This window comes from Mugil cephalus, chromosome 21, assembly GCF_022458985.1.
Source record: "Mugil cephalus isolate CIBA_MC_2020 chromosome 21, CIBA_Mcephalus_1.1, whole genome shotgun sequence".
In the NCBI taxonomy this organism is placed as follows: domain Eukaryota; kingdom Metazoa; phylum Chordata; class Actinopteri; order Mugiliformes; family Mugilidae; genus Mugil; species Mugil cephalus.
This window is the reverse complement of record NC_061790.1, coordinates 15,261,527-15,322,474: the sequence shown is the minus strand read 5'-3', so window position 1 is coordinate 15,322,474 and position 60,948 is coordinate 15,261,527. Positions and strand designations below refer to the sequence as shown.

The window sequence follows — 60,948 nt, the reverse complement described above, 5'->3', positions numbered from 1 at the left end:
AGAGCTGAGATGACATTTCATTTATATAAATAATTACTGTCCTGAAAGTCCCCTAGGCCTGCCCTGAAGCAATCAAACTTCTAATGCTCTTAAAATTGCCCACCATGTTTTATTAATGGCCCGGGCTGTAAAATGTATTGCTATAACTGCACACTTCTCTGCTGATCCGCGAGGAAACCGTGTCAACTTCAAATGCCCGCACAGGCCTTTTATTCTTATTGAACAATGTATTTCCACCAAATTACAGCACAGCACAAGTTTGCATTATATGGTAAAGTTTTTTTTTTTATTATTAAAAAGAAATTTGAGTGTGTTCTTGCTGAGCTGCAGTCTGTACAAAGCACCTCTCCGCGGTCTGAATGGATACAGTGGAGGATGTGCAGAATGATTAGTGCCATTAATTGCCTCTGAGCGAACCTGATCTGCTCTTCAAGGACTCTCCTAGATTCTGAATTGTATAAATGGCAAATTAAGGAGGCTTCATTCTAAAAATAAGAATCAAGTGTAGTAGTGCTCTGTTAATGTATTAACCCCCCAAACAGGCTTACAATGTCTCCTGACTGTGCCAACAGAGGGTACTGTTGCCTCACAACATGCTTAAATTATCCCAACAACAAAGCTGCAGCATGCTGATTTTTCCCCCTTCATCCGATCCAGCGTGTAGAAATATGTGTGTGCTTTACATTTTTATAGGCTGTGCAGTGGCTTTGTTTGGGCGATCGTACAACCTGGAATACCAGTGAAGTAATAATTATCTAAATTAAATGTGACATTGCAACTCAGTTTGACCTTATGTCTGATCTTGTTTGTGCTCCTGGAGTGAGAGTCATTTCCAAAGGATTTCCGTTTGGCACTGTTTCCATTTGTGGTATCTGTATCAATCTGGAATAACATTAAAAGTGAAAAAAAAGTGATAAAAAAATATATAAACAACCGCGTGTTTGGCTGTTTTGCATCTTATTTTTTTTTTAATTATCCATTTGGATAGAATGACCACCGATTCAAAGGTGAGATGGTGGATTTTACGTGTAACTTGACACTGCTTCAAAAGCCGGACAGTGTGACTCTGTTTTCGAAGGAAGCAGCCACCGACGACTGATAATTAAAGTCTCAGCTCCGGGGAGCCACCGCTAGTTGCCCCTAGTGTCCGCAGCTTTAGCACGTCTGTGGTCTCTTACGCGCAAAACGCACTTGAACTTGAACCCCTTCCACGGAGGCAAACCCAACCACACACACACAGTCAGCAGGCACATCGAATGCGGGGTCGCCCCCAAACAGAGCATATTTTATCGCGAAAGTCAACAAGAAGTGGCCTCAACATTGTTAAGAAACTGGGAAACATTGGACCTTAGATTGTTGGAAGAGGAGGAGGTGTCTTGTCTGCCCGCCTGTGCTCTCTCTCTCTCTCTCGCTCTCTCTCTCTCTCTCTCTCTCTCACTCTCTCTCTCAATCAACGAGGCTACTGCCACCAGAGCCAAGAGTTGCCGTTCCGCGCACCGATGCCAAAACGCGCAGGAGGAGTCAGTGCCAAAGGGTCATTTTAGCGCACCACTGCTGAAATGGAAGGACTGTAGGGAATCCTAAAGAAAGACAGCAGACATTTGACCCCCAGATGATATAATTATATCATTAAAATCAAGAAAAGCGAAAAAAAGAAGAACGGAGCTAAATAAGAGCCAGTATCCATCATCGGTGGAGTGCTCCGTACTTCATCTGTCACCACGGTCGCCGCAGAGGTGGGCAGTCCAGGATTTTTTTTATCTGCAAAAAGCTCATTGCAAAAATATTACTGACCTGCGCACATATCAGTTCAGCGGTCGCTTGTAGCCAACTGCTTCATAAAACTACACTTTGGCTTCCTCAATCCAGGTGTTGCTTCCTCCGAAGACGCCGCAGGACACTGTGGACAAACAAATCCTTCCATCCTCGTTGCGCTCCCGTCCGGCCGTTCACCTCCCAAACGCGCGTCAAAGTTACTGCTGCAGACTGTGAATCGCAGAGGGATTAGAAGGAAGGAAAGTTGGTCACCTGCGATCCAGAGAGGACCGACACCACGGTCCAAGCCGACTCCAAGTGCCGTTCACCGGGCGATGCCAGAGTAAATGCCGGGGCAATGTCCCGCCGCAAGCAGGTGAACCCGCAGCACTTATCGTTGACGCACAGGGAGACAATACAAGGTGAGTTTAATGCTTTACACACTCCTCACTTCTTATGCTATTTGTTTACTGGTTTATAAGATTTGCAGTCTTTCAATTGTTTTAATTCGTTGCAATTTAGTCAAATAGTCTATAAATCCACCTTTCTTGGTGAAACATAAAATTAATGACTATGCATTGTTTTTCTGTTTTTACAAGGATAACATAAACGCCGACCACAACAAATTTTTTGAAAATTAATTGACCATACGATTACACGTGAGCACAATAACAGAAAAACACACTTTGTTCGTTTTTAACTTAGACTCAGTCCGAGTCACTTCACAGTTTAATATATTTTGTGTATTTGCCGCGAGTCCCAATTTTAAATGCGCCTTTTCAGCTTCTTAAGACTTTACTACCAGAGATGATCTTATGACATCTACAATGGGGGTGTCTGGTTGAGTGTGTCAGAGTGTGTATGTCTGTGTGTGTGTTTGCAAGCATGCACGCACGTGCGCTAAGCGTGTAATCCAACATTTCATCACGACACAATTTCGTTTTATTCCCCAGCATATTGCAACATGTGTAAATTTGCATATTGATGTGCACTTTGCAAAAACATTTCACAGGTTTCTAAATGTAGTTATTTATTCGGTGAATTTCCACAAGATAATTTAGATTCAAATGTTCTTCTTTTTTTCTTTTTTTTTATTTAACCACCTCTTTACTTCTCTTCCGTTCTGACTCTGTCACACACTCTCACTCATACACAAAGTCTCAAAACATATTTTCCCCCTGACACATGAAGGCCCATAAGTACTTTTCAAAACGGAATTAAAATTTAATTGCGCACGAAAACAAGCTTTTTATTTATTTATTTATTTACTGCAATCACATAGACATACACGCACGCACATAAAGAAAGAAAAACATGACCCACGAGTTAAAAGCAACCTCAACTTTTATTCATGCCACATTTTAAAACCGGGGCTTGCAACCTGTTTACTTTTTCATAACAACGACAAACAAATTAATTAAATTGCGCAGACGAAATCTGTGCCGGGATTTTTTTATTTTATTTTTTTACTTTTTTTGGAGGGGGGGGACATATGATTAAAAAGTCGTATAATCCAATTTCAAATCAATTATATCAATCTAACCTTCATCTCCCAGCGCTCTGCTGTGCCTAAATCCAATTTCATACAGGCCTAATCTGGGTAATTCATTGCAGAACTTCATGATGTAATCTTTGGCCAATCTGCTTTGTGCTGAAAACGGTTAGGTGCATTCCGTCCCACCCGACACATTTAGCATTTAGACAAATCATTTATCCCATTCACTTTGTCTCTCTGTCTCTCTCATCTCACCGACTCCGGGGTTCTCACTTTAAATAATTGCGCAAATTTCAAACGTAAAGAGCGACCTGAAATCAAAATGTTGTCGTTTTTCTTTTTTCATTTTCTGATCGAGGAAGTATGAAGCATCTCCAGCAGCTTTTAGACAGATGACAAATAATGATCCTGTTTGAATATTAATCAGACAGTTTATTCTCTCTGTTGTCATAGTCGCTGTCTGTCTGTTAAAGCTGGAGAAACAAGGAGAGAGAGATGTGATGAGATTCAAACATTTTGAACTTAAATTTCAAACATGAGAACAGTTTCACCTCAGGCATGTATCTGTGTGTGTATATGCGTATGTTTAACATATGGCTGCTTGAATGTGACAAATAATTGCATCTTTTCTCACATATTCCTTCCTGTCCTCAGTGAACAAATTTGGACTAACAGTTAAATATTTGCTTGTGCTCCTTCCAGCCATGGGTCACTTTGTTTGACATCCTTTGGATGATTGTTAGACAAAGCCTCACACAGCACCTGCTGTACAGTCAGCGTTTTCTTAAAAGTGAACCTGTGGTGCTGAATGCAGATACTTGCATAATTAGGCTGGTAATTAGTTGTCACAGAGCTTAGCTTTAGATTTCTTCAATTCTTTGTCAGGTTTAATGTCCCCAGGATCCATGTGTTCTTGCCTGGAGCTTTTTTTTATTTTTTTTTTAAAAAAAGTTATTTATTTATTTTATATTTTATTTTTGAATAACTGCTTTTAGGGATCTTTTTAATCATCCCTGACCTGTCTTAACCAGTCGCAACTCGATAACCTCAAGTCTGGAGACGCTGACAACCGTTTGATTTCCAGCTCAATCATGCAGTCAGTCAGCGTTGTCTTAAAATAGTTATTAGAGAAAGTAGGATGCTGAAAAGCTGGGCAATCTGCAGGGCCAGAATCTCGTCCTACCTGTTCTTTCACTTGATACACAGACTGTCTCTTGCTTTTGAACTGTGGCCTCAAGCGGTGACAATGACCTCAGAGTCATAAGTACGAGATTAAGGAAGAGCTGCACTTGCAGGTGTTTGTTTTGTTTGAAGTCGAAAGCACTGACAGGGCTGGACTTTGACGGGCAAAAACAATAAATAAATTTAAAAAAGCATTATTATCCACATTTAATTGTTCTCCCCCTGCCAGAACAGTGTGTGCCTATGAGAGTGTGTTTGCACAGATGCACTTATTTGCATTATGCACCTAAGCTATGGAAGGAAGGCTTTTAATGTACCTATCATTCAGCGTCTGGAAGCTGCAGCCTGCTGTGGGCTGTTTCCTTAAGACGGGTGGGTCAGGAGAGGACCAGGAAAACTCCTCAGGCTGGAGGATCTGAGGAGGGCTGGGGGAAAACCAAACTGTAATTTGAATGAGTCAACTTAAAACGAGGGCTTTTTTCTTTCTCTCTTTTCTTTTTTTAATATGTACGGGGGTGTCTGAGGAGGTAAACTGATAAAAAAAAGAAAAAAGAAAAACAAACTGGACTGACTATTTTTCACATATTTATTTTATATTTTAACCTCATCAATAGTCTGGCTTGGTTCCACGGTTCAGTGTCAACTGTCAAGCCCATTCACAGGGTGTCTCGTTTCACAAGTAAAAATATGAAGTTACTGCTGGATGCCGACAGGGGTTATCCAGTGAAACTGAACACAGGCTTGTGCCCTGCAGCTGTGGTAGGCCTATAGGTCATGCACTTCTTAGGAAAGGACAGAACCTGAATATCAGCATATTTCTGTAAAGGCTGCTCGTGGAGGACTGTACTGGAAAAGTTCTTGCCAGGCCACACGTCTAGAAGGACGTAGTGTACCTGGAGCGAATGCACTCAGTGCACAAGTATGCGCCAAGAAAGGACAGACAGATTCAGCAGAACGCACAAGTACATATACCAAACTGTTAACATTCTAACAAATCCCATGTACCAACCTATGCCTATATATATACCTATATACCAGCCTATGTTGAAGCTGACCTTCGGCTCACAATTCATTCTTTGTTTTATTAAGACTCCTGTAGAGAAAACATCCTCATGGGTTTTTTAGCCTCAGTGATTCAGCTTCGAGTCACATCCATGACAAAGAGAGACCTATCATACAAATATCCTTATGAATCACACGCAAATTAATGCGGATCGGCTGCTGTTTAGCACCACACGTCTCCTTTGCTCCGAGACTGGTGTGTGTGGATGCAGTCTAATATCAGCAATATTACAGCGATATTCTTTTCTGGATCCAGCCATGGAATTGCCTCGCGATAACTGTTTACTCAAAGAATTGGCATGCTACTTGTGAAACAGTTAATGTTTTCGTCTTTATTTGCACCATATGGCTGTCAAACGATGAGGAGAAACCCACGGTACGCGCTGCAACACCACAGTAAATATTCACACACTTTGTGGTAACCGGATGATAATCTCACAGGAGATGACTGGTGAGCGATTTGTGATTTACTGCGAGGCACTGCAGTTTGTTCTCAGGTTTTCTTTCTGTATTTCACTGTTATTGAACACATTTAATCAGTTTTGCAATGCCATAAAGCTTCTTTTTATTATTATATCGCTAAAATTGTTTGGCAAATTTGATTTATATCTCCAAATGTCATGCCTCATAGGTTGCAAGTCATTTATAGCGATTTGGTGACAAGTCACAGTCAGCTGCAGAGCCGTATTTTGCTCACTTTCAGGCTGATAATCTAAGATTTATGATAAGGAATGAGACTGCTACGGATTAAATGGTGATAAGATAATGAAACACACAGGCCTGGCCTTACACAACGCACACTGTTGCAGCTCTCCTTGGCAATCGCAGCTGAGAAAAAGGGATAGGCTAAGCGAGGCCGCTTGTTGTTTGAATTTTTGATTGCAACCATCTGCAACGTTGCTGGTGTCATTTATTTTCAATGACAGTGTGAATCTTATCCGACTTTCCCTGTGGGGTTTACACATGAGATTGTGTGCGTGCGTGCATGCGTGTGTATGTGTGTGTGTGTGTGTGTGTGTGTGTGCATGCGTGTGTGTATGCATGTGTTCTTTAGCTCAGCAAATGGAAAACAAAGAAAGGGAGACAGGTCTGAACCCATACAGCATGGTCGACTGTCATGTGAGTGCCCATGGCCTTACTCTGCTTTTAACAGCAGAACGGAGTGTGCAGCCGGTTTTAAAATGTTGAGTGAGGTCAGGATTTTAGCGGCAACGGAAAATAGTTTTATGGTTTCGGTTTAATACTGCTTCGGAGCCTTTCATCGAATTTAAATAAAAAGCAATGTTTTGCCAAATAAAAATAAAAAATAAATGCGCTTTCCTCGGCCGTCAACCGACTTCGGGGCGTGCAGTTGCTGAACTGATTTGCACATTTTTCTTTACTTTCACCTTCACAAGCGCAATGAAATAGCAGAAGTCATCTGGCTTACAAGAGCATATAAGGACGTAGAAGAATTAGCGAGACGTGTCATTAATCTCAGAGGACTTGACAGGAGGCCGTATATGTACTTTGGCGTCTTCCACTTACCTTGCTTGTTTTACCTGGCCACTAATAAGAAAAAGACAGGTGAGGACTTTACATTCACTGGGTACATACCAGTTTTGTCATTTTAATTTCAATTTAGCTGTAAGCAAACAATGCATGCAAAGGATTTTAATATTTGCAATAAAAATAGACTCAGGAATCAGCCCTATTTCTTTATTAAGTGAGTTCTTGACGGTCATTTAAATGTATGCTCAACCTTTTACATAAATGGAAATTTTGGTGAAAGAGGCCCATTGTCTTCAGCTGTGTCTCCCATCTGGTACGTATTGTGCAGTGGCAGCAGCAGCAGCAGCAGCAGCAGCAGAAGCAGCAGCAGCACTAGAACGACTGACTGACTTTCTCCTCATCAAACTGATAGGGGGTGCTCTAAGGCTGCCTGACTTAACTCACACTTGATAAGGCAGAGCAGCAGGACTTTCTTTGGGTGAATCCAGCTCCCCGTATGTGTGTGCAATAGAGACAGAGACCAAGAGAGGAGTAAAGTATGTGTGGTATTGTGTTAGACAGCCGGGTTTCATTGCTATCATCAGGCCTTCTCAACGATGGCGTGTTTGACAATGCGTCAGCTATGCTCCTTTACCTATCAGGCCTGTTCCTCTCACATGGGAGTTTATACAGAGGAATTAGACTGTCTGCCACGATGATAGGCTACATTGGGGTGTTATTCTTTTCCGTGTATATTTCCACTTCAGTGTATTTGTGTCCAAGTTTTTTTTGTTCCCCCTGCGAGCATTCCATGTTCGGTCCGTTCTTGCGCACATGTTTTTCTCACACAGGTGAGCCTCGGGAGAGATGAGTGAACGGGTTTCAAAGAGGGGTGCGGTTTTCAGAAGGTGTCCGACTGATATTCCAGCGGCATAGTCACGGTGCCAACTCCCGCTAATTTACTGCCTTCTGCCGCAGGCCATGTTACTCAACCATATGTTAACAAACAGGCCTTACTGTATTTGTCCCCGTCTCTCACAGGGAGAGGGAATCAAGTTCGAATGCCCAGGTGTCTGTCAGCTTGTTGACTTGACGTTGTCTTTCCCTCATTTACGACACGCGAAGATCTGGGTCTCATACCACCTGTCTCGTTTTCAAAGTCAGAAATGAGAGCACGTCTTATTGTTTGCACAGAGATCTCCTGCACCGTCCCACCTTTATGCATTCCGCTTACTGCGCGTGCACATTTGCATGGCTTGGTTGAGCACTCCGGAGCATTGCTTCATGTGAATTATGGTCACAAGCTGTGAACTGTAGGTAAATATGTGTTTGTGTTCCTTCTTTGCCGCCAAAGATTATGAGATGGAAATTATTTGGCAGGCATCCAGGAACCCATCGCCATTTAGAGAAAAGATATTTGGCATCGGATCATCACTCCAGGGCGAAGTGAGACGAATGGAACGCGCGTGCGCACACGTGTGTGTGTGTGTGTGTGTGTGTGTGTGTGTGTGTGTGTGTGTGTGTGTGTGTGTGTGTGAATGCATATGTGGGTGGATGGGTGATTGGCCAGCGGGGAGATTCATAGTTGCAAGGAAAGATAGAAATGTGGTAAAAAGATGTGTAATATTTAGTCAAAATTCTGCCCGAGTGTAACAACTATGACAGGGAGTTTAGAGGGGCGGGGCCTCCCTGACAGTTTGAGACGGGTGACAGGAGATTTTAGGATCTCTGCTCTGATAACTGCACACCAAAAGCACACAAATGAGCACACACCCCCTTTGTCTAATCTTGGCAATTATTAGGGTGTCATGTTTGGAGAAAGAGAGAAAAAGAGGCAGAGAGGAGGAAGGGTGGGGGGCATGTGGGTTCTGGAAGTGGAGCAGCAGCAGAGACAGGCAAGCGCTGCCGTGCTTTTCTCCCAGGCATCAACACCTCTCCCTGGTTACCCGCTCACTCAGACGCCCCTACGGTCTCTGGAGCTTCAGGTTTCCTCTGGGCTCTTTAAAGGAAGACACATTTTCATACTGGTACATCAGGGTAGAGCTCTAAAAAAAATGCAAGGCAGTCCATGAGGGATTAATGTTAAGCTGAGGGACAGAGTCGACGCCATAGGGGAGGAAGGGAGGAAGAATGTGTAATGGTTATTAATGGCCGTGTCAGATCTGTGAAGGATGAGATTTACTCTCTTAACAGGACCCCGGGTTTGACTTTATAGATTTTCTGTCAGCAGAGAATACAGTGTTCAAACTCACCTGAGTCCTGATCCATTCGTGTACACATACTTAGGCATGTTACTGTTTTTTCCCTTACCTCCTTCTCGTTTTTTTTTTTTTCCTTTTTCTGTCTTATTCTGCAATACGCACAAACATGAACACACACACGCGCGCACCGGGTGGATGTGGCCTCTGTTACGCTACACTTTGTTCTGCACAAGCCTCGGCTCCCACGTGGTGAAGGCAGCCGTCTAGTTATGACAGCTTAGTGCAGCAAAGGCCCTCACCGGAAACCCAGCCTGCACTCTGAGATGAATAGCTTCCTGGCCACACGCACAAAAACACAGGCAGATACACACACACAGACACACAGACACACACATATGCACAGGGTCCCACCCACGCAGATCTCTCACGGATAAGCTGCGCAGGTGTTTGTCTAAGCGAAGCCGCTTTGCAGTGGCGTTGTTTTATAGCATGAAAGTGACACAACTGTAAATGTAATGATCATCTTGTGTGGTAGAGAGGGATGGCTTTCATCAGGTAACGACTTCAGGAATAACTAAACACTCTTTCTACCGGTGCCTCTGCCTATCTTTCTTCTTTCTTTCTAAAGAAAGCAGCAATAACAGTGACTGACATCTTTCACCTTCCTCTTCCTATTTCTGCAGCAGAGGCCAATCATGACTCAGGGGCCGGATCTCCATCTCTGGAGTCGTCCTCTCCCAGCCCTCGGAGGGTGGGACACGGAGAGCATGATCTGCTGACCTGCGGCCAGTGCCAGACCAACTTCCCTCTGGGTGATATCCTGGTCTTCATTGAGCACAAGCGCCGCCTGTGCCGCGGGCCTGCTGGCGGTCCGGGGTCCTTCTCCAAGCCTGGGGAGGCTGGCGGCATCATGGGCATTCCCATTTCCCCCAGGGCCAGGTCACTGGAGCTGGGCAGAGGGTCCATCCCAGTGGAAGTGGGCATCCAGGTGACTCCTGGGGGAGAGGAGGATGAGGCGAGGAGGCTGACACCGGCCAAGGGGATATGTCCCAAACAGGAGAGAGGAGGTACGTAGAACAAAGTGTCCAATGCCTTTAGAACAGCCAATGAGCATCTGAATAATAAACACGGAGACTTGAAGAGAGCTCTCTTGTCGGTATAGATTCACATGTCTTAAGCGCACATAGGTGCACTCAAGACATGCCTACACACGCAGGCATACGCACATCTCTCACCTGTCCAAGACAGATAGCTCTCTTTAAAGAATCCCAGCTGTTTGTTATTTTGACAGTGGCCTTCAGGAGGGATTAATGTAGCCTGAGATGATTTTATTAGAGTTGCACAGTGCATCTATTCTGCTCCATTATAAGTAAAACATCACAGACACACACCAAAAAAACCACACACACACACACACACTCATAGGCCTGAAGGACTTCTTCAGCTGAAACCAATTGTGAAAGGCGAGGAAGAAGGTGATAGAGGAGCCGCCCCCAGAATGAGGGAGCGCGCGTGTTTGTGTGTTTGATTTTTTTTTTTAAATTTATTTATTTATTTTTTTCGCCCGTGTGAGAGCACATCACGTGTCTGAGCGTTTGTAAAGAAATCCTGCAGCATATGAAGAGGTTAAGAAAGCTGATTAAAATTCATCTGCGTGCGTGGTGAGGAGAAGGGGATTAATAAAGCAGCAAGGCCGTTCATCTGGCTATGAGGGGAAGGGGAAGGGGAGGGGAGGGAAGAGGAGGGGAGGGGGCGGCAAGGCCTGTAGACTCTGCCAGCGCTGCAGGGAAGCCAATTCAAAGTTATCAGAGGAGACAGTCACCATCGCACCCAAAAGCTGGGAAGGCCATCCAGGATTACACAGACGCCAGTAGACTAAGAGGGAGTTGGTTTAAAGGGAAGATGGCTGCATTGTAAAAGTTACCATCCAGAATTTCATGCCAGATTATGCAGTTATCAGAGAAACTGGTTACCACAGTGTTACACTCGTATGTCATGGTCAGACTGAATAATGTTAGATTTTGTCGCTGCAGACATGGACAGAGACACGGTTCAGGTAGATAGTTATAATTGGCAAATAACTCCCTCTGCGTCTCCGGCACAGCTAAGTGGTTATACTGGTTTAGCATGTGTTAACACATGTAAAAGGTGTGAATGTAGACGTCATGATAACAGACCGTGGCTGCTTGACTTCATGGCCGGAGCGCAGAAATTTTTTGAGTGGTTAAAAGTCCACAGTCTGCTCACCTGTGACCAAACCGTACCCGTGGTCAAAATGCAGAGAGGCCCCGTGGTTTGATTTTATGTCGCACGCGAATATTCGTTTCTTAAAGACTCTCGGAGACCAAACGCATTCACCGAGTTTTTTCATTTCGGCATCAAAGCTCATGAAGACGTCTTTTGTCATCGCAGCAGAAACCAGTACATGTGCATGGTTTCTGTGTGTGGCCTGCAGCTGCGCGTGTGTGGCCACCATCTAGCACGGTGGGAGAAATCTATTGCAGGGGATCACAAACAATATGTGACAGCGCAGTTTCGGGTGTCACTGGTAATTTCGGGGGGGGAATCAAAGAATGCCTTTTCTCCAAGTGCAGAAGATTTTTCGCAGATGAAAAACGGGTCGAGTTTAAAAAGTGATAACTAATCTCCTGTCAATAATGATAATGTGTCTTTTTTTAATTGTCGAATGGAAATTTAATGAGCAACACAGAGGGGAAAAAACATTCATGTGGAAGCTTTGTAATAATAATAAAAAAAAGACAAGTGCATTTGACATGGCATTTTTGTCTGTTAGGTGGTCAAAGGAAAACACTCAGAGTCAGTGAGTGAGTCAGCCTGTTAGAGCGGCAGTCAGTTAGTCATTCAGACAGACAGTCTTATCACTAAGAGAACAGGACATGAAAGCACTCCAAGCGCCAAATGAAAGAGAAGAGGAGAGCTTTGTTCGACACATTAGATTGCCACTCAAGGCAGTCTCAAGTTTCAACCAAATTAGATTACATTATTAGGTCTAATTAAGTCCAATGTGTTAGAAGTACTCACACTCACACACGGAGACACACACACACACACACACATAAGGAAGCATCTCATTTGCTTGCACATATTGAGGAACTTTGGGGCATACAAGCTAATACGCGGATATTTCAAAACGTGCCGAAAGTAAGGACTGCGTGTCAAACTTCTCACATGCATTTCCATGTACACATGCTAATGATGCACAAAATACCGCGCGCTGTGTGCATAACATAATGAGGCTTAACCTCGTCCTCTCCTGGATTGTTTTTTCTCTCTCCTGGCGGTGTTTTATAACATCCTGTCTGGCCTCTTTGTCTGTCAGCCTGCTTGCTTAAACTGCAAACATGCTGCAAGGCTAGCAGATTCAACCCCAAAAGGTGCAAACGCGCTCACATGGACGCTAACGCACATGCAAGCACATGTGTACTCCGCTGTACACACGGCGTCGATGAAAAATGGCCCCTTCTCTGCCCTGATTTTTTTTTTTTCCCAGAGTTTCTTCTCTTGCTGATGCATGCACTATGTGTGTGTGTGTGTGTGTGTGTGTGTGTGTGTATACGTGTGGGCTTTGTTGCAGTATGTTAATGTGTGTATGTGTATGCGTGTCTGGTATGGATTTGTATATGTGCGAGTGTGGCGTCTGTGAAGAATGATGCGTGTCATCAGGCAAGCGAGAGGTTGTCGCTAGGGAAGTGTTACCATACTAAGACGACCCTGGCCCTGCTTTGAACTCCTCCCAGGACTGCTGTCGATCCCCCTTAGAGTGCTTTGAGACGTCCATACGGGCCAAGTCACAGCATGACAACCCCTCTCTCTCTCTCTCTCTCTCTCTCTCTTTCAGACTCATTCTCTCTCACTCACAAACACAGTAAATATTTCATGAGGCGACGTGAACGACAGCAACATCCTCAAACATCTCTCCCTGCATCTCCCTCCGTCCACCTCTCATCTCCCTTTTGTCACTTCTGTGGGCACAGCGCTACATCGCGTTAAAGATTTGGCTCTTTTTCTTCTGTTTTTCTTCCTGACAAAAAACTTGCGACGGCGACGTGAGGCCGACACACCGGCGCTCTTAACTGAGCCACCCCAGCACTGGATCCGCGATCAAAGAATACAAACGAGACACCCGCCACTTTAGAACCGTCACACCTCCATGTGGAAAATAATCTGCGGGTGTGAAAGTGTGTTAAGTGCACGGGGGCATTTTAACGCGATAGGATCAGTTTGTATTCATGAGCTAATGGGCAACGAGGGATTTTGTTTTTCACCTTAAATGAGTCACAGTGGTTTTTTAGATGAAAAAAGCCTGTGGTGTCGCTTACACAACGTATCAAAAGTGATAACGACCTTTGTGCTCAAAGAGGTCAGACCGGCAGTGTTTGACACTTGTTTCACTGCTTCACCGCCGCTCTCACTAAATAACTGTGACATTCCAGTTTCCACACCTCTGCACTGGATTTGAAGGTGTCCCTTTTCCTCTCTCTTCTTCTTACCCCCCTTCTCTCTCTTTCTCTCTCTGCCCCCCCCCCCCCTCCATTTTTTTTTTTTTTTTTTGCCCCACCACCCAATGCTCCTTTAATCACCTGGCTTGCTCTCATTTCCATATTAAATAGGCTTTAATCATGAAAAGCAATCAGGCTTTTGCATATTCATACCTTCCCCTGTACGCCGGCTTCCCTGTCTCGCTCCAGTGCCAAGCAGCCAGTAATCAGTAGGCAGGCGGCGTAATGCCATAGCCCCGGCCCATCGCATGAAAACACACACACTGCGTGAGTTAGAAATAACTTCACATGCTACTTACGTATTATCTCTACTCCAAGAGAGAGGGAGAGATAGAGGGAGAGGGAGAGGGGTGAGAGATAAAAAAAGAAAGATGGCGAGACTGATCCCTGATTTGAGCGGCGAATATTTGTACAGAGGCTCAAGGAAAAGTCGATTTGCATAATGACTTTGTAGTTTTGCATTAATCACATTTGCATATGAAAATGCGTTAATTACTCCTGATGATTTTTTTTTTTTTTTTTTTAAACTTGCTTCATTTGATGTCCAAGCTCTGGGGTTGTGATTAGGGGTCACATGGTGGGAGCTGTGTAGCTAGTGCGTGCACGCTTGTGTGTTTGTGTGTGTCTGCAAGAGTGTCTTCCGTGTGTGTTTGTGTGTTCGTACAAGAGTGTTTTGAATGCTTGCCAGGGAATTTATCTTGTGTCTGCTGTTAGGCATGTGTCTATTTTCGTGTTCTAATTTGCGCGTGTGTGCGTTTTTCTGCAGATTCTGCGAGTGGCAAATATTTCCGTATTTCTCTGTATGGGGGAAAAAAAGAACTAGTCGTACGCTCTCATCTCCAGTCGAATACGCAACATTTTTTGACTAACCTCAACACACACTTTTAGGTTCTGGTTTCACGGCCCTAGGTTTAGATTACTGATTGTGTTAATGATTTTTTTTCCTGAAACAATGCAATACACAAGGGAGCAGCAGAATTATTATTTTTTTAAATATTTTTTTTTAATATTAATATTTGAGGTGAATTGTTACACATAAAATAGATTGAGTTCATGTACTGCAATAACAATTAATCATATTTTATGCTTCTCGTTGCATATAATCGTTGGTGTTTTTTCCCCTTTATGCCACATACGAGACAGGAACTAGAAGCCATTTGCAACCAGCTATAGACTGAATGTAAAATTAATAATTTTCCCAACGGCAATTTCAAAAAATGTATCTTCTTAAAAACTACCAGAAGAGATTAGGATTCTCACATATGGAAACACAACACAACTGACCTTTTAATTAAAGTAAATTCCTTAATTTACAATTTTGTATCTAAATGAACATCATGGTTCAGAAACACATCTGTGTGTGTGCGCAATTACAGCATACGTGTTCCTGCCTGTGTATGGGCCCCTAGTGTTGCTGGCCCATAACACTACACCTCAGACAGGACCACCCCAGGGGCCGTCTGACTCTGCTTGTGTCTGTCTGCCTGCTCCATACAGGAGGGTCAGCTAGGTCTATAAGGGAGCTGCTAAAATGGCACAGCTGCATGTGCACACTGCTGTAACCGTTTCATGCGCGGCAAAGTATGTGTGTGCAGGAAAACAGAAACATACATGCAGCAATACACACACGCGCGCACACACACATTCTGATAACAGCCGCACACACGCGGGAAAAAAAAATATGTACATGCAAGAATGCATACAATGGCTCTCATCTCCCATTAAGGCCTGCATCTCCCACCAAACACACTCACGCACACACACATACACACACGGCTTAAAGGCTCCCACATGAAGGCATCAAACACTCCACAGCCAACTTTATGGCACTCATATGGCAGCAGATTTGATATTTTCCTACCACAGCGGGGGAATAAACCTCGCCACTAATTTGGACTGCGAGCGCCACCGCTAACTTTCAGCATGTGCCGACTGACTGTGTCCTCCAGATGTGTGGACTCTTTGCTCCTTAACAGCCTTGCTGAAGAGGCATTAGAAACCTCACACCCTGTCCCTGCTACGCATGGCGACCGATGACGGTGCCTTGGTATTCACACACACTTTTTGTGTGGGGATTTTGAGCGAAGTTGCCGATGTGAACTTCATGGTCTCGACGCTGTGGTCCACAAGTTGTCTTGTGTCGACGGGAATCCGCGAGCGTGTTTATGTTCTTTGTGTAAATAGCTATAATCAAGGTATTTTGACTGCTGCGCCGACAGCTACCCCTCGCTTTCCCTTTCTACTGGTGACATTTGATAACAGGTGCACTATTATCAGTGCTGAGTAATGAGGAAAGTTTTTTTTTTTTTTTTTTTAAAGAACATACTGTTCTACATAGAGTAAAAGTGTAAGTATTTCTGTGCGTGTACACCTGCAGACAAGAACCTGCACGGCAACATGTACACCTTCCTCCTCTGGTAACACTCGCCAGAAAAAAAAAAATTGCGTTCAGTCATAGTGTTCAGCTTTAGTGCAGGCGACTAGTGTATAACATATCATATGTCCCTTTCAGGAGTAAATGGGGAGAATTTCTGACCAGGGCATTCGCTCCCATTTATCTTTTGAAAAGTAGCATGTGTTTGCTGTGGGGAAGAAAAGGGCTACCATTAGTATTTGTGAAAAGGGAAAGAGATGGTGCTTGTTAGCCAGTCAGACAGGGGTAATCCTACTTACAACACTGTTGTTGTTCCTTTCCTCTTATCTTATTAGTGTCCTGCTCTGACTGGGTGGGCTTGTGGCAGAAGAAAATAAGGAGACAGCGTTTATGCCGTATTTTTTCCTTTTACAGGCTGCTTCACCGCAAGATATATTGAAAGCCTTTCATGGTACGCTTACGATTCCCCTTATTTCATCCACTTATTTGTCTCGAGCAATTACTCAGAGAGAAAACACTAGACCCAGACAAACACATGACGAACGTAAGCTGCCTTTATGTTGGTTTGCCTTGGTGCGCCAAGAGCGGTATCTCGTATACAAACAACACATTATTCATGCCACCTTCATACACACTATGCAACCCTCAGAAACACAGTAGCGATTTACTGTAAGCAGTAAAAGTTTTGTGAAGGAGGGAAAACTGAGAACAAAAAAAGGCAGAAGTTTGGGCGCAAAGGTCATAGTCACTTTCGTTTTTAATCTAAAGTTTGCCCTTTTAACTCACAAAGGCACAGAGATAGACTTTTAATTTACCCAACATTTTTGATGTTTCTGGGACTATGAATACAAAAAGAAATGGAGTTTATTTCACTTGTGCTCAAAAAACTAGCCAATAGTAACGCGTCTCTCTAGAAAATAGTGCCCCTGTCGCTCTGGATAACTCACAGAACACACTTTGAATTGAAAATAGTGATAGCTTAGGAATTACTTAGAGACACTTTATTTGGAATCACATGCTAATGTTTGCTAATGTTTTTTTCGCTTTTTTTTTTTTTTTTTTTTAAGATCTTCTAAAGTAAAGTAGTTGCTTTGGTTTTATTCATTGTGTTTTATTATTATCATTACGGTGGATTCTTTCCTCCTTTGACTTTACCTCTTAAAAACTGACGTGCCTTCTGCAGGAATGGGAAAGGAACATCAGCTCCGGTCTGTTGAAAAGGGCTTGCACTGTCATGTCCATAGATGGCATTGCAGACGGGGAAGTTAACTGCTCAAGGTTAAGGGGCTACACTCTCCTTGCATGCTGGCGTAATTCATACTTTTCCAGAAAGCCCTCTTCTCTGTGCCGGTCTTTCCCAGAGAAGAACAGAGCAAGCCAAAATGAAATAAAGCCTAAGATGTTATCAGGGTGATTGGTGCCAGCGGAGCTTGTCTGAGCCTGTGGTCTGGCGGGGCAGTGATGGCCCGTACCAGTGCTTGTATATGTGTGGGTGTGAGTGTGTTTATGTGTGTGTGTGTGTGTGTGTGTGTGTGTGTGTGTGTGTGTGTGTGTGTGTGTGTGTCCTAGAGGCACTGGATAGATGAAAGCTTTCTTTAACCATAAGCTATGCAGGAGCTGTGCCAGGAGTAGGAAATGTATCAGCGTGATAACAGCCAGAAAGACAGAGAGAAAACGAGAAAGAAAGAAAGAAAGAATGAAATGAAAGAGAGGGAGACAGAGGGAGAGGCCACATGGAACCCACAGGGGGAGGCCTGGGGCCAAACTCAGCCCCATCATGTCACTTCATAAATATGTGCTGGGTGTCGAGTGATGAATCTATGTTCATGCCTGCATTTGAGTGCGTACGGGAGAATCTGAGTCTTTGAGAAGACGGCGTGAGGCAGGAGACCGTTTGACACACCTGAGTATGTTTCGGGACGCGTCGGGGAGAGAGAACAGAATTCCCCTGGAGACACGACCGTTGCAACGTTAATAATGTCGTGCCGCTGGCCTCCGCTGGATCACAACAAGACCTTATAGGAGAGATTCGTGAGGAGATAAAAACAAAAGACAAAGACACACATAAAAGAAAAAAAATACACTCACTATATCAGTCAATAGTTCACTTATCTGGACTATTGACTGATATCTTTAACCAGCATATTTAGAAAGTAAAATAATTTTTCCTTTTTTATTGCCCTAAGCAGTGTGATGCCTTATGTTAGCAGTCCTACACGTTATATTAAGATGAGAGTATATGACAATATTGAAAGATCAACAGTTCTTGTGTAAGGTTTTTTGTTAATACCATTTTCAAATTTGTTAGGTAGACACGACTCTACAGCCACCAGCCGGTTATCCGACATTAACATAAAGGCCGGAAACATCACGGCACTGTGCAGACTTAACAAAAGCCCAGCAGCCCTAAAGCTGTTAAAGTTTTTTTTTTTTTTTTTTTTTGGTTGTTGTTATTTGTTAAATCCATAAAAAATACTGAAGTGCAAATGAATGAATGGCCTGGCTCACTGTTTGCTGTGCTCCTCCTGGCAGTAACCTTTCTTTCTTTTTTTTTTTTTTAACAGACAAACATTGGAGCCTTCTCAAACTATTAGTTTAAGAGATCTAAGGATATCACATACCCACCTCGTGCATTTTAAAATGAGCTGCTAGATCAAGGGGAACCGAACTATACATACAGTCGTCTGTAAATACTACTATCCATTTTTTTTAATCACCCTTCACTTTTGTTACTTCAGATTAGTTTAGCTAATAATAATGAGACAACCTGCCAATTTGTGCCAAACGATGGAATGCTCCGTGCGCTCTCTACCCTGTGAATCTCACAGCCCGAATTAATTTCAAGTTAATAGTGAATTAGATCACCCATGTTTTTCCCTCAGTCACTGGAATGGACTCTGCAGCTTGTGTGAAGCATGCGAGGGGCAAGTTTTATAGTGAGTTGATTAGGCTGGAAGGGCTTGTGTGCCATTCAAGGCCGTGGCGGTATCTTCCTGTGGGCTGCTAGTTAAGCGGGACTGGCTCCAATGGGCAGAAGCCAGCTGGGAACCATTACTGCTGCTGAAAGAATATAGCACCCTTTCACAGAAGGGTGGACCGAGAGAGACACACATGCGAACGTACACATACACTGCCACACACACACATCGCAAACAGAAGCATAAAAGCACTACTGTATGAGATTAGATGTAATGGCAGTGTCATTTGAGAAGGCAAATCCTTGGAGACATCTGCAACTGGAAACCGATCACACGTTAAGATGAGCAAGTGTATGTATTTATCAGGGTTGAAACAATACAGTTTTACACTTTAATTAATAAATATATGGTTAGCTACATGTGTTTGCATAAAGTGATCGATCCAATTAAAAAATTAATAAACCCCTAAACCACAATTCATATGTCAGTCATCTGTCAATTTCCTACTCGGTGCCAGGGAATCGGAAATTGACTTTCCGGACAAAGTGAGGCGCCCTGAGGGGTATAACCGAAGCTCATTTGGATGTAAAACCTTACACAAACATTGTGTGAGTCCACAAGTCGGTTTTCATTTCAGTGTCAAAGCAAGGTTTTTTTTTTTTTTTTTTTTTTGCCTTCTGATGCTGTCACCTAACCGGGCATTTGGCTTGTTTTCCTCGTCAGCTTTTCTCTAAAAGAAAATTCTCTGGTATTTACTCTGTTTATTAAAGGTGTCTCATGCATCTAGTCTTACAGCGAACGAAGATGACTCTCCTCTCTGTTTTTCCTTTCTGTTGTGTCATGGCAAAATGGGCAGGGGGTGGAACGAGAAATTAAAGTGGATGTAATTTTGCTGAAAATGACGACGCAGGTGATGAAGAAAAACAAAAAAACAACGCACAATTCTTCCTCTGTTTCCACACTGCCTGCCATTCTATTTTTCCCCCCTACTTTTTTACTGACTTTTCTTAGACCCCCCCCCCCCCCCACCCTCCATTTCTTTGTTTAATCCTCTCCTCCATCTTGCTCCTCTCTCTTGCATCTTTCAACCACAAGCACGACTGAGTGTCATCCATTTGTCAGCGTCACATGATAGACAGCAGACCCCACAAGTGTGTGCACAGACCCCTAAAATGAACACAGGGTTTATATGCATGTGTGTGTGTGTGTGTGCGTGCATGTGTGTGTGCAGGCACTGGGGCCAGTTAGGAGCTGATGGCGATGAGTCAGGCTTTGAGAAATGCCACAAAAAGCTCAGCTAATGCACTTTATGGAGCTCCCTTTTTTCTTTTCATTCTCTTTTCTCTCTGTATTGCTCCCTCTTCCTCCGCCTTTGTCCTGGAACCCGAGCCAGAAGTCATAGCTCTTTACTGACAGAGAGGTCTTGCCAGTTATTTTTCACAGCATGTCCCCCGTGCCCTGGCTGGGATAGCTTGCCTCACGACGGTAACGTGCTCCTTCAGTCGTGCTACATGAGAGCCTTCTCCGCTCATGCATTGTTGTACAGCTGGACTTAGTCAGTGTGTGTGTGTGTGTGTGTGTGTGTGTGTGTGTGCGTGCGTGTGTGTGTGACTGTGATCAAGTTGTTGGAGATACCTGATCCCTTTTATTGTTCATTTGACCCACATCCCAGGAGGCATGAGGGTCAGGGTGGAGTACCCAGATACCTTGTACAGGTGCTTAGTGTGTACGTGAGAGAAAGAGAAGGCAGCGAAAGAGAGAAAATGAGAAGATAAGGAAACAGATTTTTTTTATTTATAATTTTTTTTTAAAAAGGTGAAAATATGCAATTTTGGGCATGGCTCTCAATGCCAAACTCTTTTCTGCAAATGCATTAAAGAGCACTGTTTCTTTAAATCTTCTCTTGGGCTGTCAGGCATTTCAGCTGGTCATATTGGCTGCAGACACACACACACACACACACACACACGCACAGACACACAGATGTATATGGTTAGCAGGCTGAAGCTGGTTTGAGTTAGCATGGAGCCAGTCACACTGTGTGAGAGCCTTACCCCCTGCCTGCTACTGCCACCCTCCGCAGTCTCTCTACTTAGTTCTTTCTGTACATCTCCCACTTTCTTTTACTACATTTTTGTGACAGTCTGCCCCTGCTTGCCACGCTGCAGTTTTCAGTCTGAGCTCCCTCGTCCCCTGTGAATGGTACGCGGTGTCGCGCAGTTGATCCGCTCGGCCCTGTGCGCCCTGATTAGCCCCCTTCATGACAAACAAGCCATCAGAGCAGAGGGGAGTGGAGCATGGGACAAGAAGGAGGAGGAGGAGTGGGAAGAGCAGGAGGGACGGATGGGAGCAGTGAGGTGGAGGAGGAGAGGAGCAGAGGTGCAAGGGAGGGGGCAGGGGGTGAGGTGAGGAGGCTGGGACCCCTGGGGACCCCTAGATCACAGCCATGCTAATGAGGAGCTGCTTTGCCAGCAGCAGAGGTGTCAGCTAACCCCTGACAGGTGCACACACGCGTACTCCCAGGGCTTGCGAGTGTGTGCGTTCAGAGCATGTGTGTGTGTGTGTGTGTGTGACGGGAAAGGAAAGGAGGGGCTGCAGGGGCAGGTTTGTGTCCCAGTGGCCTAGCCTGCAGGCAGCTTTGTTCTGTATGTAAATCTGTCGCTGTGGCGTTCTGTCGCCCTTGATGGAATGTTTGAGCAGTACAGCAAACCTGAACTCCAGGAATGCTGCAGTGTACACACACACATGCGTGACACCTACTGTAGCACATCCTCTGTTGCCTGAGTCCTCTCCTTGTTAACAGCCAAAACCTTCACCGGCCTTTTCTCTTTCTACACTACAGTAACCTTATTCTACTAACTCCACTGAGCCAGATGCTGGTCACTGATGGTGCTGGTGGAGCAGTCAGTGGGCTAGCATTTGATTCCACCTTGTTTTCAATGATGATTTATTTTCCTTTAGCGCTGTGAGGGTTAAACGCGCATCAGTGATCATGCTTTATCAGCCTCTCACTGCTCACTGTCTCCATTAGAGACTGAGCCTGTGGACTTTTGTTATTCTTCTGTGGTCTTAATGTAAGTCCCTCTGGATTAGCGCATCTGATAAAGGCCCCAAAATGTAAGTGCAACGTAAATGGAGCGACCTCATGCTTTGAAATTTAAGTCAGACCAAGGCCGGAGGCTGGAAGGATGGCATATGTGAATTCCTATATTAAACACAAATCCACATGTCTGCACCATACGCCTGGTGTCTACGTCAACCCCACCAACCTCACACCAACTTTTGTACACTAGCCATATGCAAACAGTCAATACCATGGCTCCCCTTCATTCACTGGCATTTTGTTTGTACTTTTTAAGGCAAAATAATGGCTATAAAAGGCAATCTGGAAAGAATAAAATCTGATGTAAAGCTCAGATCTTACTCCCTGAAGACTGGCTTAATTGGCCTGGTGGTTTAGTAAAAAAACCAACCCAGGAGAGAAGGAGAGCATTATTACTGGCCTACCTCAGCTCCGTGCATGTGCCAATGTTTTAATAACTTCCTCCAGGCCTCCTGGCCCTTAGCCCTCGTTTTGTTACACAGGACAAAGAGCTGCCCTCTTAAGCTGGTCTCAGTTCTGTGTTGTGTTCCTCTGTTTCCTTTCTGGAAAGCTTGCCCGAGTGAACACTTGGGCAGAAAAATAATTGATAGTCTTTTTGAGGTGAATCCCATTACGCTATAGCATTTATAAATTGTCGTATTGCTAGCAAAATGACAAAAAGCAGCAAAATGCAGTGTACCATATTACTGAATCCTGCTGTGACTCCATTTCATTTAACCTCTCATCTCGGTGAATGTGTGTGTGTGTGTGTGTGCCCGCGCTACGATATTGTGTGTCTGTGTGCATATGGTGCGCTGGAGTAAATTGGGCGATTAGGTCCAGCATCAGTGACTGCGTTGAGAGCAGAATGTAACTATTCTAACTGGTAGTTGACCTTGGCGGTCAGCAGTGGAGGGGTCCCTGCCTGTGTGTCAGGCAGACAACTGTAATTACCACAAACTGGAGCATGACACGGCCCATCGTGATTCTTTAATGAAGGCTTTTATTGGCCGGAGCACTCAGCAGCGACACTCTCTCAGCGTGTGTGCAAGTCTGCACATGAGAGGAAAGAATGGAGTGGGTATGTCTGCAACCTAATGTGTGTATATGTTGGTGCATCTGTGTGTGAGGGAAGTGACTATGATGATACAAAAGAGAGGAAGTCTTGCAACCTGCAGGCTTGGGTTCACCGCTCACCTGTTTGTTGGTTACAAGTCTGTGCAATGGAGTTTGATAGTTTGAGTCTATCTATATATCGTAGCCTTTGATTCTTTTATTATCGAGCCTTTTCTTTGCCGGTCTCTGTTTTCCCCCTCCCCCTGGGTGCTCGCTTGTTTGCGAAGTTGATGAAATTTGTCTTTGGCCGTCATTAGGCAGCAGCCATCAGCTGCCACTCTATTAGCTGCCACGCTTCCTTTAACAGCATATGGCGCGGCTGTGTAAGATATGACAAGATGCAAATGTGTTGCTGTAGCGGCGGTGGGAGGGTGCGTGGTTGTGGGGACGGTTGTGTTTGATTGGGTAGCTCATATTGATGAGGCCATGTGTACAGACGAAAATGTAGATAAAATGGAAAAAAACTCACTTTGAAAAACTGAGCAAGATCATCAATCCTACTCCCAATCTCATGTCTTTATTCAATATTGATCCGTGTGTGTTGATGAGATTATAGAGCTTCCAAGTCTATAGACCTAACTTGGTCCCTGGGGGCATGTAAATAGCCTTCGTGTGTGTCAGTGTGTGTGTGTGTGTGTGTGTCTGTGTGTACTCAAGCACGTCTGGCCCTTAAAGTCCCTCCACCTCTCTTCTTACCCCCTCTCCTCCTCCTCTTCCCTCTCTCGCTCTCTTCTCCCCGTCCAAGCTGTTAAGCTGTCCAGCTCTCTGCTGCCAAGCGGCCGTGTGAAGCTTAGCCAAACTAAACACGGGCAGGCAGCCCGCCACTCGCCCCACACATGCACGCCGACATACACATGGAAGCGCAAAAATACATCCACATACATGTCCGTACACGTGCACACAGAAAGAAATGCTCGCACACACACACATTAGTAGGAAGAGTCGGGTCATGTCCCACCCCACACAAATAGCGAGAGTGACGGCTGCACCAGAGCCCCACTAATAGCAGAGAAAAACAGACAGAATCAGTAAATGAGCCCCTCATTAACTTTTTCTGACCCTTTCTCCCTAGGGGAAAGCCAAACCGATCACACCGCCAAATCAGCTTCCTGTACTAGACACTGATCCAACATCAGCTTTCGCTCATCTGTTCTGCATAGTACAAGAGAGTGTGTATGTGTGTGAATTTGTGAGTGTGTGAAGGTACACAGTGAGGCAGAGAAGACACAGAGAGAGGACAGTGAAAAGAAAATACTCCTGTGCAAGTACCAGTGTCCGCATGTGTGTTTTACATTCCATAACAGAGGGTGGCTTTGAGGCAGTCAGCCATCTTAAGGACTTTTTTCTTGCTTTGGGCAAGAGTAGCTTTCCCCGCCTTTGTTTCGCCCCTCCGGGTTTCAAGCTCTGGGACCACCGTACCAACTTGACTCCACTTGCGGTAGCCACTGATGATAAAGTAGATACAGATGCCTTGCAAGCAAACACAGGGCTGTGGAAATGCGTCTTCACTGCAAGCCTGTGTTGAATTAGATGAATCCCTACCAAGGTTCTTTTTATGAGTCACAAGCAGGATGACAGGGCCATGCCACAGTGACTGATGGGTTCATTTGGCATTATTAAGTCACACTATTTAAAGGGGCAATTTGTCAGCGTGTGACATACAGTTCTCTGTTTATGGAGCCACTTTACTGTACTCGTTATTACACCATTGACGTAGAGCTTCATTTAATGACAAATATGTGTTGAGACCGGAAGTGTCTTTACTGTTTACACCTCGTCTGCTTCCTCTCTCCCATCTCTCTTTCTGAGTGTCTCTCTTTTTCTCTAATGTCCCATCCCCACCTCCACCACAACAGTCCCTTTTTCTACCCACTGCTGTGTTTTTTTTTTCCGCTGCTGCCTCCTCTGTCTCTATAAGAAAGTGACAGAGTAGAAGAGATGGATCTGTATACTAAAGCTTAGCTGACATTAGAATTAGCATAATGTGTCATGGCCTGAGGGCAATACCCGGCACCTACATTAGACTTGTACTTAGACACCTTGTCTACACACAGAAAAACAGAAAAACACATGGAGGATCCTCAAACATAGACACAAAAAGAAAGATAATGTAGCTTTATGTTTTAAGAAAAAATGATCTTCTCACAAGTTGTTGTGATGTATTTGAACTTTTACAATAATTGTGTGTTTCTTTGTCTTGGTCCACAGATAAAGATGAACCATCCAGCTACATCTGTACTACCTGCAAGCAGACCTTCAACAGTGCCTGGTTCCTGCTTCAGCATGCCCAGCACACTCATGGCATCCGCATCTACCTAGACAACCACCTAGCCAACTGCTCCCTCACTCCCCGCATGGCTCTGCCTCCTCCCCCAGGAGCTGATGCCTTACCCCGCTCCCCTCTCCCCACTTTCCTTGGTGATGCCAACAACCCATTCCACCTCCTCCGCATGGCTGCGCCCCTGCTCAGGGAACACCCTCCCCCTCCTCCAGGGTACATGGAGACCCGATTGCCTGCAACGCCACCCTTTGTCAGTCCTCCACCTCCTCCTAGACCACCTCTAGAGCGGCTGGGCCCAGAGGAAATGGGGCTGCTGTCACAGCACCCCAGTGCCTTTGAGAGGGTGATGCGAATGACCCCCATGGAGCCTTCTTCCATGGACTTCTCCCGTCGCTTGAGGGAACTGGCGGGCAACACAACCAATAATGGTGGGCCCACTCCTCCCCTTTCCCCAAACCGCGTGCCACCCATGCACCGCCTGTTGAGTCCTACGCTTTTCCAACCTGGTGCCAAGCCCCCAGCATTTCTCACCTATGCCCCTCAGCCACCCACCTCGCAGGGAGGACACGGATCTTCCAGCCCTCCTGACACGCAGGGTCAGAACCAGGCCCCAGGGAAATCCAAATCCTGTGAGTTCTGTGGAAAGGTTTTCAAGTTCCAGAGCAATCTGATTGTCCACAGACGCAGCCACACGGGAGAGAGGCCGTACAAGTGTCATCTATGTGATCACGCCTGTTCTCAGGCCAGCAAGCTTAAAAGGCACATGAAGACACATATGCACCACAAGTCCGGGGCTATGCCTGGCTCCCCAGAACAGGAACGTAGAGGAGAGGGAGGAGAGGGAGAAGAAAAAAACAGAGAAGGAGATACAAGGGGAATGGGAATGGACAATGAGGAAGAAGAGGAGGAAGAGGAGGAAGAGGAAGAGGAGGAAGAGGAAGAAGAGGAAGAACTGAGAAATGGAAGCCGGCCCGACTCCAACTTAAGCGAGGACTCCCAGGAGTACAGCCAGAATAGGGAAAATGGCCCAAGACAGTCTCCTGAGGAGAAATCTCTAAGTGGGGATAGAGTCAATGATAGCGGTGGGGTGGGCATCATGCACCCATACAACCATCTGGACAATCACCTTAGACTTAACCCTAACAAGAGAAGCTTGGAGAGACAACCTAATGGAGATGGTGGAGAGAGGGGTGAAGCAGAAAGACAAAGAGAGAATGAGAGAGAACATAACAGAGAGCGAGATGAGCAGGAGGACCAGAGGCCTGTGGTGAATGGCAGGATCAGTGTATCTGAAGCAGAGTCCTTCCCTGGGCTGTTCCAGCGTCGACCCACCCCTATCACTAGCCCTAGCCCCTCCAACAACAAGAGGATCAAGATAGAGAAAGAACAGCTGGAACTTCCCCCGACCATACCCCTTATCTCTCCTGAAAACGTCTACTCCCAGCTCCTGGCTGGCTATGCTGCTTCACGCCACTTCATCCGAGAACCTTTCTTGGGATTCACTGATTCCCGTCAGTCACCGTTTGCAACATCCTCTGAGCACTCATCTTCAGAGACAGGAAGCCTTCGCTTCTCCACCCCACCTGGGGAGCTGATGGAGGGTGGAAGTGCCTCGGGGCGCAGTGGCAGCAGCACCCCTCACCTCTTGCGGGGACCTGGACCCGGCAGGCCTCCAAGCTCCAAAGAGAGGAGGAATGACACCTGTGAATACTGCGGCAAGGTGTTCAAGAACTGCAGCAACCTGACGGTGCACCGACGCAGCCACACAGGGGAACGGCCCTACAAATGCGACCTGTGCAGCTACGCCTGTGCCCAGAGCTCCAAGCTGACGCGCCACATGAAGACCCACGGGCAATTTGGAAAAGAGGTGTACCGCTGTGACATCTGCCACATGCCCTTCAGTGTCTACAGCACACTGGAGAAACACATGAAGAAATGGCATGGCGAACATTTGATGACCAGTGAGGTCAAATTAGAGCAAGCGGACCGAGGTTAAGCCAGCAACCATTAGTTATTCAGTGTACACAAACACTCTCTCTCCCACGCATATACACAAACACACATTTACATGCACACACATAATCTCTATAACCACTTCTTCAGCAATGGGGCTTGGCTGGAAAATCTCTCTCTTAAAAAAAAATTGAGATTGATTGATGTTCATCTTTTTTTCTTGTCACAGAAACTGCCACCTGAGAATATAAACAAAGGGAAACTTTAATGAGAACTTGTCTGGAATGCCCAACTTGGTTTTTCCTGGCAAACTGTCTGAGGATTTTATCAGTTAGGAATCCATGGAGCCTTTCTACTGTGCAATAATTTCTGTATTTATTGGATTTTTGTAATGATATTTGGCATGTGCAGGTACATCTTTGTGGGATTTCATATGGAGTTAGTTTTGAAATGTGCTAAAAAAAAAAAACTTTTTTTTTTTTTTCTAAAATGGGATAACTGAAAAGAAGTCACCCTTAATACAAATGTTCTTTTGTTCCTATAAGGAAGCTTATTATCACGTGAAAGTAACTTTGTGTGAAGCAGTTAAGCTTTTAAAAGTAAAAAATAATTGTTTTCTATATTAACTGCAGCAGCGGACTACAATCCATTCCCTCATACAGGCCTAAAGCACTGAATGTCAGCCTGACAAGAAAACATCATGCTGGATTTTAAAAATCCAACATTATTGTAGAGACCTGGAAAGAGTTAATATTAATTTATTCAGGGAACTTTGTCCTTTTAAATATTGGCATGTGAATAATTTCAAAATGCAGTTACTGTATTGCTGTCCTTGCTTCAGTAAGGACATAAATAAAGGTTGCACTTGGAGATACCCTTAACTGATGCTCAGTACATTCCCAATGTAGGATTAAACCACCATATTTAATATGTTGAATAATTTAAGACTACTTGTGATTAATGTGAGACGGAGAACAGTCCTGTTTATGGTTTGTAAATATATTCTTTTTTTATATGTTAAAGTAGCCCTTACTGTACGTGAAAGATGGCCTAAAACTAAACAATCAGAAGACCAGCTGCTTGCATCATCCACAGTATATGCTAAATGTAACTACCATACATTATTGCTTTTATCAGATCCATTTAATTACCTCTCCCACAACCCCACTCCATGTGTGCTTATTCAAAGGTAATTTGTTAAACAAAAGCTACTTCAACAATTGTAACACTTTTCTAAATCATTCTACATCTCCCTCTCGTGTGTGGCGTGGCAACTCTCTCCGACCCAGGTTGACTTCCTGTGTCGCCTTCGGATCCACAAAATGGTTTCAAATGAAATTCATATCAGAATGTGTTAGCGTGTGTTCTTCTCTCTGCAGTGTGCTCTAAGCCTCTCTCTGACGGCGTCTTTTCACAGTTCACTAGCTCAGATTCATGCATTAGAGCGGCTTTTAAAAGGAAGCCTGTTCATTCGCCTCACAAAGCGATATGGGTTTAACTCCCAGTAACAGATTTTGAGACAGTGTGCATGTTCGTGTCTTTTGGGGATTACCGTTTTTATTTTCTGCATCGTTCATCCTGAAATGAATCCAGCGCAAAAAAATGTTATATGAGTTATGATAATTTTGAGCGCAGCTGCACTGGGGGACGGCCGGGCGACCTTGAGTAGGGGCTATTCTTATAGCAAAAATGAAAGATTGGAACTGAGAAATGAAGAAATGTGAGAAAGAAATGGAGGGAGAGAGAGCAAGACCTTGACCGGGGAGAATAGTCATTCAAATGAAATTGGAAGCATATGAAAAGTGAATTTTTTTTGTACCCAAATGCACATCTACTGGCCACATCTTATAACAGGCCATCAGAGTGAGACAGAGTGAGCGTGAGAGGGGGGGAGACAGCAAAACCACATGAAAGGAGATTGAGACTACATCTTGCATTTTAGTACTGCAATTCTCAATCATCAAAATCATTGTCACTTGAAGGTTTGACCTGCTATTTCGGCCTGTTGTCAGGTTCTATCTGCTCCACTCTGATATAAAAAAAAATATATAGATATATATATATATGCTGTACCTTGAATGCAAATTCTTTTTGTTTTGGCAATCTTTAGAAATGATGAGGTCACAAGAGCTCTCCATAAGCTATTCAGTTACCACGTAGTTCAATATATTTTATATGAATTAACATGAAAAAGCTAGATCAGCTCAAGAGCTACTTTCAGCTTGCTTACACATGTTGATGCATGAGTGGGAAACTCAAGGTCCTGTTGTAAACACACAGCGTATTAATTCCCAGAAAACTCAGTTCAGCGTCAGGCCAGATTGAGCCATACAACTATGAAATATAACACACTCAACTGATGAACAGTGGAACCCACACGGAGAGCCAAATCACACATGGACATTCAGTCTTACAATATGTTTACAGTGTTGAAGTATGCCATTGATTAAATACTCTGTGTAAGTGTTTAAAATGATAATAAAGTATTGTTTTCTCCAATGTTCTTTCAAATGATTTGAATGCCATAGCAGTTTTGTATGATTATCCTGGTGGAGGGATTTTATCTACATAAATATGTTTCTGTATGATTACTTGTTCACTGTATGGACAGTTTTTTAAGTGTAATATTGCAGAATCATGCCAGATTTTTTTTTCTAACAACAGTGGTGCCATTTTCGAGTTGTGGTATCGTCATCTTTTAATTTTTAATATGTTTTCTTTTCTTTTTCTTTCTTTTTTTGTTTTTTTGAATGGGGTTCCTGTTGTTGGTTGTTTGAAGCCATCCTTTGTGGATGTAAAAATAAATAAATAAGTAAAAAAGGAGAAGTTTAAAGGAAGAACCTTCGGCAGGGGAATACAGTGGTTTACGCAGGAATGCTTTTCCACATCGGTTTTATGAGACGTTCATGGACATTATTATTATGATTTTCTTTTTGTTTTTCCTCATGGTTGGTTGAAGGTCTTGTGATGACACAACTGTAATTTTGAAATACATTTTCATATTTCACTTTTCACAACTTTCACTTACACTCTTTGTACAAAATAGTTTCCTTGTTCTTTCTTTTGGGAGGGGGGAGTGCATCATTGTGGAAAAAAGTGATTTCAGAACAGTACACATCTGCTGTTTTGAACATATATGTATTTTTGTAATGTGTTGAAAAATCAATACAAGAAAGCCAACACTTCAATAAATGTTGCAATTGCTCTATGATTGAAACAACATTTCATTCTCATTATTTCCTCTACTTTTTCGTCGACCGCCACAAAGAAAATCTACATAATGCATCAACTATAAACAAAACTCTATTGCTGCCAAACCGCTACAGTAATCTCATCCTCATAATGCACCACATCTGTTAGGAAGAAATATATTTAATTAATGAAATGACTTCATCCAGCATACATACTATACTCTGGAAACTGACGCTAATAATTTAGCATGATTGCTAATTTCGATCTTACATACACAAACCAAACATAAACTAATCTATTATCACTGTTTGTTGCATTATGAAATGTAGAGAGTCGGAAATTCAAAGTTCAGACATCTACACCTATGAGACAAAATGCTATGACCACCCATGCCGTATATGCTGTCGGCCATTCACGTACTGGCACAAAAGCCATGTGGGACGTCAGTGTGCACGGCCTGACCAAGAATGCGTCTTGTGGCCTAATAATATTAGCAGCAGATTCTTTAATTACTATAAGATGCAAATTGGAGCCACCATGGTTCAGATTTGCTGCAGCGTACCTTCCAAGACCCTGTGACCGGCTTGACCGTACAAATGTCCGTCCATTTCTCATGCAGCCAACAAGGTAAGAACCAACTGTTCTATATAACATACTCCAGACCTTGACATATATTGAGAGTGATAATGGTCATTTAATGATCATTAAGCTTTTACGTGTGTAGTGTAAGAACAGGCCCATTAGAAAAGAGGAAATCCATTTGGAATAATGCATATTAACTTAAAAACACACCAAGAGAAGACAGAAAAAAAAGAATGTCCGTGATAACATTTATGCTGACACAGCCTTGTCACTTTTCAACATAATAATAAGTTTTCTACTTTAAACGCACATATTTTTTTGTGATACTTACCAGTTTCAAATATTTTTGTACAGATGCTGGTGAAAGTTCGGCCCATTAAATCATGTTTAGCACCTTGTAACTTAATGCCGCTTTACACAACACCAAAATATCCAAATACTCAAAATTCCTTTGATATCATCACATTGGGCAACATAAAATCACACAGTCGCCACTGTGCTTTCATTTGACAGAAAATACAAGCTGCAGTGTGTTGGATCTCTCCATGTGATGTCTCTATTTTGATGTTTTTATGGTGAAATTCAAGAAATACCTATCATGTTGTCAGTGAGGAATTCTGGGCAAGACAAGACACAGATGGATGGTAAGTAGTGAATCTTGATCAGAATCCGACAAATCATATTTCACATTGAGTTACTGTACTAATGCATGGAAAAAGAAAGACACCTTCCAAAAAATTTGCTTAGGAAATAACTGCTAGTACCACTCCTTTGTTCTTATAGAAAATAATACTACGAACGTGACTCATAGGTTTCGAAAGCAACTGTTGACGGTCTCACGCTTCATAAATGAGTCTTGGCATGAGTGTAGGGACCCATCAGGTATTTCTTGATATGACGCCAGCAGCAGTCAAGTCTGTCCTCACTTGAGCCTCCAGGCCATTGGATAGCATAACAGAAAAGGTGCATGTTCGGGATGCGTGTGCATACACTCAGGGACAAGAGAGTTCAAGAGAGGGTAGAGACACAACAATAGGGTGGAGATAGAGGAGTGAAGAAAAGAAAGGAGGCTTGTGCAGGGTAGGTTTGTGTGAGAGTGAAAACTGGGAGGAATTCTTAATGTTTGCCAGTTCTCGCCACACACAACGGTCCGTTAAGCGTTTATCTATTCTAAGCAGTTTGACGTAAAAATATGGTTATTAAGTACGATTATTACTCTAAAAGAGTCAAACGTGCAACGGTGAACTGCGTACACAGAAGACGTTCGGAGGATTTGCTGTGACTTTCCCTATCCTCTCTGTGTTTGTGTGTGTGGGTGCCTTCAGGCTGACATCTGGATGCCATGTTGATGATTCTGGTCAGCAGAAATGTGCATGTTGAGAAGATGTCACATTCCCACAATGCTTATCCCAGCAATGGCATAACTATTGACACAGAATAGCATGACAGTGCAGATGTGTTGGGGCTGCAGATGTTTTTAATGATTGGAAAAAGGTGAAAAAACCAATTGATCTCATAATGTCGTCTTAATTCATTTACCACCATATCTGTAACTAAAATATGTAAAAGGTGCATTGTATGTGTTTTTTCTTTTAGATTTTTTTTTTCTTATCAAATTGAGATGTTGGAAAACCAAAGTTGTAAATCATATTACTGCCTCAAGTATTTTATTACTGACTTTAGCACATTTAGGTTCATACTGAACCATCTCTTTCTTTAAAGGGCTACTCTCCATATAATCAGAGACCGCACAAATTTGCACTCACAGGCCCATTCCGGTCACTCCTGTGCCACCAGCCCATTTTGCGCCGTATACATGGGACATGAGGTTTAAAAGCTCTCTTTTAAGCTTGTTTAGAAAAGGGCCTCCTCCTGTGTGCCCAACTCCATGGGAGAAAAGTGGCCTCAAGCACCACTAGTGAGGAGGTGCTGTATTCTTTTTCACCAGAAAGCACTGGGCAGAGGCCCACAGTCACAGACAGAGAGTCGCGGAGTAGGAGATGGGAAATCATGATTTGGAGTAAAACCACGTCCTCGGGGAACAGGGTGTCAGCAGGGACTGTGGTCCCCGTCTTGGGCCACACAGAACCACAAGGTCACCGCAGAGACCTAACTTTCCACTGGATCACAGGGCTCAGGCCCCACTGGCCTCTCTGTAGATATCCAGTTACTAATCTACTGACTCTGACCAGTACCCAGTCAAATGACGCTGCCCGCCCAAAGAGCAGACCGGGCTTCGCCCTGTGACAAAGCGACCAGAGTAAATCCAGCCCAGCTGGCTTCTCTTGGGAACAGGGGGGAAAAAAAGGGGGTGAAAAGAGACAGGGAAGCAGGGGAACGGTGGAGGGAGGAATGGATGGAGGAAAGCAATTTAGGAGAGTGGTCAGGAGACAGAAAGCAGTGTGGTCGAGCGTGGTCATTCAACAGCTGTGGCTTGGGAAGATTCTCTCTTCTGGGAGAATCTGACCCGGAGGAACAAAGGCTCTGTGGTCTTGTTGAGCGTGTAACTAAAGGACAGGAAATGCAGACTTTTTTCAGAGCGAGGAAAACACTAAAGCCACTCAGTGGGAGGTTTTGGTCTTTTACAGCATAACCATGTCGTCAAGCATCAGAACTGCACCCATCTCAAAACAGAAATGACAAGTTTGGCTTGCTGTAATTGCCTCCCTTATATTCAGACAATTCCTTAACTATAGAAAAGAAAAGAAAAATCCATTGTCTGACAATTAGACACTGTGATTTCCTTTATTTTCATGAGCTCTCTGCATTGCAAAATTCTCTGGAAGAGTAAACAGACAAGACAGCGCAGACACCTGATGTGATCCCTTTTTAACAGTGATTTTAAAAGTGTTCCAGTTTTCCAGCGCTATGACAACTCAGTGGGTTGTGACTGCACAGGCCCACCTAACCACTGCCCGTCACCTCACCATGGAGACACAGTGAAGCAAAACATTTATTTATCTTTGCACTCCAGCCACACCCTCACTGTCTGCATATTTAAGTCTGTTCCTCCTCTTCTTCTTTTCTTTCATTCCCCTCGTCTCTTGGTCTGACCGTCATAATCTCACTTCTTTCTTTCTCTGTGCCTTCCGAGCTGATTGGTTCCTTCCAGATAAACTTTCTTTACTCATGAGTTGCTCTCCCTCTACTTCCCTACCTCCATTTCCCAGACAAAAGCCTTTCTCTCTCTCCGCCCTTCTGTCCCACTGTCAATGTAATTCCATTGGTGTCAGACCTCCCAGGTGGGCCCAGACACAGGTAGATAGCTACCGCAGTGGGGAAGCTCCTCTGCTGTCGGCTTCCTGACGCCCGGCCTGCCCCCCCACGCACTCTCTCACACATCAACACTTTGCCTCAGGGGGGTCAGTGTCATTGTTGACATTGGACACATGCTCGTCGTGGTGCAATATTAAATCTTCTCATTTGATTTGGACTGTAATTATGTCGTAAAAACAAACTGGCTGTGAAGCCGTGGCCCGCCAGTGTGATCTACTTTCATCAAGTGCAGACTGGCTTAATTACAGAGTGCGCCATATACCCATCTTTCACTGGGCAGCTTTTCCTGCTGCTTCTTTAAGCCATCACATTCTTTTATTGTGCGTTAATCACAAGGCAATTGGACCGTTCGCAGTGGCTGGGGGTAAATTTTAACACTGGTCTGTACACATCCTGCGTATTCTGGAAATAAAAAAGTCAACAGTTGAGCAGTTGTACGCGGTAATGGAGTCTGATACCTGCTCTATTTCTGCGGTGTACTTAATGATATGGTTTTCATACCACAGAGGCATTTAAATCTCCACATAATAAAGGATTTGCTGTTCTTTGTGCACATCGAGTGTGTGAAGTTAGACAGATAAGTAAATTTAACAATAAAGGACCGAATCTCATTAAAACACACACTGATCTGAATGCTAAATAAATGTCAGGTGTTTTCGTATATTTCTCTTTTATTATCCTGAGGAAGAGGGGGCCATAAAACACTCAAGAAACACAGAAGTACATGGATCTATGAATTTCATGAGCAAGTTATTTCCTCATATAGCCTCGGCTTTTTATCTGCATTTTAAAGACAGACTTCTGAAATACATGTTTGTTTAGGCCCTATATTTGCTAAGTCAAACCAGATTCCACATCAATGCACAGGAGGACGCCAGATGCCAAATCACAACATATGGTAAAATGTATATTTGCTTTTTTTGATGTACTTCGTGTTTTATGTTTCAGAGCACAGCTTCAAATCACTTCAAGGATTTACTCTAGCAACATATTCTAGGAAGGAACTATGGCTTATGAGTTAAATAATGGAAACACTGACTCACAAATTTGCAAAACAGTCACAACAGGCTCAGGCTGCAGGTATAATCCTGAAGTCAGTGGCTCCCAATAAGAGAACAAGGAAGGGTTTATGTTAAAGATGAGGTGTGTGTGAGGGAGGGATAAAGGATGGATCTGTCTGGGGACTGACCCCTTTATGTCTTAATAGTTGAGCTGAAAAAGAGGGCAGACTATGAAAGCTGAAGGGTCACCAGGGGAGAGCTCCCTCGTTTTCGCCCCTCTCCACCGGCCTTTTATGATAGGTTCATCTGTGTTGTGACAGGTGTGTGAAGTGGGCATCTTACTAGAGGTAATTGCCATTTTTCTCCTGTGGGTCATTGTTTGTCCCCATGCCCGAAAAGACCATTTGAAAAAAAAAAAAAAAAAAGGGATTTGATGGTGTTCACGTGGCTGAGATGGAGATGAAATCTCTGTAATTTTCTCATTCTCGCTCGAATACAAATCGCATTAAATTTGTGAAAATCTTCTGAGCAGATCCATTAACAGCGGGGCGTGCTGTACATAAACACAGTAAACACTCTCCACCGATGCTGTTCTTTAGCTCGAACCGGCTGCTGTGACTTCACTGCAGAAACTATTATGGTGCCACTGAGGAGAGTCATAAAGGTGATTAACAGCCGCTTCTAATTAAAGATCAATGGAGAGTCTTTCTGAGGTGATTTGTTATATTAGGATGCCTGCTGTCCATTAATGGCATCAGGCAATGTTGCTGTAACAGAGTAGGTATTGATTTACCCTAGTTTGGAGAGAAAAAAAAAAAAAAAGCAGCTCAAACTGTAGATCATGACTGCCCCAATGCCGTTATAAGTAGAGAAGAATACATCTTTGATGCTGGAGTGGAAGTAGGGACATTCAAAAACATGGAATGCATTTCTCACATGCAATTAGTCTGAAGCCACACATCACAGGGATGAGGTCACCTTTTCCTCAACTGCATTTACTTGAAACAGGGTTCGCCATGTGCACCCTTTAAGTGAATACAAGCAAAAGCAGAGTTTGGCCAATTCTTAGCCATTGTGTGCTCGTACACAAGAGACCTGGAATTAGCTATTGCACCTCACGCTGGATTCCAATTTGTTAGGACTTACTGGTGTAAAAATTGAGCTGGGGTAGACTAAAGTTTGACATTTTGCATAGGCAGCCTTAAACAATGGCAAACAGCAGCCATAGTGTTGCTTTGGAGTTCAGAACACATTTTGTCTATGCTACCAATAAACCCTTGTAGGCCAAATTTTAGTCTTAGTACCCAAGAATCACAAGACCAGGTAGGTCAGTGGTAGTTTTTATAAAAAAAAAAAAAAACCTAGACACTGAACACAGGAGAACATTTCAATGGATTTTTTTTTTTTATTCGTCTTAATACAGCAGTTGATATTCGAGCCATAACACATGAAGCTTGCAGAAGGTTTTGGCAGACGTCAAGAGTGGATCTTTAAGAGCGAGAGCTTTGAGGTACGGGTTTCACACCCTGGGCAGGGAAGGTCTGAACTTGCTGAAGGCCAGGGCCAGCAGGATAGAAGTACCTTATGTAGTGAATGTCATGCCAGTTATCCCGTCCCTGCTCTAAGCTGCTGCTGAAGTGAGTGACCGTGCCTGGAGGATACTGGCCAAGGAGGAACATGTAGTCATAGTAGGGATATGAACCCCATTCTGTGCTGTAGGTTAATGGCACATCAAACGAGGCCGAGGGCTCCTCAGCTTCAGAACTAGCCTGCTGGGAAGGAAAACCTTCTTCCTCCGTTTCAGACTCATAGTGGCCATGCTCCAAGATCTCTTCCACGTGGGCCAATTCACCCGACTGATATTCTGGGCCTACAGGGGCACCTGAAGCAAAGGCCTGAGAACCAGTAGATGGCGCCTCCCCAGAAAGGCTAGGCGAAATGGCCCAGGTGACCTCTAGAAAAATAAATTAGAGGGACTTTGAGCAGAAATTTAACAGTACATCAGGCAACACTAACTAGCCATTACTAGATGAACAGAATCTAGTTTTAAAGTCAGACATTCAGACCCAACCTTACTTACCCTGGGTTGGGGCAGGCTGTGTCAAGAGGCCAGGTCCAGTAAACACAGGTGCAGGAAAACGGCTAGGGCTAGAAGCAGCTGCTGGTTCTCTCTGAACATATCTAGGCTCTTCATATGAAGCGCTTTGAAGATTAACTGGATTTGAGGCTGCCCACAAGCCAGAATCTGTAGACGGTGCTTTCCAGGAGCAGCACATAGAATCATTAGTACAAGTAGTACAAAAAAGTTTCAGTTCAATTTGAGACAGCTAAAGCTCACCTTTCTTTGCAGGGTAGCCGTGACTGGCTCCAATCAGCATGACAAGAAGCAAAGCTCTATGAACAAAAAAAAAAGCAATGATAGAAATCATAACTACAAAACCTGACCCAAACAAGGACTCAAACAGCACCACACTACTTACCCTGAGGAACCCCAGACAGACACCATGTTGAATAAGTCACTCTGCTACTCCTGTGAGCCTGTCAAAGGTTTATATGCTGCAAGTGACCTGCCCTGACCAATCAGAAGGTAGTGTTGATGATACACAGCTGCTAGCCAATTAATCCTGGTACAGGTGGATTCCCCAATCAGACATTTAAGAGTATTCAGAGTTGCCTCACCCTACCCTACTCTTAGGCACATTCACCTTTATACTTAATACAGAATTGCATATAAGCTTAAGTAGTTTTACATGACTTCCTTTTGTTGTTTTGAAAGAAAAGATCTCAAGGCCAAAATTTTACAGGTTAAATAATAACAACAAAAACTAAAGGTAGCAGAACCAGTCAAGGGGGCTGCCACATGGCTCAACTAGAAAGCCTTGTCGTCCCTTAAATATTTTTTAAACACTTTCTTCATGGGTACATTTATGACACGGCTTTTATTTTCATCAAATGGGATGAAATCTTTGACCCGAAGAACGTATCGTGCAGAAGCTGATAAATTGCACAACTATATGAGAAATTTCAATGCGTTTAATAGAGCACATCCCTTCATTAAGATCTTACTCCTCTATACCCAGCTTGAGACTGTGCCAAATGTGCCGCGGTACTGCATTGTGACAATTTCCGGCTCTTCAGATGTGTATTTCCTGGCTTTCTAATCAGAATGCTATTTTGTATCTCAAAAGGGGCTCCATTCAGCTCAACATTAACAGCCCTCGTCTGTGATAATGTGGATGCTTCGGGCCATAGGCCACCAGCTGCATCCACTTGTCAGTCTTTGGTACAGATGCCCTGTCTGTCTGCTGCGCGAATGAAACTCATGGACTAAATTGGCTCTTATTGTGCAGAATGATTTTATGTACGCATTTTTAATGTGCCTCATCCAATTCCTTAACATGGTTTAATTTTATCTGCTGACAGCTATCTCAAATTTTTTAAATGATTTAAATGGAAAAACTCCTGTCCCGCTTGTAATTTCTGTCTTTAGTGGCCAGTGGAGACAAAATGGAAAGGCTATAGATCTTTGGATTAAACTCAAACACTCCCAGGCAATTTATCCAAATCTGCTGGATTTTCTGTGCATCATATTAGTTTCTCATACAAATCAAATGAAGAGAACTCAATTATGATGGATCAATAATTCAGCATTCTCAATTATGCTTTAATTGTAAGAAGCAATATCGTCCAATCTTATTGTGTGGATAGGTGTTGTTGCTCTGCAGAGCTTTAGCTGATTGTTTATATGAGATTAGTGCTGTGTATCAAGAAAAAAGATCAGGCAATGTCACAGAGCCCTGGATAGCCGGCAAGTGACACGTGCACAGGCACACTCCCGCACACGCTCAGATACACTCCCAAATACACACACACACACTCTCTTAATGACACAAACACATAACATAAAGCCAAATGCTGCCACTAAAATTTGCATGGTGCTCAGTAATGCATTAGTGAACATCACTTGGCAATCTGTTCATACGGGCTTAATTGGATTTTAATACCGCCTCTGATCTTGTTTTCTAATTAACGGCGGTGGCTGGCAACCAAGCAGAACCATGCACCCAGCAACACCTTTGATCCCGGCCATATGGAGTTCCTCCAAGCACGCCGGGGATGTAAAAATCCCTCACCTAGACGTGGGCGAACAACAGGCCCCCGAATCAAAATGGATGGGGTGAGGAGAATGAAGGAGGGTGGAGGATGGAGGAGCGAAGCAAGGGGCACTGAGGCGGCGGGGGCGTGCACGGAGGAGGGGGTGGGCAGTGGCATGTGTCATCCCTGCATCCTGGCGGCATTGTTATTGATTAATTTCTCTCACGATCAGTTGTGATCACAGATACATAAAACATGAGAGGGGGGACTGAATGCCTGTACACCTTATCATCCTTGCTGCCATTCGACACCCCTTCCTTGCTACGGGGAAATGTCAATAGCTTTTCTAATCTGTTTACTTCTCCCCTTGTGGCCACTGCTTTATGCTTTTGATGAAGGGCTGCCAAAAATGTGTCCTTTTTTTACCCTTGCTTTTCCTGTTTTGGCAGACAGAGTGCTGGTATTAAAGTTTACATCTGCATAGTCACCCTGGCCCTGGTGTTGTTACTTTGTTATTAAAAGGATGTCAATTAAAGGGCGAGTGCAATTCTTAAACTCTGATTATTTAATAGATGTTAAGACAATGTCGGACTCAGTTTATGTTTATGTAGGCCTGAGCATTGTGCCCAACACCACGCTTTAGCAAATATTTAATAAAATAAATAAGTTCATAAAGGGTGGCAAAGTGAAGTGGTCTCACAGCAAGACGGTCTGAGTTTGAATCTGTTTGTTTGTGGAGTTTGCATGTTCTCCCTGTGTCTGCATGGGTTCTCTAAGGGTACTCCTGCTTCCTCCCGCCGTCCAACAAACACATGGTCATTGGTGATTCTAAATTGGCTGTAAGTGTGAATGTGCAGGAGAAGCTTTAATAGAAGAAGATAAATTCATAAATTCAATAAAACATTAATGATCTCATCCAAAAGGTGCCACAAAAGGGATTACACAACAAATGTAAATTCAGTAGCGGGCCAAAATTAGTTTGCTAAATGACCAGTAAAACCCTGTGGCTGTGCTTTTTAATTCTTTCACTGACACTGAGATGCACTGGGGCTGAAACTGTGGACAGGTGAACATGTGAAAACATGTGAAAACCTGCAGGAGAGGTATTTGGAAATATTATTTTGCATCAAACTGAAAGTGCAAGTCCTGGGAAAATTTTAAAAAATCAACTCCACTTCTAGATGATTTTCCTCATAGCAGAATGATTTATTTCAGATCATTAGCAGATCTTCTAAAAAATATTGCCAGGCTCAGCAGCTTCCTCAACTTTATGTTCTGCATGTCTTAGAGATCTACACTTCAGTACCCAAGAGAACAGGATTGGATTTGAAGGTGTGATAGATGCATGTATCTACACACTTTTCCCATCTGACTGATTTTTTTTTTTTTTAATTAAAATTTTGAAATCTACAACAGTGCGTCATTTTTAGAGTATCACCTTTATCAGTATTAAAGAGGAACTTATATCTGCTTGTTCAAACAGGTTGGAAAAAGTCGACAATTTCTATAGGATGTATTTATTTTTTCATGACTATACTGTTTTTTTTTTTTGTTTTTTTTATAACTGTCTCATCAATATTCAGTATCTCAGAAAAGATTGTTCAGCATTACACTAATTCACTTTCTTATAATAACTAACGAGTCCCGTGTGCAAAATAAATATGAACACTTTTACGTCGCTCTGCACCCCCACTGGCCTCGCAGTGGCAGTGTAAGAGTGTGTGGCTGGTGCATGGACTTAACGGCACTAACCAGCCACACCTGTGGTGGTGTAGATAACAGGCATGGTCGGATAGGCCCGAGACACTATTCTCTACTACAAAAGCTCGCCACATTGCACCTGGCCTTTTTCTTTTTTCTTTTTAAAAAAAAAATTGAACAGAATGCAAGTTGTTGTTTTAAGCTTGGTGTGTTTTTATATTTCTGTAGTATGTTACTTTATGTTGTGGGCCCTGAGCTGGGTTGTAACATAATTGGGAGTTTGGTCAATTGGGGATTTCTTTTAGACCTTTGCTCAGTTTGCAGTGAGTTTTGATATTTGTCCCTCTAGTTATTGCTACTCTTTGCATGGATTCAGAATTGATTCAGGCAGATGCTGCCACACGAGGTAGGTTTTTCATTTTTAGAACTGGCCTGATTAAGAAAACCTCTGGATGTGATCACCACGTCTTTCTGTTTAGTATAGTAACCCAGGGGTGGCCCCTCACATGCCCAGGAAAGCTGAGCATGTGGATGGGCAAGCTACCACACTTGCTGAGGCCTGGTAGGATGGATTTTGTTCTCACAGCCAGAGAGGAAACCAGAAGTTCTTAAATAAGGTTTAGTAAAAAATGTCAATTTCTTATCAGAGATGGCATGTGTTGGCATTTTCTGGACTTTGTTATTCACACAGGGTTGAGTTTGAAGGAAAGGGCATTTTAAGAGAGCTGACATGAGGTATTTTTTTGAACATGCCCTCTATGTAAATACTATCAATTATAGGTGCTTAAACTAATGTGGATTAGTTGAGTGTATTCTCTCAGCCCACTCTTGGTGGATCATGTTTTGATGTTGCTAGCTGGATGAAAGCAGCAACCGTATGGCGCGGAGCCGCACTAGCTGGGATTATTGTGGGTGTACGTCACTTGTCTGTTAGCTTTACTGAACTTGTGGATTTCGTAACATTTATGTGATTATCTGGCTGTAATGACGGCTGTTCATTTTGTTGGATTACATTTTATTCTTAAGGTAATAACTTGGTCTCAGTACATTTGGTTTGGGACTGTTACTGTGCTACACTGTGTGGGGTGCATGATTCAATATTGTATAAAGTGTAAGGGCATCTATTCAGACATGTATCGGAAGATCAACAATTTTTATATTAAAAATTGTTGTTCTTCCAATACATGTCTGAATTATAAGTCTGAGTTATATATATCTTTTAGGTCTCCTGGAGGAAATTGGAGGAGGAGGTGTTGCTTCACAAAATTCTGGAAACGGGAAGGGGGTACCGCTAGCCTGGAGGCATACATGAAGTTTACAGTTTCAGTGAATCTTATGTAATTCTTGCAAAGCAGGTGGATAAGCGTTTCCTGAAAAGTTCTGAATTTGACTGTCATGTGTTCTTTTGTTTTGACAGATCAAATGTCAATACAGTGGTATTGGAGTTAACATATATGCACTCGGGACTGTAAAGGTAATCCCGCATACCGTATGCTTATGGGTATCCGTCATGTCTATACAGCTGGGTTTGCTGTGTAGTCTAATAACATTTCAGCTTTCATCCCAGAGGCCTGTAAATATCCTACTGAGCGAGGCCTCAAGTATTTAACCTGTATAGGTGGTTCAGCATTTGCCATCAGGTGAGAGTAATGACAATACCAAACACAATATGGCAGCCATCCATGCATGGTGATGTTGGTTAGTTCAGCAAGCTGCCATTTCACTGCTGTCTGACAGAAAGAAGCTCATTAGCTATGCATATTAATTAAAAAACCTAAGATCTACAACGTTTGAGTGACAACCGGGGGGTGGTGTTTTTAAAGGGTGTCAGGTTTCGACAATACCGACAGCTACAGCGTTTTGTGTAACTTTACATTAGCGCATCCTGTTTGAAACAATATCATTAGACCAGGGATTGCTATACTCCGGTAGCAGTGTATCTTTAAGCGCTGATCATGGCAGCAGCCGTGGCTCTGATTAAAGATTTAAATGCACACCGGCGCCCATGTTGCTGTTTGCCAAATCACTCAGGCACTCTGACATCAAATGGCCTTCTACAACAATGGCAAAGCAGAGAGAAGGCCTGAAAGTCCCTGCCAGTGATTGCACCTAAATAATGATGCCTTTTTACATGCTGCTTGTTTGTCCTTCACAGGGCAATTATTTGAACAATGTGTTTATATTCTTTTGAAGGGGACTGTGACATATTGTGCCCTGGATAATGACTAGAAAAGCATTACGACTAAAGTGGGGTTTCTAATGAAGATGGTTGACGAGGCCTGAAGGCCTTCCCTTTCTTTTATATGAAACTCTTACATTTTATGAAAAGAGAAATCCTTGCCCTTCTTAAATTATCAAATTGTCCTTCGACCTTAGCATATTGCAAAGTTTCTTTTCTTTCTTTTAGAGACACTTTCAAGCACATCGAGCCTTGCGTTTGCTTAAGTGCCATATTTGATTTAGGAGTCCTTTCTAATCAAATTTAAACGGATGACAGAAACTGAAAGTGTTCTTAACTGATGGTTGTTTAGTTGATGCTGTCAGTCTCCACTCGATCACATTGTCATCGTATACGTCCAGTAAGTTCTGTTGCACTAATGTACCCCAAACTGGTGAGTACATCTTAATTTCTTCTCAGTTGGTCGTATGTACTTTTAAAACGTTTATACAATTGGCATCATCATTGCTTAATTAGTTTTCTCCCCATGATATTTGTTAAATAAAGGTACATGCATACATTTTTATCTTGAAAGGTGATTGTGCCTTCCATTAGTGATAATGCTGCTCAACCAGATTGCCTAGCATTACACACAGCAAAGAGAAGCTTTTCTTTTTAATGTTAACATCTATGGAAAAGTTTCATTGAGATGCATACATAGAAACCACTGAAAAAATACATAACAAAGAACATACCAAACATGCAGCGTGTGTGCATTCGTGCGTGCGTGTGTGTGTGTAAAAATGAAAATTAAATACAGTATATGTCTTGTATATTTGATGACTTAGTTTCCTTATAATTGTAGTCCAGCAGTACTTCAATGAAGTTTTGAAAGGGAGTGAAAATGAGGTCTGGATCCGGCAGTTGTCATCTCAAGGGATTCAAGGTTTTAGACATAAATGCCCAGGGCTGCACTTAACAATAAATGGAATTACTGTTACACCTTTAAGCTGACTTGGCCCCCCAACTGCAGAGATCAGTTTGTAAATCAAGATGATAATTTGACCATAACATGATAATTGTGGGCTACCGAGATGAAACAAGGGCAGATTTAAATTGATCCTGGGCTTAATCACGGAGTAAAAGAAAGATGAAAACACCCACATGGGATCATCTTTAAATTTCTGCTGAAGGTAAATGTAGTGTAGCTGGTATGTTTTCTGTGTGCTGTATGCACACATAAAGCAAATATGTGTTTGAGTGGGAGTCTAAGTCAGGAGATAATTATGGGGTTGTACGGAACGGACAAAAAAAAAAAAAATCCTCTTTCTCACACACTCACACGTATGCATCATGCACATTGCAACGTCCACAGTGGTGTACACGCCCAGTGTTCTTAGCCCAGGGTGCTACTGGCACAGATACAAAAACCAAAAGACAAGTCATATCAGCAATGCAAACCATCCCTCGGGTCAAAAAGGATCAACATCAGTGATATGCCGCAACGAAGAGTTAGGCTGAAATACTGGAATGAGCCATCGTGCTCAATCATCTCTATGAGAAGTAATAAACATACATTTTAATATTAGTTTGATTTATAGCATGTTCCTTTAATTAGCCACTAGAGTGAAAACATAATTTCATCTTATGTCCCTATCTCTTCTCTTTTGACAGACGTAGTCAAGAGAAAAAAATATCTGAGTGTCAGTTGGTGATTCTAAAGAAAGCTCATATTAAACCAGTGCATGCAAAACAATGCGGGCAGAAGTTTTCTCAAACCACCACGTGTTTTTGTAGTCTGCAACGGACAGGAATACAGTGAGTCTCCTACACCAGAGGAAGGAATTTCTAAAGAACATGGTCAAGTCAGAACCCCTTTGTCACATGGCAATTCACTCCTTTTCTGCCTGCTGTCAAAGAGGAGATTAAGTTGTCAAAATGTGGGTCCTGGTCCAGACTGGTCTGTTGAGTGGATATTCACTAGTCTGATCTCTGCCACTGCTAATAGACAGAGCTCAAAGGGGAGACGGCAGAACAGGGGAGGGAGAGGGGTAAGAAGGCTTTAGGATCACTTTACCTGGATTCGGCAGTGTGGCGCTGGTGGATTAGTGCCCCGGGCCTCATGGCACGCTATTCTGCAAACACCCCATAACACTCTACAACAGGTACAAACGTACAGTGGCCTGCAAACACACATCTGTATGCTACAACAAGCAAACAAATGCCCCGTTATCGCTGTAGTTTCACAATATCTCAGGCCCATGCGGCATCAACCCAGATAAAACAACTAGTCTTAATTCCTGTGGTCTATAAAACTTCTACACTTATTTCTGGCGTGGGTACAGTTTGGATGCCTCAAATAAACTTTCTTCGACATCCTAGAAGCTTTGAGAAGTCTGTTCCCGGTCTGATACCACTCTGTAAGGTCACTCACTCATCCAGAACTGCAAAACCATAACCCATAAAGGAGAAAATACAGGTTGTTCTTGGCAGGGAGGAGAGAAACCCACCACAGCTCCATCCCTCTCTGCCGCCTTTGCCTGCTTCTTCCCCCCAGTCACTACCTGATGACTTCTCCATCCGTTTTAATTGGTAATTATTTTGCGGGGTTTAATGCCTTTATTCAGACTGTCAGTGTGGAGTCAGGAGAGGAGGATTAGGTGCCCCAGGGGGACGAGACACTGGCACGGCCAGGACAGCTCATTTTTACACGGGCAGGGGAGGAGGACAGCTCATCTTTGATCCGGTTGGGGCTTCGCAGGCCAGAGGGGTGACAGCTGCACTTTCTTTAGCCCACATTTGAATTTGAATTCTATCTTAGGATGCAGCGCGGCGCGGACTTGGCAGGGCAGTGGGGTAATCTGCTCGGCACAAACGCCCGGGCCTTTTCTTCCTGTGTGCCCTCGCAGAGATTGGAGTAATTAAAGTTAAATGGAATGCATTAAAAACTCACTTGTGCCGAGGCTGTGGCGGCCGTGCCAACAGTGAATGGGCTGGGGCTGTCCTTTTACGCTGCTCTAATCCTGCGGAATATATGTGTGCCCCGTGACTTTGATGCTACGCTACCAAAGCATCGGAAACGGCTACCAGTGGAGCTACAACTGACTGCTGGCTTTCACCTCAGAAGAACATCTTGGAAAGCAAATTCAGCTGGATTCTGACATTGGCAGGAGGTTGGATGGAATCAGCCCGGGAAGGCTATTAGCACTTTCCAGACTCACATGTCACTCTCAAATTGCTACGCTTTGATGTATGGTCTATTTAAATGTGCACTCGCTGCCTTTCCCCTGACCTGTGGTAATATTTAGAGTGAATCTGACTAGCTGTCCATAACTGTAAAGTACTTGTGACGGCAGTTGTTCTACAAAAGGTTTCCCTATAGATGAAGAGCCGTCATTGCCAAGAAATGCCGGTTCTTAACAAAACTTTGAGGATGAAATGGGCGCGTCTAGTTTGTCGGCCATTTAACATGGACAGTAAAAGACAGAACTGTGCCTATAGCCAAAGGGAACCAGACCTGATCTTCCAGGTACATGTCAAAAGACTTGAGGCATGAGACACTAAGGTAATTGTTGCCGCCTTTCATTTTAGAGGAATGTGGACACAGACAAAGGGGGATGGGCAACAAAACTATCATCATAATCTTTTCCCGGCTTTGTGTGTGATCCTCGAGCACTTCTAATGAGAGGAGATAGGACAAGGGGAAACATAGGGGCTTGGGAGGAGGGCAACACCGGAGAGGTGTTTTGTGAAAATGCAGAACAGAACAAGCAGTAAAGAAATGCCAGACACAAAATACTTGCCCCCTCACTTGTTAGCTTTGTGGTTTTTGGTCTAAAAAACCTTAAGCAAATTAACAAACACATGAATCAACATGTCAGTCAGTGGCTTTTCTTTACACTCTGTAGAGCACACAAACAATTCCTTATCCAGGAAAAGTAAAAAAAAAAAAACTAAAATAAAATAGGTTTAAAACTGAAAACAGTCATTGTTCCGTAGGTTTTCAAGTAAATGTCCAAAAACAATAACCAGTTTGTCTGATAACACTTCTTGAAAGGGTAGGCCCAAATGACACTGACATTTATAGTTTTCAGTAGCTTCATCTTGCATAGCTACATCACTGCTCGCTGACACACAAGATAAAACCCCAGTTCTAGTTAAGTTATATATATACACTGTATATATAGATATATATGTATTTAATCATGTTTTTTTTTCCCATTATTTTCTTGCTGTTAGGATCTGTGTTCAGAACTCTGTTTAAGAAATGTACCCCCAGAGCTCACTAGAGCAAGTAGCAACAGAAACGTAAAAATAAAACATTAAATCACTGCAAAAACAAAAGGGCGAAAATAAAAAAAATAAAAAGTTGTGGACCTACACATGCACACACACACAATTACTGGAAGGTCAGATTCCCTCACAAGTCCAGAAATGTTGAGGTATTCTTTTAGTATTGTTGATATGTGTTTATTTACTTTTTTTTCTCCTCTCACTGTTTCTTTGTGCAAGTTGCACCGGTCCCAGGTAGCTACCTGGAAACAGACACAGCAAAATGAACACTTTGACTACCGTAAGCAAATTGTTTAAACGGTAAATTTATGATGTAAAGGGCTGATTTTGTCCAAGCTTCTTTTGATCCATGTCAGCGTTTGATCACTGCAACTGTGATCAAGATGCATGGTCCCATTGTAAATCTTTCCCCAACCTTGTCCGTGCTCCCGTTTTGAATACTATTGAATATAATCTGGGGTTTTGCATGTAATGATAGGGTTTTACTTTTCATTAGGTGGTCTTGTAGTTTGGTGTACAAAGCTGAATTATCCAAGATTTCAAAACGCATTTGTGTATATGTTGTTATTCCTTAAATGTTCAAAGACCACAGAGCAGAACATTTGACAATTTTCAAGTACTACATGAAGCGTTTTAACTGGTTGAAATACAATATTTTCTTTGTCTCCTTGTTCTTACTTACACATTTCACGGAAAAGAATACAAAGGATAATGTGGTTTGCAAACCTAGGTAATGCAAGATTTAACCTTACTGGGAGCAGTCAGTGAATAATCATTGTGAAGGTGTAGTGGGTGATTCCTTATGGCATGGTTGGTCTTCTGTCACGCACACACAAGCACATATTGTCTAGATTCTTTCAAGGGACATGTGTGTTGTTCTAAAGTGAGCCTGTCTCCTTTGGAATATTTTGGATCAAGCACCTAAATTGGATTTTGAAGACAACTGGTCTGACAGAGTCTTCAGGCAGATTAGATGAAAGACCATGTAAAGAGCTGGAAGACAGACAGAGACAGGATAACGGAGAAAAGGGAAGACACACAGACCAAACAGGGGACTATCCCTTCCGTGCGCTCTCCTACCTTATTGAACAGATGCATACACACATCTGGACATTTAATCTGCAGGTCACGATTCAAGTATATCCTCAATTCATATATCCCCTCTTTTATGGCAAAATCAGGGAAAAGTGCCATGATTACAATCATACTACCATTGTCTGTAATAAACAGGCGAGCTCGGCTTCTTCAGGGGAGGGATTCAAGTGCTTGTTCACTTAAAAGTGAAAAGAATCCCTGAATAACTAATTAAAAAGCATCTGAGTACCAGTATAAGACCTTGGTTTATACTTTTGTGGATTTGATTAGTGGTGATTTGTCTATTCGCTGACAGACGCTTGATGTTGGCGAGATAAGGGGGAAAAAAGCCAAAGCTTTTGGCTGGGAAGCCCTATTATTCATGGGCAGCAGTTGAGTGTGTATTTCCATTAGATGTGTGAAGGCCTCTAAGGTCTAAGAATGCACTTTAATAGATACCTGTCAAACGTAATTAACTATGTTTTTCCTATATCATACGCTTTCCCATTGCCTCCAGCCAGAGACTACACAGTGTGTTTGTGTGTGTGCACACGGGTACACAGGCATATGTGTGTCTGCGTATGAGAGAGACAAGAGTCTGTCTCAGCGCCTTTTGCCACCCAGCGATTGGAGACAGTTTTAATTGCAGCATGACAACCACAAGAAAGGACCAGAAGCCCCATAAAAGCCAAAGCAAGCTGGCAGCCGTCCCACAGTAGAAAGCTAGCCATGCCATAATTACAGGTAAAAAGACCTCTAGCACTGTAGCTCAGCACAGTGTTTATTTGACACCAATCATGCAACTATGCAGGTATCCCAACAATAACGTGCTCTGTCCCGACAGGACTGAGGTGCCTCTGAGAACGACTTGGACATCGACGGCAATCAAGGAACGTCTTGTGGCTTGGAGGCTGAGTCCTCGTCAGAACATGAAAGCGCGCACAGAGACCTTGATTTTGAAGAGCTCAAATGTATTCTCCAGCGCAAGTTACATTGTTCCTAGTCTGAGAGGTGCCTCGCATGGCATCAATAATTCATTCTACAAGACTCACTCCTGCCTCCAGTGAGCAGGTCGATTTGAATGTTTTGATATTCACGTCCAAAGGTCTAACCTGCCGCATTAAAGACACGCTAGTAAGGCGAGTGACACCTCCTGCTAAAGGGGAACTTTATGCTTTACTCAGCTAAAGCAGAGGTGGACACTTATGCTCATCGTCATCGTGAATTCAGTTTCTCTGTAGAGTATCCGGTTTTGCACAATCAGAGAAGTGTTTGGTGACCATATGTTTATGACAGCCTACCTGTGGGAGAAGAAGGGTTTCTCAACATTATAGGCGGGGCAGAGAAAAGTCTCCTGGGTGATGAACACAGGATGTTTTAAGGAAATGTGGTGAGCTGGGCAGGCTTCCAGTCAATAAGATTTTAAATATGACCACCTAATTCAAATCAAACTTCATATCCCGCTTTTAAGCACTCGCATTGGTGTTCATGCCAATACATTTGCAGCGTAAATCACAAACACTTTAAAGGCTGCATTGGTTTCTGTTTGGAAACCCAGACCCCAGCACATAAATCTCACCTCTGTAAGTACTTAACGAGAGCACAATGTGTGTTTTATGTGTTCTTTATGAGTGTGGAAAGGCCACATCTTGAATGACACTGCTGGAACCATCGGGGGAAAAGAAATACAAAAAAAAAAAAAAAAAAACATTTTATGAGCTCATTTTCTATAACATATGTTCGCTTTCCACTTTGTATGAGTTTGTGTAATAATACTCGGCAACATGTTTCCTCTAAAGTTGTTCAGTTGCCGGCTGTGGTATTTGCTTGTATCCTGGTTGCGGTGATTTACTAGTAAGGTAATGACTGTCAAAGCAATTGGCTGCTAAAGTGGTGAACCAGGGCTGAAGTGTAGGACACTGTTTATCATGGTATTGACCATCTGTCAAGGGTGCTCCAGGCTGTTTTGTCACTGAACCACTCAAAGAACTGGCAAAGGAGCCCACAGGACGCACAAACATACTATTCCTGTTGTTTGAGTCTTTAATCGGGTAATCTGTTTCCTAAATTTGGCAATTTTGTAATTTTGCTTTCACCAGAAACCAAGAATTGTTAAAGAACAGGTTGGTGCTCCATAAAGAACATATTTAATGCTACGTATATAAAGATGGAGGAACCATCTGTTACGTCCTGAAGAGCAGTTTTGAAGCTCAGTGTGGGTGGCACTGGCTAGCACCATCCTGGCAGTGTTGGACTCCACATAATGCCTGACTGATTCAGAAACTGGCAAAAAAGCGGAGCGTGATTGGAGCTGAGACAGGTGATCCCGAGACAGTTAGCAACCTGTGAAACCACCCACCTGTCACTAAAAGCATAACCTTAATATGATTTAAGTAGGTGTTCTGCGTAAAAATCTGTAGTTGTTAACCAGTGACCAGTTGCTGCTAATACACATCACAGATTAGTGTGATGGGCCTGAATCAACTGACCAGTTAACACCAATATCACGCATTATATATTTAGAAAAGACAGGGTTCTGTTTTTAGACTAAGCCTTTAATTGCCATTTAGATTTATATCAAAATAAAATTCAGAGTCCGTTATCTGCATCCCAGGAACCTGGTGCTGCTGACAGTTTTTGATGGTGAGAGGAGTGGGGCTGATCTCTTCTGTTTTTGTAACATTCAGTCCACCAGATGTTTCGCCTCCTCTCTGTAAGCCTGGTCATTGTTGTTATTGACTACTGTCGTGTCGTCTGCAAACTTCGCGATGTGGTTAGCGGTGAACCAGGCCCACAAGTCGTGAGTCACCACTGTAAACGGCAGAGGACTCAGGACGCAGCCCTGGGAGGAACCAGTGCTCTGGAAGATGACACTGGGGACATTTTTTTCCCGCCCGCACACACTGAAGTCTTTTGGTGAGGAAGTCGAGCAGCCAGTTACACAGGTGGGTGCTGAAACCAAGGGCCAGTTTATTTATTTCAGAGACTGTGTGATTCTGAGTTGACCTCAGTCTACTGAGCAAAACATATTTGCTGGCTCAGTTCAGAGTCAGTCATGTGGAGGACAGCGTTTGGTAAGAATCTGTAAAGTCATCAAAAAATCCTCATCTTCAACTAATTCACTCAGATTCTCCCACAAAATTTAAGTTGATTTCATGCACAAATTTCGATCATTGTTCGTATGGGAATGTTTGCCACTCCTAAACATCTGTCTTGCAAACAGACAGATGGATGCAAGACACAAACATACACACATTTTACTAACAGTTTACCAACTGCAGCAGTGAAGAAATGAAGAGTTACGAAAGCTTTTATTGCTAAATTACACATGTCAAAGCCTACTAATGAAACAGCTACTATACATACATCCTTCATGTTACTTTTTTCTACGCCCTGTTCTATGTTACAAGATGTTTCAGCATTTTAACGGGACCTAATGCCCTCACCGTCAGCAGCGAGGCTGGTTGTATGCACTGTTTGCCGTAAATAGACTAATGTAATTACACATAATATGGGGGCACTTGTTACTTAGATCCCTTTCAAAGAGCCACACAGGTACAGTATGCATGTGTACAAAAACACACCCACGCATTCGTTTGTAAAGTACATGTACTTATAAACACATAACATGCGCTGCTATGACTTACTTAAATGCTCCTACTTTGCTGGTATTACAGCATACCCAACTGTGTGTCTCTCTTACTCTTTTCTCCTGCACACACACACACACACACACACACACACACACACACACTCACACACACGCACTGGCTTCTTCCCTCTCGTAAGGAATTTGCATATCTAGAAAGTATTTCCTTGTAAGTAGAGCAATGGCAGCTCTCAAGAGAGATACAGACAGATAGAAATTTGTATTAAAGAGAAGAAACATCTAAGCAAAAAAGAAAAGAAAAAAAGAACAAATCCACGGTACACCATTACTTTATTGATCCATCATGTTCAAAGGAAACTTATTCACAATCCTTCTGCAATAAACAAGGGAATGAAACACTGGTGTAAAGTGCTTTTTATTTGGTGCTTGCATGAAGCATATGTTTGCTCTTCACTCCTCCACGTTTTGTCAAACAGGTCACCCTGCACAATCTTCGGTTAAAAATACGTTTATCTGATGGTGTTAAGTACTATGGCACACAACAATCGGTTAAGCAGGACTTTCTCCTCGCGTCTCCTCCGCACTGTCGTTACATGTGGGTGTAGGCTCTTCAGTGTTATTTGTCCGTTACCCCCACAGGCCAATACATCGCAGGTTCAGGGTTAAAGGTTACAAGTCCCAGGAGGTGTCAGCCTCATTACCCCAGAGTGCGTCAACCCAACCCGGAGGGCTTTCTCTGTATTTACGTAACCTGTGACCTCCAAGCTACCGGGGGAAGCTCCTTCTTTCTGTCATCCAATCCATTCACTCTCCAGTTTACTCCACCGGTTTTAGAGTTCAAGTTCACCATTGGCGTAAGCATGTTGAGGCTATCCAGCCCTCCATCTAAAGCCACACATTGCGTTTAACCGAAACCTTTGTACCTGCAGGCAATTTTGTCTCAAAAGTAAATTGATCACAATAGAAAACAGAGGAGCGATGTTATAAATTAAAGTGTTTTGGAATAGAAAAAATAAAGTCAAGTTCAATATTCAAAATACCCGTTTTAAAAATTAGCCTCACCACAAAGATCATGTTTCAGTCATGCCACATGATCTTCATCAGCACTTTTTGAGCACTCATGGGAGCTCTTTGGGGATGGCTGAGGTTCAAATATCTCTTTAAATGAAGCATTCATTGATTTTCTTGATGTTTTTGTTTTTTTTCCGGAACAAGCACTTCTAAGGTCAAAAATGCGCATGAAATCTTTAACTTTTAAAATGTGATCAGAACAACAATGGACTTTGGAATATTGTTTTCTCAAAAATCAGTCAACAGAAAGCAACATATGGAAATCATTCTGGCTGAGCTAACTCTAATACACCTCTGTCCTAATAAACACTGCCACATAGGACTCCGCTGACACCTTTGACACCGTGTGCACAAGAGCGACCCAGACTGGATTTGCTTCTACTGATACACGGAACAGAGAATCCCAGTCCAGGATCCTTCGTCTCCTGTCCACTCCTCTTTCCGTTTAACGCCTGATTGTTTAAGTGATAAGTGACTGTGATGGATGAGCAGAGCTTTGTGTAATTATTGTCCTGGTTATCATTGTCACTGCTGATAGCATACATCACCGTGTCCCTGCCCATTTTGCATGTGATAAATAACCATAGCCGTAAAAAAATACATCCAAATCATTTGTGAACAGACCCCTGGAATGTAAACACACGAGCAGGCTAATGGAGGGTCCTGGTAGGTGCGACGGTGAGAGCTTGATGGTTTGGAATCGGGACTGTTGTATCATGTTTTTACAGCATATCTGGTGCTAGCGATGCCGAATGAGCAAAGCAATGGACGACTACAACGCTGCACACACTACCTCTGCTATCGCCTCCGAGGCCCCAATCTATTTGGTCTCTCCCCCCCCCCCCACCCCCCTGCATGTCCCAGCTTATCCAAACAAAGCTTCATTTAAAGAGGAGTCATTCAATCATTTTATATACTTTGTCAGAGGTGATTAACTGATTTTAAAGCTCTATCACGCATCTATGATACTTGACAGCCCTTAGGTGATGTAATCTCTCAGGATGATTTATGGATTAGGGCAATTAGCACTTAAATAAAGGCTGTTATTAGGGCTGATTCGCTTTCTGCGATGACTATGTGCATTGCAATGTCCTTTCAAGCACAGCCTGTATGAACGTACTGCCTAATGCAGGATAATGATGACTCCAGGAAGTCAGTGTTTCATCTACGTACTATGTCAACAGTGCGGCTCACACATCGACGACACGTCATCTGCTCCTTAACACATTTGCATGTTGCAGTGTTATGTATAATAATAAATCCTTTAATCCATCAAAATAAAATGAGCCTACTGAGAACTACTCTGTTTCCTTTACCCACTCCCCCCCCCCCCCTTTGCTGCCTCCGCCTTTGTCTCTTCCTCCGTCGGACTAAACGTGACCTGTGACCCCGGGCTCTGTGGCTGACTGAGCATTATGAGATGCTAATTGGCCATGTAACAATATATCAAACTGTGATATACTGCCATGTAAAATGTGGAAAAACGCACTGTGGACTAATTAGCGTTGCAGATCCGTACTCTGGTGAGCTGCCCTTTCACCTGTAAGGTCACTGAGATATCTGCGCAAACAGTCTCTTTCAATTCATTTCCAGTGCTCTCTGGACAGAGTTGCGATACCCCAGAGATCAGAAGGTAAAAGAAGACTTTTGTGTATTCTGACATTTTTATTACTCGTAATGTCGCGGTTCGAAGGCAAAGGCCAGTAAATATAATAATTGCAATTAATTAATTAAATATATCTGGTAAACAAATGCATAAACATGCAGTATTGCATTACATTAGTATTTCTGAGTTGACAAAATGTTATCTTAGTTTCCTCAAGTTTTTATGTATTTATTTATTTATTTTTTTGTCCTAAAAAGCCATGTCTAGGGTTATTTTAAGCATTACATTTGTAATTTATTTATTTATTTTTTGGAAGAGAATACACTGCAAAAAATGAAACACCACTAATAGCAGCCTTTATCTGAGTGCTAATTGCCCTAATCCATAAATCGTCCTGAGAGATTACATTAACATGTAGAAAATGTTGATTTGTAATTCCGCGGCTGTGCGGCTCGTGGAGGGATCCCCCTTCCTCTCGCCGTTTTTGAAATGTCATCTGATCCCGTCTGTCACAATATCCTCTACACACAAACTCACACCTTAATGGGTGTTTTGGGAGCTTAGAGGTTTGACGATCAATTGGTGACAGGTTAAAAGGCCAAAGGAAAATCGCCTGGGGTCATTTAAGGGGGCAATGATTCAACAGCAAAAACACCTGTAACGGTCTCTCTGTTTGCTCCAGCAGAGCAGTGCCATGTACAATGTAGATCATGAACTATTAGGCTGCACATGCTCTGAGGAGTAGTAGCAATTTTTTCCACTAACTGAGTTCATTCATTCAATAATCAAACCTAAATAGATTAGTCCTCTCTGTGTTCTGTGTCTCTTCATGAGCTGTGTGGTTTTCTCTGAATTGTGAGCACATTTTATACAAATATTTCTTTTTGTGTACATTTTTTCAAAAAAAGGTAGTTAAGAAACAGTGTTAGTGTGTATAAATAATATAATTTGCAACAGACCCGAGTTAAAAAAAGACATACGTTTTGCATAACTGGTTTCCTTACATGTAAACTAAGACTATAAGTGCATGTGTTTAAGTTGAATGTACAAGCAAACTGGTAAGAATAGGTGAAACTCTTTCTATGGCTGGAGGTGTGATGCCTTGTAAGCTGACACAGCGGCTCGGCCGCTGAGAATGCATCATTCTCTTCTTCGGATTTTATATGTAGATCAGGTTTCAGTGAAGGAATCGCAGATTTTTGTTCCCTGTCTGGGAGAAGAGAAAGGGAGCAATTTAAGGGCCCTGGAGGCAGATCAATCAATGCTGGCCTGTGGAAGTCGAACTGTTGGATAGGTCAGACAGGTCAGGGAGCACTCAGAGTTCACTGCTGGCTGACTGAAGCTGTCTCTCCGTCACGCTGAACAATAGGGTCACTGTCACGGGGAGGCAGAGTCACTCATCCCAATTTAATTGGCAGCCGTGGTCCAAAAATCATAGTCATTTATTTGCATGATTTAGGAATTAAATCTTGGAGTTTTTTGAAAATCAGGTGCCGCACACAGTACAATGGATGACCTGAAATGACAGCAGCTTGGATACATGAGCCATTAAGTACCCCATAAAGAACCTTCACACCTCTCTTTCTTCCTCTGTCTCACTTTCTACCCCCCTCCATCTGTCTCTTTCTATTACACTGTCTTACTCTCTCACTCACCCTGTTCTTTTTTTTTCTTTATAGACAGATGATATGCTGTCCTCCTTCCAACACCCTTGCAGTAGCATATTTCTCTCCCTGGAGCAAGTAACTCTGTCCCCTGCCTATGTCCACACTCCTGCCCCCTAAACAACACAGCCCAGGACAAGCATGGCCTGCAGCCTCGATGGCCCTCCGTGGAACAAAAACGCACGCTGCCTCTCAAAAGCCTCCTTTATCCGGGACGAACAAAAAGAAGGCTTCACCTCCGCACTGTTCCCACCATTAGGCCCCGGCCTGGGCCCTTTTTTCCCCTGTCTCCTCCTCTCTCCCGCTGATGCTCACACCCCCACTGGGTCCTTTCAGCATGGGGTGGCTGGGGGGGGGGGGTGTGCGAGGTATGCCCTTTATGTTCACATGTGTCCATGGTGGTTTACTCTGTCAGACTTTCCCCCTTCACAATAGACGTGCAAAGAGATTGACCAGCAGCTTTTCACGCAGCCGCCCCCACTGAGAGGTGAATAAGCATGGGTGGAAAAACACACCTGCACCTTTATGTGTGTGGGTTTTAATGTCAGAGGGCCACGTCCGTCCTGAGCGACATGGAAGTTTGGAACTACGCCTAAAATTGACTCTGAGTTGGAAATGACTCGGTTTGACTGTGCTGAACTTGACCAGGAAGGCCTTGTTAGATTCGCGAAATTTTTTTCCCCCACCTCTGCGTGTCATAATATTTTGATATCATGAGCAAATTATATGTTCTCTTGTTCAACATATGGGAGCACCACTCAATCAACGAGATCTAACGACGTGGCGGCAAATTTGCATTGCGTGAATACAAAGTGGGTCATTTGGAAGCGTTATTGGCATGTAGGCCCTGCTGTAAAACCAAATGCATTTACATATTCAGTAAATGCCCCTGTTCAGTGTAATGTTCGCCCTTACATTCTTTCCTCCTTTCAAAAAAAACAAAAAAAAAACAGACGGGACACCCGGGCCATTTGACTCCGACTAGGTCCATGAAGAAATCATTATCCCCATGACCCGAAGCTATTAATTCTATCTCTCACTCCTCCCTCTGTCTCTCATTTCTCTCATTCTCTAGACAAATTCATTTACATGAAAGACCACTCGCGCTGGCACGGGCCTGCAGGTAAATGACAATCCAGCCAATGATTTCGAGCAATATTACCATTTCTCAGCTGCGCACGGACTCCGCGGCTGTGGTAAGTGTATCATTAATAAATCTGCCCCTTTCTCATGACTGAAGGGATCAACATGTTTTAATTATCCTGCCGTGATTTGAACTCGATCAGCGTAGCGTTCAGTTACACAAACATTCCACCGGCGAGCGAGATAAACACTGCCTGCACACTCTGCATACAGAAAGAGGCGCAGGGACAAGGTAAGACACGGTCAGAGTGTTTTTTTTTTGTTTGTCTTTCTGTCTGTGTCTCGGAATTGCCACAGTCGAGCCGTATGGTCTGCTTAGTAGAGCAGAAAGGCAGACAGTGTATCCTGACAAGTCCAGACCTGGCCGCGTCTGATCAGCCACACCAGTGCAGACACAAAAAAAGGAGAGGGAAACGTCCATAAATCTAAATCAGGTAAGAGCGTGGTTAAGTTATTTGTTTTTGTTGAATTATGTTTTGCACCCAGCCTTGGGGTCTTTTCGAAGGCCTCTCATTCCATTTGCACGACCGTACAAATGGCCTGCACATCTAGCAAGCAGCTGATGTTTTGTTTTTTGGTAAGTATTCAAACTTGTTGGTTTTGTTTGGTGCCAAGCAACAAAACTACTTGGACTGGGACCTCAGCATTTCACAGGAACAGGCTCAGGCAGTAACTTTGTCAGTGTGCACGAGTGTGCTTTCCCATCTCCTCATCAGGAAATACTGCAGCTGTTTTTTTAATGCTTTGGTGTCTTAGTCCCGTGGGGCAATGGGCAGCTTATGTGGTTCACACAAACACACACAAAGCAGACGTGTGCACACACCCACATGCGCACACACACGCACACTCACGCAAGAAGGAACCTGTTATCGAAAGCTCGTCCCACTGGCTGGCTGCCAAAAGAAACGTGCTGAGGCGAACACTAATCCACTTTAAATTACAACAGTACTGAAAGCCTGTGACCACAGCCAAATATTGATATGGGGTCATTAGCCAATTATGGTGGGGACTCTTGCTGAGTGATCGGAGGGGAGGAACTGGGGCAGAGGTGGCCGAGCAGGAGGTGTTAGAAGCGGTCCAAGAGGAGGAGGTCATTGCAGGGGGATTATGGTATTAGCAGGCAGAGGGTGAAACTACATGCCAAAGTTAGTTGAGACAAGACTGCAGCAGCAGTACACGAAGTCATGTGACTGCTCCTCCTCCTGCCTTTTCCTCTCCGTTCTCTGTCTCAAAACTCAGCCAGCTCCCCTCTGCATTAGTGTGTGACCGAGAGACTTGAGCACTGTTTTTGATACATACCTACCCATGTGCTTGCCCGAAAAGCATCACCACCCCCCCTAGTGGCACGCCAGGTTTTAGTCTGTTGCTGCTCCCCTCTTTCCAAAACGCATCACAACTCATTAAAATGAAAAATATCTAAGAAAATGAAATCCCGCCTGTCTTCTGAACACTTCTTCTCCAATTATGGCCAATTATAATAATGCGTTATTGAATTCCGTGTGATTGAAACATCTTTTTTGTTTAAGCTTTACCTGGTTTTATTTGCTAGGTTAAATTGACATGTAAGGCACTCGGTTTTTCCTCTTCAATTGTAATTAGTATAAAGATGGATAGAAAATCTAAAGGAATCTAATCATTCAATTAGGACCATAGTGTTTCAGGCTAAGTGAAACTACATCAATGCCTTGACATAGATGATACCATTAATTTCCTCTGGGTTAGTAATTTGATAAGGCATCAAATTGGAGAGATTGCATTGCAAAGGGCATCATCACAGCCAAGCCAATTTAGACACTGCGTGGGGCGAATGCTGCCGCTAGAAGATTAAAGAATGAATGATAAAAACGATGAGTTGTGTTTAATGTTAATCATTTCATGTTGAGATTAAGTCCCGAATCGTCGCGTTTAGCTGAAATCTGTATCATGTTTCGTGAAATGTTGCCACGGCCTGCGCATGTGGAGCGAGCGGAGGCAATAAATGTGTATAATTTGTCCTTGACAGACACTGTGATATCAAGAGCTTTCATTGTCCAATACGCTTTTCACAACATGCTTACATATAAACAGTGAAAGCGTCTGCAGCTCTGAATGGCTCTAATAAGAAAAAGAGAGAGCAGAAAAAGCCCAGTAACAGACCACCAGTAAAGTAGAGACCACCTATAAATGCTTTCCATCGGTGGGTTCACAGAAGCACTTCAGCTGTAATACTTTAATTGCTCAGGGACTCAAAGTCTAATAAGGTTTCTAAATCGAGCTGCTTTATTTGTTTTCCTCTGACTCGCGGCTAGAGCAAAAATGCAGCCACTCTAATTGCAGTGCCGTCATTAAGAGCTGTGGGTATTAAAAGTTTCTTCCTCCAAAAACGAGCATGTTTTTTTTGTTGTGTTTTTTTTTTTTTTTTTTTTACTCCCAGAACTGAATTATGGGGCCCTTTCCGTCAAGGCCAGGTTCATACAGGAAGTAATTGAGTTTAATAGAAGAAATAAAAAAAACAAAAACATTCTTTTCCGGAACAAATGTTGAAATACAGAAGAATGGAGTTCATTTCGCATTTTTACAACCTGTGTGTGATGCTGTTTCGTGGCAATTATCTGGTCGCTATTAAACCATCCTCAGCGCTGTGCTCTTAATAGAGCGTGAGTGTTTGCTCATTCCGTCACTCATTTATTTATTGTGGCCAACTTTGTTAAATTGCTAACCTGGGCAGGGGCAGCAAAATACGACAAATAGTGGAGCTTCTTTAGGAACGCGCTGCTGACTGTCTCACGTGATTCGCAGATTTACAACATCTGCATACATTTCTGCACATAATCTGCGGGACACACCTGTAAAAACATGCATTCTCGGATCTGTGTTTTTAATTCACATTTTAATCAAACTCATCTCCTTTTTCTTTTGAGCTGCTTACTTTTAATTGAGTTTGTATTACAGTAATTATCAAGTGAGAAGGAAACGAAGTATCTGTCAGCTAGACGTGTCACAGGTACACTCTCACATTGACATGGGAAGGGTGGAGGGGGGTCTTGTACATCCCCCGATGAGGCACACAATGGCAATCACAACTCAATTAACA

At 43.3% G+C, this 60,948-nt stretch overlaps 2 protein-coding genes across 5 annotated transcripts; one reads left to right on the top strand and one right to left on the bottom strand.

The window, feature by feature from the left end:
* Nucleotides 1-1,412: 1,412 nt before the first annotated feature.
* Nucleotides 1,413-30,626, top strand: bcl11bb (BAF chromatin remodeling complex subunit BCL11B b). Of its 3 annotated transcripts, none has more exons than XM_047573786.1 (4): nt 1,413-1,736; nt 1,870-2,177; nt 9,852-10,232; nt 25,384-30,626. In XM_047573786.1, the coding sequence occupies exons 2-4, from the start codon at nt 2,114-2,116 to the stop codon at nt 27,450-27,452; spliced, it is 2,514 nt and encodes an 837-aa protein (XP_047429742.1). In that variant the 5' UTR covers nt 1,413-1,736; nt 1,870-2,113; the 3' UTR covers nt 27,453-30,626. The 3 variants fall into 3 exon arrangements, with proteins under 3 accessions (XP_047429742.1, XP_047429740.1, XP_047429741.1); XM_047573784.1 differs by having other exon boundaries at nt 1,421-1,736; nt 9,849-10,232; XM_047573785.1 differs by having other exon boundaries at nt 1,421-2,177; nt 9,849-10,232.
* Nucleotides 30,627-36,849: 6,223 nt separating this feature from the next.
* Nucleotides 36,850-38,025, bottom strand: LOC124999199. 2 transcript variants are annotated; one of them, XM_047574005.1, is made up of 4 exons: nt 37,941-37,992; nt 37,799-37,854; nt 37,541-37,705; nt 36,850-37,414 (listed from the first exon to the last, which is right to left on the bottom strand). In XM_047574005.1, exons 1-4 carry the CDS (start codon nt 37,964-37,966, stop codon nt 36,951-36,953), a joined length of 711 nt encoding a protein of 236 aa, XP_047429961.1. In that variant the 5' UTR covers nt 37,967-37,992; the 3' UTR covers nt 36,850-36,950. The 2 variants fall into 2 exon arrangements, with proteins under 2 accessions (XP_047429961.1, XP_047429960.1); XM_047574004.1 differs by having other exon boundaries at nt 36,852-37,414; nt 37,541-37,717; nt 37,941-38,025.
* Nucleotides 38,026-60,948: the final 22,923 nt, after the last annotated feature.

Excerpts from the sequence above, each read along its gene's own strand:
- bcl11bb (XM_047573784.1), top strand. The coding sequence starts at position 2,114 with ATGTCCCGCCGCAAGCAGGTGAACCCGCAGCACTTATCGTTGACGCAC. Across the intron at positions 2,178-9,848 it reads GCACAGGGAGACAATACAAG|CAGAGGCCAATCATGACTCA; the intron begins GTGAGTTTAATG and ends CTATTTCTGCAG. Across the intron at positions 10,233-25,383 it reads TCCCAAACAGGAGAGAGGAG|ATAAAGATGAACCATCCAGC; the intron begins GTACGTAGAACA and ends CTTGGTCCACAG.
- LOC124999199 (XM_047574004.1), bottom strand. The coding sequence starts at position 37,966 with ATGGTGTCTGTCTGGGGTTCCTCAGG. Across the intron at positions 37,855-37,940 it reads TCTGTCTGGGGTTCCTCAGG|AGCTTTGCTTCTTGTCATGC; the intron begins GTAAGTAGTGTG and ends TTTTGTTCATAG. Across the intron at positions 37,718-37,798 it reads CGGCTACCCTGCAAAGAAAG|CACCGTCTACAGATTCTGGC; the intron begins GTGAGCTTTAGC and ends GCTCCTGGAAAG.